Source organism: Lytechinus pictus, chromosome 1, assembly GCF_037042905.1.
Source record: "Lytechinus pictus isolate F3 Inbred chromosome 1, Lp3.0, whole genome shotgun sequence".
Lineage (NCBI taxonomy): Eukaryota > Metazoa > Echinodermata > Echinoidea > Temnopleuroida > Toxopneustidae > Lytechinus > Lytechinus pictus.
In genome coordinates this window covers 30396390-30457337 of record NC_087245.1, presented here as the reverse complement: position 1 = coordinate 30457337, position 60948 = coordinate 30396390, and the positions used below count along the sequence as shown (strand labels likewise).

Here is a 60948-nt window from a genome sequence, read left to right as displayed (position 1 = left end):
GGCATCAAGTACAATTATGCCATAGGTTGGACCAGTAGAAAAAAAAGGGTTAGTGTGGAGCCCTGCCTATAGGCTATACCGGCATGGTCCACACACCCGACGGCCGGAGCATCGTCGGGAGCGCCGACCAGCCCACGGCCACGCTGGCTAGCTTCGTCGGTTCCGTCGATCAACGACCCCGGCCACCTCCCCTGACCATCGATAAAAACGCGTTTACTACATTAAAAACAACCAAAATGTTTCCCAAATACGACTCAACATCACGCTAATTACACCCCTAACTAAAATATGTACATTAATTACAAAGAAATAACACGATCCAATTAACAAACAATAAAAATAGAGGAAAATTATCACACCTTGCCAGGTCATGGAAGTCGCCATCTTTGAGAATAATGCATGACGGGAAGACATAGCTGCTTGCGCAGCTGCATCATGGGAATTTGTTTCTATGGGTATCCCATGACAACAATCCATATCTTCGTTCGTGTTTGTATCAGAATTCTCTTCAAACCAACGGATTATCCCAATTTCTTTCGAATATTCATTTTTATAACTCGAAAAAATGATTCCACCAAATGCGTCACTAGTCAAATATGATAACCCTGTTCTTGTAAGCAGAAATACTGAGAAGAAAACACCTCGGGTAAGTTGTAAAGCAAAGGCAGCTGCAGCAAAAAAGTTTAGCAGCACCACTGCGCTGCTCTGAGCACATAACTGACCGAAAAGACGGCTGGACCTATCCGATAGCTAGCGCTGAGCGAGACCACTGTCAAACTGACTGCGGCTAGCGACTTAATTAGGCTATATAGTCATAGTGGCGGCGAAATATTTAACTTTATCGCTGAAACAAGCCTGATTTTTAGAGTTGTTCACGCTAGAAAGTATCTCTTTATGACTTTATCTACACGTATGCCATGGCAGTGATAATGAATGTATGATGGGGGGACCTAAAGCTACGCACTTTGTTTTCAAACAACAAAAACTATCCCAATTTTAAATTTAATATTTCAACAAATTATCTTTCACTAATTTGTGGCAAACATTATGAAGATCATTAACCAAGAAGAAAATATCGCAAAACTCACTAACACGAAAATCCCGCCATGTTTTCCGAACACCTCTTGATTTCGCCGCCCGATGTAGAAGGGGTCCTAAAGCTACGCACTCGATTTATCATGCAAAAAAATAGTATTTCCTGTGCCTCAATTTCTAAAATATATTCACATTATTATAGGATAAAATGAAATTAAAGCGAATATAACTCCAAAAATCCAAATAGTTGTTTGTTTTCTCTGCATTTAGAGATTTACTGCAACCTCTGTAGAAAAAATTGATTAGGAATCGTTCGTCAGATCTGCAGTCACAGTTCCACACACAGAGTGCGCATTTGCCATAAAAACTGCATGCGCTATGAGTGGTGCGTAGCTTTAGGACCCGCGCAGCTTTAGGACCCCCGACCATACTATGAATTATGATGGGGTGATCATAATTTGTGCACATGTTGATTTTAGTCTTACTCTTAGTCTTTAGAAATAATATACCGTATCACATGAAGCTAATTTTCAATCAAAAAATTCTAACACTCACAGTTCACACAAAAATTAATCAAAATCATAAATACCAAATGGAAGGCAAGATCCTAAAAGTCAAATTCGCTTGATGGAATTATAAAGTAGTCAAGGGCAGGGTTTTGCTGGTACCGTACTACCGACTAACATTACCGGTATAAATAAGTGGTAGGGTGTCTGGAGAAAATTTTTTTTTTTCTTATTTCAAGAAATATCACATTTTCTTTGTGAATTTGAATTGAAGAGAAATAACCTTCAGAATGACAACAATTATAACATTAAAAAAAAATCAAATTATTGGCTGCAAAAAAGGAGAATGATATTAGGTAAATTTTCAGCAAAGTTTCCCTGCCATAGACTGTAGTAAAGAAATGGACACACAAATCCAAATTTTTAGCTTCCGAGAGCTGTTAAAAATTTATTATTAATGCCAAAAACTTGTCTATAAAGTGTCTAATAGGAATTTTTATGTTCATTCTGATGGTATGATTTTTATAAAGATTTGGAAACCAGATCACAATGAAAAATTGCGACAAAGTGAAAAATTTGTGCAAAACAGAATTTCATTTCCCATAGAAAACGCATGGGGAAATGGCAATCTTAACACACACACAAATAAGGGTTTGCAATTTATCTCCAAAATCCTCATTTCAAATAATCCTATAAACTTGTCCTTACTGTCAAAAGAAGCCCCTGAATTTTCTCTTTCCATACATGCCAAACACAAGTTAATATTTAATTCAGATCACATTTTTATAGCAGCCTGAATTTCCAGAAAAAATGTGCCATATTTCCCCCTAAATCAGCCTGTTGGTGTTTTATGCTGACACTTTTCAGTGTGGCTTCAGACACCCTACTGGTATTGCGATCTCAAAATTCCATGGTGATCGACTAATGCACGCTCGGCTGAAAAAGTGTCATAAAAATGTGTGACCTTATTTTACGCGTGATCGTTTAGCAAAGCTTTAGAAAAGAAATAATGCAGACAAAGCCAAAGGAAAGATGATTGTATCAGATGGAGGTTAAAATGCCATAAACATGATAAATTCAGTTGGTATCACATTTTACCTTTTTTAAAAGACTGCTTGCAAACTGGTGATTTCTTGATGCTTGTCGAGAAGTTCGGATTTTCTCGGAGCGAACGCAAAAGGTAGCAAACTTTGCTGATGTTTTGCCAATTACCTTCAAGAAAATTACCATACTGAGTAATTTTGGGTGGCTTTTTGAAGTTTTTCTGTTAATTGGTGATATCAGTGTTTCAAGATATTGATTGGATGTTGAGATATTCTACCGTGCGCAATTTAGGTAATTATGCACAAATTAAGGTCACCACCACCATGTCAAGGAAGGTGTTCAGAATTTGTTGCTTCTAAGCTAACGTTAGATCCAAGTCAGATTAGTCTAGAGTCTGTCTTACTCTTAGTTTAGTAACTTAAGAAGGAACAAATTCTGAACACCGGCTTCACATTGCGTCGGCATTAGTGCATCCATCAGTGTTGGATAAATGGAGAAAGAAGTAATGGGGCATGTTTGTTTTTGTTTTTTTTAATGCGGACAGATTCCTAGGCATTTTTTTTTCAGCAAAAGAAGTAGATCTAACGTTAGACTCTATCCCCATTTATGAAGAGTTGAGTTTTGTTTCTGTCTAAATTTGTTTTTGTATTTTTGATTCCTTGGGCTCTGGGGAGTTAAAAGTACAGCTGCTTCTTCTAATAATCTCAGAGATCAACAGATGGTTGCTGCATAGATAAATCAATAATAATAATAATAACATTTGTATGGCGCTTTATACTGGTGTTTCAAAGCGCACAGGTTGGCAGATTATAATAATATACAGTCAATCCATTAAAAAAGAAAAAAGAAAACAAGTTATGAGAAAAGGTGAGTTTTAAGTGACTTGATTTGAAAGTGATTTGAAAATTTCCACGGAGGGAGCATTTTGGATATTTGTAGGGATTTTATTCCAGAGGGTGGGAGCAATTACAGAAAATGCACAAATCAATAGAGCAAAATATACACTCCAAACACAGCATGGGCATGGCCTCTGTGCCTCCCACCCTTCCCTAATTTGGAATGGGTTCTCCAGACACTTAAGCAGATAAAGACATAATCTTTTGCTCTTGAATTTCTAAATTAATTGTAGCAAAAATGAAAGTGAATATTTGTGCCTTATAATATCTAATTTTCAATTGATTGATGAAATATTGATCTCAAATGTCCTGAAATTGCTGTCTTGTCTAGACAAACAACTAGAAATTTTATCCACCGCCTGCCTGTAACTTTAGTCCTAATTCATTAGGTCGAGATTTTTCTTTGTATTCTTTGGATTTAATCTAGCCAGGTACCTGTTTTTTGACACTAGTTAGTACTCGTAGACTCCAGGCCTGAATTGACAAAGGTTGTTTGCAGGGTAGGAATTAATTTATTTTTTTTAGGGGCTACTTTTTTTTTTACATTGGGGCTACCACTGAATATCTTGGGGCTATTTTCAAATTCATGGGGCTACTTTTTTAATCGCATATCAGCAATTACCTTTTGACATTCCGAGACTCAATGTGATGCCTAAAAGCTCAGAACATTTTTAACTGTAATTACTGTAGGCTACAGGCCTTACAATAAACAACAGTGATCCCACCAGAGCAGTGGCGTACCCAAATTCGTCCGCCCAAAAATGTGACAAGCAAAAAAAAAAAAAAAAAGGTCTTCAACCAAAAACAATTGACAAGCAAAAAAAAAAAAAAAAAAAAAAAAAGGGCATGGGTTGTGACTCCTCAGGGGGGGGGGGGCAGACTGCCCCCTGCCCCCCCCCGTAGGTACGCTAGTGCACTAGAGTCGCCTTCAGCTCCACACACCTCAGATTTGAGCCAATCGAGGCCCCAATACTTTATTGTCGATTGTCTCTGTACTGTACTGTTTCTTTTTTGGCTTATCCTTCTCAACAGTATCTCGATTTGGAGAGGCTTCTGGCGCTGGCTCTGGCCGTTTGGCAGAGCCAGGTTGAACTCGAATTAGAAACTTATCCATCTCGCACTCCGACTCGACGATGTCGATAATCAGCAGTCGCAATCACCAGCTGATCGCATACAATTCTGTGCATGCCTACATAATATACCGTACGATGCACGTGGTCTCGTTACCAGCTGTGCAGTCTAATCGTGCACGCGTACATGTACATAAGCCATGCGGCAAGTGCGTCAACAATTCTAAAAACCCCGTGCTAAAGACTATGCGTACTCCGCATCCCATATTGCATTGCGCGTTTATTTACAATCGCGAAGCTTCCGGTGTTACGGAAGGTTCGGATATATTGTATCGACCGTTCAACTTAAAGCTGGCAAGGGCGATATAAAAGATGCACTTGCTCCGCCGCCGGAGAACGTAATTATGTGAAGTATTTTTTACATTGTCGATGGTATTTTATTGGGGCGATTCTGAAATAAATGGTCGCCCCAAAGCATTGGGTTTTGAGAATTTTTAGGGGCGATTTGGGCTGTCATGGGGGCAAAATCGCCCGTCGCCCCCGTGTAATTCCGACCCTGGTTGTTTGTTAGGGCCACTAAATGTTTCATGAGCACTCTTTGCCAAGATCAAGGACTCACTAATAAATAAGAAAAATGTTTGAAGAGGAACCTGCTGTGTATTGTGTAATTCATAATAAAATAAAAGTATTCTATTATTCTTTATTTTGGTTTTAATTCGTCTCATTTTTCTTATTCATGAAAAGTTGCAGTTTTCATATCTACTAAAGATTGCTAGGATAGGAAGATCTTCATAAAACAGGCTTAAATTTTGGTTGATAGGGGACAAGTCTGTAATTGGTAGATAAATTATTACTGCATTATCTTTGGTTTTGAATGTTTAATTTAATTATTATTTTTTCAATTTCTCAATTTGATGCAATGAAATACAATTAATACATAATTTTCCATTCTCTCGACCATTGATGTGAATTTCAGGCAAGAGCTCTGAAGACATCACCACAGCAGCCAACCAATGCTGGCCCAGTACCCAACCCACCTCCCAAGGGAGGTAGTAAACTTCCACCTGTAGAGTCACAGAAAGCTCAGCAGACAGATGAAATACTCAACTCAATTTTGCCACCTAGGTGAGATATTGTTATTGAACAGCAAATTGATCAGAAAAAGGTACCCCCCAAAAAAATGGATACAAAATTAGGGTAACTTTCGCTATGCCTTTACACATGGTATGGTTCAAGATTTGGGCTGTTGACATTGTGTACACAATATGAAAAGAAACGATATTGATATTGTTAAACTTTCTTACTATTATTTGTTTCATGAAAACTTTTTGTGACTGAAGTCCAGTGTGCTGTTTAAAACAAAACATAGTCCAGATTAGTCAGCAATGCTGTGTGGGATACATGTAGTTATGTTTCATATTTCATACATGTTGATATTTCAAGCAGTCTAAACATATTTATCCATAAGAGGCAAATATAAGTGTGGTAGTACACTGAAAATACAAATGAATAAATACAAAAGGAAAAAGGAGATAATTTCTCTTGGAAAAAGAAAATACGTCCAATCATTTAACCTTTGCTCCTAGGGAATGGACAGAATCTGGTCAACTTTGGGTTCAGCAGGTGTCCAGTACTCCGGCCACTCGACTGGACGTGGTCAACCTGCAAGAGCAGCTGGACATGAGGCTTCAGCAGAGACAGGCCAGGGAGACAGGTATCTGCCCAGTTAGGAGAGAGCTTTACTCACAGTGCTTTGGTAAATATATATTATTTTTATTCTTTGAATAATGATCAATTCTAATAACTCTGCATAGTGTCTCATTTTACTCAACAGAAAATAGATTTTACATTTGATTCTGTTATCATGATTTCATATTAGTCCAAAATATTCCATACCATACTTTCATCAATGATTGAGATTGCATTCCATTGTTGGCTTCCAGATTTCTTTTTAAAATGTTTTTGAGTGTATTTATTCAAAGAAAAGGCCCTTTGTCAAAAAAAGTCTTCTGTCTTCATTCTACCACTAAACACATTTAATCAAAGTAAAACATTTTCAACATTTATATTAGTTAGAAGTTTTAAACAAGTTGATTGACTTAGAGCAGCAGATTGCTGTAGAATAGTTCCTTGAAGTTACATAATCTATTCTGTATTGATCGATTCACCACAGATGAGTTGATCCGTCAGGTGACCATTGAGTGTGCAGAGCGTGGACTACTCCTTCTCAGGGTCAGGGATGAGATTAGGATGACTATCGCTGCTTACCAGACCCTCTATGAAAGCAGTGTAGCCTTCGGTATGCGCAAGGCACTACAGGCTGAGCAGGGCAAGTCAGATATGGAGAAGAAGGTAAAGATGGAATTCCCACAATGTCATATTTGGATATAAAGAGCAACCTGAATGATGCAGGTTATTTGGCAAAAGGCAAATGCCCTTCCTGTTTGTGTGCAAATTAAACTCTTAATGTCATATACATGTATCTATATACCTATGTACCTGTATTCTGTATTCTTATGTGTACTGTAATATTTCCATATGCTTCAGTGGTGAAGCCAATTTGATATTCCTAGACAGCTATGAATTTTGAGTGCCAAATGCATTGATACATTAAACTTATGTTGTTGGAGATCTGCGTCAAATTTGGCTATCCATAGTTTAACACAACCTTACAGTAAAGTTTGAATTAATCTAGAATTCAGAATGTGGACCTAAAAGGGGATGCAGACATAGCAAAACAAAGGCTCAGTAAATCTCAAAGGGCAATGAGAAGAAAAGAGGTGCATTGAGGCCAAACAAAAGGGGGATCCATGGCTTTCGGTGACCCTCAATCCCTGGATTAATCCATGTGTTAGCCCTGCATATAAGCATATGCTGCAAGATATCAAAATGGCGCCAGATCAGCCTCATCTAGAAAACTTTCTTTTGTATATACCCCCCGATATATTTCTGGACATCGGCTTACTCCAACTGGATATTTGGATGTGTTCTTTGGTTTTAGATCACAGACCTAGAGCAAGAGAAGCGCGAGCTGGAACGACAGGTCAATGAACTAAAGGCCAAATGTGAGGCCATTGAGAAGAGAGAGAATGAGAGGAGACAAGTAGAAGAGAAGAAACATGCAGAAGAGATTCAGTTTCTTAAGAGGACTAATCAACAACTTAAGGTATGAAATGCAAATTATTTGTTATTTTGATTATGTATTTTCATTTATGTTGTTGGGGGGGATCAGGGTAAATATTTTGTAAACATAAGTTTATTTGTTTGAAATATTTGTTCTTACATTTCCATATTCTTATCGGGGGGGGGGGGGGGCTAAGTATATGCTGTATAATGTAAAGTAGTGAATGAATAAAGGCAACTTCTGTTTGACCATTTGTCACTTTGCCTTTACACATAGACATTGTTTTCAATAAAGATGGGTCACATCACTATTTGTGCCATTTTCCCTCATACCTCTTACCATGCTTTATTTGTTACCAAGGTTCATGATAGTTTTTATTGCGGTATTTTAAAAACAATGTTCATCCTTGATATGCTCATAACCTTATTTTCATTTCTTTCCTGTCACAGACACAACTGGAAGGTATAATTGCTCCAAACAAGAAGTAGGATGAATGGTGACCTCTGAAGCGGAATATTCTCTATATACTTGTACATAATTAGGTAGAACTACATGTACATATTCCTGGATATGGTCTTGTATATACATGTAGAAATATTACATTATATTTGTCGAATAAACCTATTAAAATCAATTAAAAAGGAATGTACAAAAACACTACCCTGTGACAAATATTGCATATTTACAATATGTTTGTTATCTGATATTTATAATATATTTGGTATTTTTGTGATGTTATAGTCACACCTTAACCGACTCCAGACCGGCCGAAGCTATTATGTTATCACCTATAGCATGCCATCGGTAGGTTTGGAGTCGGGTTCGTTGGTGTAGCTGTAGCATTAGATATTGGGTTTTGCAGCTGGTGGATGTATCCCTTTCCGACTCGTCCCCTGTGTCTGAACCAGTTACTTGACAGTTTTCACGACTTTGTAGTTACCCGTTGTAAGTCTGGCAGTTACTCACATTTTTGTGAAAGAATATCTGTGCCTTTAGCATAGAGACAAGGAAACTAACCCCCCCCCCCCCAAAAAAAAAAAAGTATTTCTCTTTAGTGTTATTTATTGCTTACTAAAGATTTTCAATTTAAATCAATAAATAAATTGATTGTACAGTAGACTTTGCATAAGTTGATCTTCCACAAATCAAATGAATTGCTTTATTCGTAGCATATTTCAGAGAAGAAAATGTGAAATGTGTTAATAACACAAGGTAAAATTTCAATAAAGTCGAACAAGTTTCTTCGATCCAAATAGTTTCGACTTAGGCAGAGTCACCCGTATATTTTACGTTATAGGGCAGAGTTACATTTAATTTGTTTTTAAATGTCATAAGTATGATTTGATTAAATTCTGTACCTAATTAGTTCTTGGCCAGTCAGATGCCAAGATTTCAGGGACTGATAATACTGCTGTATAAAGCAGGCTATGGTTGCTCGATTATATATTCTGCTACTGAGATGTGGATTATCGTCCATAAATTGCATTGTAGTAAAATATCGGGAAAGATGAAGCAAAACTGTGTGTGTGATTTCTCAACTTTACCGATGTGATGTTAACCGTCCAGAAATGTTGTTCACATACCGTAGGTATGGAATAACTGTGAAATGTCATTCTTAGTGTCTCTTTAATCCTGTTTTTATTTTATTTTGTCAAGAAAAGATTACATTACAATCAGCAAACAGATTTGATCAATTGTAAACATCTGTATACATGTATTTGAAATGGAATTTTTCAATATTTTGATTACTTCATATTTGCATATTTTTACTACAATATGTATTTGTATGTCAACACATATCGATTCCTGCCATTCAGATTTGTATCCTCCCTGTATTCTATGCATTCCTCATGTTCATTCTCCAATTAACATGAATCACTACACCTTGATCTTGTTGCCTGTAAAGGGAAAGTGTACTTCTTCAATAAATTTGTAAATTAACACTTTGAACTGATATTGTGTAGTGTATCATTCTTGTTGTAATGGACCATCTAATGTACAGCCTTCAAGTTAATTACAACATAGCAGAACTGCTAGGTTAGGCAAGTGTGTAACAAAAGCATACAGGCCAAATTGTGACTCTCTAACCAAAATGGCGTCACTCTGATAAAAAAGAGCTGTCAAAATGATGACCATATATAGGAAATGAATGAGTAAAAATAAATTGAAGGATTCCAAAAAGGTCACTTGGCACTGGTAGCTACATTTTAAGCCAGACATGAGTTTTGTTAAATCCCCCCAAATGTGGCTTTGACTTTTAATTCATTACTAGAATACATGCATGTATAGGTACTAAAACGATAATGTGGAAGAGATAAAATGAAAACGTGTTCTACAGTAAATATTTTGCGATTTTACATATGAATATATAGATCGAGTGCCTGATCAGAAAGTAATAATTAGTATTGGGTAAAGGTTTGAGGAAAATCCACCTATAAGTCTGATTAAGAAAGGTATTAGAATTAGGATTTGTGACGTCGTAAAAGCAGCTGCCCCACGTGTTATGTAATATAAAATGCCTCAATTTAATGTTGATGGTTCATTAGATTTTTTCAAGAGCTGGTGTGAAATGATTTGTCTGTTGATATACTGAAAATACAATAAAAAACATTTTATGGTGTGATTTTCATGTTTCTTTCTCAAATCTAAATGGAAAATCAAAATGACCATAACAATACAATAACTCTATTTAGGTTGAAACAATAATATCTACAAACAATTACTCCCTTTAATAACATGTTGAGATCACAATGGGCCTTTCCAATCATCTTTTTTTATTTTGTAGAGTATGTGTATTTATGGACCTACCGAGAGATGGACATTCTTCAGTCAATTACTGAATGACAATGTCTGAAGAAAAAAAAATCCTTGAATAAGATCAATGAAAGTTTGAGAACAATTAACAAGTTGTGAGCACTTGAATGTCGTGATCACCGTTATGGAATCCTCCCATTAGCAAAGTGGCAAAGATGTGTGATGTCAAACTTGTGTGGCTTTCCATGACTTCTGTACGTTTCCCTCAAGTTCTCACTTTTCTGTCTTTTCATGGGAGGTTTCTCCATCACATATTAGTGATCTTGACATTCAGATGCTCTTAACTTTCTTTTTTCCCCCAATTGATCTCAAACTTTCATTGATCTTTATCTTTGATATTTCTTGTTTTCAAGCAACCTAAATTGTTCCAAGTGTTTTATTTTGCCTTAAAATGCTTGTAACTAATTTTTTTCATATGACTGATAATCGGGCATCGAATCTTTAGGTACCCGTCCTGACTCAGTCCGTACTAGCAGGGAGAAGCTCTGGATGAGACGACTTCGCACCACCCAACCTCATGGCCTGAACATCCAAGAGGGGAACGACTGATTTTTCTTTCCTATCCACTTTCAATTTATATATACATATAATTTTTCCCCTCAGCTCTTTTGAATAGTTACATTATAGTTTCTTACTATACTTTCCTCCCATATCTCATACAAGCTCAGCTCCAATTTTTCCTTCCTTATTCAGGCGATATAATAATTATTATATATATATATATTTGTTTTTTCTCCACTCACCTCTTTTAGATTTACCACATTTGCTTATTTACATGTATACTATGGTTTCTTCATAATACACCCCCTCTCTTCTATATTTGCTTTTACCTTTTTAGGCAATTTGCTTCCTCTTTTTCACATATACAGGGTTTTTTTTTTTTTTTTTTTCCCCTACTATATAGTCTTATGTTTTTTTCCCGTCACACCTAGCGGATTACAATATCAGTTACACCATATGTGTATTTATTTATTTTTTCATATACATTTTTTTTTTCTTTTTTGGATATATTTATATACATATCACTTATAGATACATATTTACACTTACCTTCTTCTCTTAGTTTGTTTAATGCTTTATCATATATACTTATATGTCTTTTGCACATTATCAGTTGTTCCCCATTCTTCTTCTTTTTTTCCCCCACTCTTATGCACCAGTTTATTAAGCCTTTCTTTGTAACCTGTTTTGACCCACCTCTCACTAATTCTCTTGTTTTTCATCCCATTATCACTGTTTTGTTCCAGATCCTGTTTGATGTTGCCTGCCTCATTATTTTAATCCCTCTTGGCTTGAGGTCTTTTACTGGCCTTACTCACACTAACTTCCCTTTGTGTCTGCCTACTCCTTTTCTTTCATCCCCTTCACTAACCTGATTGGTCTTCTCTACTCACTAATGCCCCTTTTGTCTCCTTGTTTCTATAGTGTTGCTGTAGCTTGTTTGTGGTCTATATTATGGTTGTTCCACTTTATATGTTTGTCATTTTGCCTCCGACGAAGATTCTGCTAGGATCGAAAGCTTAGGCCCCTTTTTGACTAACAATAAATAAAGACGCAAACAACCTGTTTTAGAGTAAGAACCAAAGTTTATTTTGTAGTTTTTAATGAAACACATGACTGGATAAATCTCCTGTGGTTGATATCTTGTTAATACCAAAGTTTGCCCAGCTTTAGTGTCCATTTACGTTTTTTTTTCTCCAGCATTTTGTAGATTTTTATGTTTCAGTCAACTTTTTTTTTCTGGTGATATCTATTAAAATGACCTTTTGAATGCCAAAGAGGATATTTAATTGCAATATTTTGTACTATTGAGCCACACATTAAAGTTAAATGTATTTACTCTATTAACTTTGGGCAACATTTCTACAGCATGCAAAATAACAATAACACAGAAATAACCACAAGCAATAAAGAAAAACAAGAGCAGAAAAGAGTGGGATCTAGAAAGTAACTTATTTACATGAATGAAAAAAAAAACACTACATCATAGAGAAAGGCACTTCATCCAAACTATAATGTTAGAACATATCACTGACAGTGAAGGAAGAAAATTGATTTGAAATCTTAATAGTCTAAATTCTCAAACACACTACATCAAACCTGAATGTATTTAAATCAAACGACAATTTTTTCAGTGAAATTACCGCAACACAAAGTGCATGAAGGTGAAGCATAACAAGTGTCACTAGGTAAGATTGCTCTTTTTTTTACCCTGAATAAATCAAATAAAGTAAAAAAAAGAAGAAATGCAATACATTCCTAAAAATATGATAAATGCACATCAACCAGATTTAAAGTTGACTATATTTTTTTTTCTTTTGCTCTTTTTTTTTTCTTTTTTCATTTTTATTTGTTTTTAAGTTCACAATTGAATGTGAACCAGAAAAACAATCTTGTGTTACAAGGTTACATTCCTAAACTCCCCTTCCACATTTGTATTTTCAAGTTTTGCATTTTTTTTTTTTTTTCTCATTTTTTGGAGTGATTTTTTGCGTTCATAAGTTTCATTCAAAATTTGACAAGTACTATTAGCTTTTTAGGTTTTTTTTTTGTTTAAAAGTGAATATTAAGTAGACCCGTTTTCCATTTTTATGTATTTTTGTACTTTGAAAAGCACATACTTTTTTTTCATTTTTTTTCTTCTATTTTTTATTACAAGAATGATGATCATTGCATCGGTAATCTCCAAATATTGGAGAGAAAGGTCCTACAAGTGTAATGCCATGTGGTAATTGTGAAGTTGAAGGGTCACAGGATTTGGTGAATTTTAATTCTAGACTATTTCAAAGATGGATAGTATTTGAAACAAGCAATAAATCCTTTGCAGTATTTCGTCTGGATATATCAATAATCGTGTTAACCATGAGGTAAACACAGATCATGCTAACCGAGCGTAAGAGTACAAATTAACAGCATTTTTTTTGCTGAGTATTTTGTACAAGCTAGGGTTGGTAATTCAAATAGGGGCAAAATATTGACCATTTACAGGTTTTGGGGAGTGGGAAATTCTGCAGATAGGGGGTGATGTTCTACTGGGCAGGGACTGTGTTCTGTACAGCAGCCTTGGTTCCTTCTTTCTGGTGGTTCATCAGTACCTGAACAGCCTCCTCAACCTGAGTTTGAAAGAGTGGGAAGGAGGGGGGGGGGGGGTGGTGAGAAAAAAGAACATGATCAAATAAGTGTGAGAATAAATGAAGAATAAATATATATATACTAAAAATTAAAGATTTTATTGAAAGCCCATCTGTTGACAGTAGCCTTGTTTGTGAGTGGTTTTCATTCTTATTTTATAAGTTCATTAGAGCAAGTTATACAATATATCAAAACCATTATCAGGACACTTAACTTTGTCTTTCACTATTCACATCTTTGATTCAGCTTCTCATCACTTTAGTTTTGTAACTTAATGATACCGTTTTTTCCTATCTCTCACTCTTGATGACTTTAACACTGGCACACATGAGGAAATTAATTGTGGATTGCATGCTTTGAACTTGGTAAAAACCATTTGCAAATTTTTGGAAACCTTTAAACCTTTAAAAATAAACACAGAAATGAAGATCCACATCATCCGCAGTCATCTTCCAACGTGATAATTCAGGAGCAAGTTATTACTGACACTATCCAGTACCCAGGATAGAGAAATACGAAATACATTAGGTGATTAGGTATTAAGTTTTCGGTTTTTAACATTCCTTTCTGCCATCACACTGTTACATGGCGAAATGTGATGTGAAAAAACGTTGCCTACCTTCTTGTTCAGGGCTTCCCGGATTTCCAACATGTGAAGCAGCTCAGAGTTGTCAATCTCCAACAGCATGCCAGTGATCTTTCCAGCAAGTTCCTTGTGGGTCTCTGCGATGAGGGCAAAGAGACGCTCACCCAACATCTGCTTCTGCTCCTGGGCAGGGGCGGCGGCCAACATCTGGGCAGTCAGGGGCTCCTGACCCGGCACAAGGAGAGCCTGCACTGGTTGTGATTCCTGCTATCAAAGCATAATTAGCAAAAACATTGTTTAAATGATGCATGAATATCTAGTCCGTTTGATCCTGGGTATAGCTTATACATACATACATACATGTTCTACGACACTCTTCTCTGAAAAATATATTTTTCAGATGTTTCATAATCAATGTACAAATGCTTGGGAAGTATAACAGTGGTTCTAGGCATTATATGGGTGCCATATTGACCCCATTTTTCTCCAGAGCATCATCAGTGATTGCCACTCCAAGTTATGTGGGAACCGTGTTCTTATCACAAACAGATTTAAAGATATAAAGCCATGTCTATTAACTGAATAAAACCTTGTAGAATTTGTACAATAATACGATGAGAACACATCACCGATACCACAATAATCTTTTTGCTAAAAGTTAGTTGAGTCAGAAAAGAAAAAAAATATCAAATTTACCGCTGGCATTTGTCCTTGCAAGCCCTGTCTTGGAACAGCAAACTTCTGATACTGCTTGGCTGCAAGTTGGGCTCCGGCACCAAGACGCATCTGCTGCTGAGCAGGGGCTCCCATACCTGAAGAAATGGGGATGGCAAAACTTGTTAAATGTAGGTATCTCTGCCTAAGTCAAGTCTTCTAGTACCTATGAGATCTGATAGACTTGTGAGAAAAATCGACTTTAGGTAAATAACATGTTCTGTATTATCCAGGCATTTAAGTGTGACCCTAAGTCATACAAAAATCTCTGTGAAATGCCCCCTGGTCTAAAAAAAATAAATTTTAATGCTACCTTTTGGCAAATACTCGACTCAGGAAGGTCGACTAAGGAAAGACTTGCATATAGACTTCTTCAGACAACTCAGGAATTACATGAATCAACATGAAATTTGTATAATTATAAGTGCAATTTGGGGAAGGACAGGTACCCATCATTAATGACATAAAATCCCTTGAAACTAAATATCCTGTAAAACAGAGACACATCAGTTTGATGGGGCAGTCAGTATGTGGAGAAATGGGGGGGGGGGGGGTACACAAAGATTATGTCTTGCCTGCGACACGCTGACCAGCTGGTGCAGCCTGGACTGGCACACGTGTTGCTGGCAAGGGTTGACGGACTTGTCCAGTGGCTGCACCAGTCCTGGGGGCACCGAACTGACGTCCTGCAGCTCCTTGCATGGTCTGGTAGTTGGGTTGAGTAGCTGTAAAGAAACACCATTCGATATAAACATTAAAACAAGTGGAATGGCTCTGGCAGTCTCGCCTGCATTACGCAATTCGATATAGCAGCAGTGCTTCCTTTGAAAAACAGCTAATGAATAATCATTCACAGAAGAAAACACCAATATGATAATAAAATATTTTGTCCATTGACCATGATGATGTGACCTAAGACATGTGCAAAACAATCATTCATACTTGATTACCCTTAAGTCAATGTTTCATGAGCAAGTACCATAATTCCTAAGTTATGATGCCAATTCAAGATGTACTCCCAACATTGACCTTTAAAGTGATTGGTTAACATTGGTTTGACTTTTAAAAAATCTGAGCTAGAAGGTCACACTTGTCACCTGTGTCTGTGATATGTTACAAAAATGAAGCCCAGAAAAAATTGCGTTTAAAAATAATTATTTAGTGCTTCAAAAATTGAAATATAAAGTGACCGAAAACACCATCTTAATTTCATCCCATACACTTATGTGTACTATTTAGGCGTCTATAAGACTCCTATTTACAAAATCGGGGTTTGCCTTGTAGTTTTAGCTTTTCATTCTCAATAATGGTTGTTTTCAGGGTTTATTAGTTCTAATACACAGGGATGCCACTAGGTGTCCTCCAAAAATACTGAAACTTATCGCGGGCCGGGACAGTGTCCAAGAAAAACAAATTTAGGGGGGTCCACCTTAAATTTTGGGATGGACACATGTCACAGGTAAAAAATTGGACAAGCAAAAAAAACAAGTGGAATGCCTCTGGCCGTCTCACCTGCATCACGCGATTCAATATAGCAGCAGTGCAGATTTTGAAAACTACTATAACTCGCACAAGATGTTCAGTGATACTTGGTTACTCTTATTTCCAAATTTTATGAACTAGACCAATACACTTATAGAGATATGATGGCAATTCAACAAATACCCCCAACGTGGCCAAAGTTCTTTGACCTTACATGACCTTTGACCTTGATCATGTGACCTGAAACTCGCACAGGATGTTCAGTGATACTTGATTACTATTATGTCCAAGTTTTATGAACTAGACCAACACACTTTCAAATTTATGGCTGTAATTCTACAAATACCCCAATTTGGCCAAAGTTCATTGACCCTAAATGACCTTTGACCTTGATCATGTGACCTGAAACTTGCACAGGATGTTCAGTAATACTTGATTACTATTATGTCCAAGTTTCATGAATCAGATCCATAAACTTTCAAAGTTATGATGGTAATTCAACAGATACCCCCAATTCGGCCAAAGTTCATTGACCCTAAATGACCTTTGACCTTGGTCATGTGACGTGAAACTCATGCAGGATGTTCAGTGATACTTGATTAACCTTATGTATAAGTTTCATGAACTAGGTCCATATATTTTCTAAGTTATGATGACATTTCAAAAACTTAACCTTAGGTTAAGATTTTGATGTTGATTCCCCCAACATGGTCTAAGTTCATTGACCCTAAATGACCTTTGACCTTGGTCATGTGACATGAAACTCAGGCAGGATGTTCAGTAATACTTGATTAACCTTATGGCCAAGTTTCATGAACTAGGTCCATATACTTTCTAAGTTATGCTGTCATTTCAAAAACTTAACCTCAGGTTAAGATTTGGTGTTGACGCCGCCGTCGCCGCCGCCGTCGGAAAAGCGGCGCCTATAGTCTCACTCTGCTATGCAGGTGAGACAAAAAAAATGGACAAGCAAAAAAAAAAAAAAAAAAAATTAGGAGGGGGGGGTCCGCCCCCACCTCAAATTCAGGGGAGAGGGGAGGACCAAGTGGCTTCTTACCTTGTTGTGATCGATGACTTTGAAGTCAATTAGGTTTGAAAAACTGACGGTAGTTAGTTGTGTGTTTCTCATAGAACGCTAGACCAAAAGCTTCAGTCTCTGTATTTTGGTTGTTCAGCTCCACTCACCAATACATAGACTGAAGAGTTGTTGGCCCGTACATAAAGACAACGTATCAGCTAACCCAGGGCCCGCTAGCTCCCTGGGCTAGCTGATACGTAACCCAAGGAGCTCCGGCCCGCTTTCCGGGCCGGAGCTCCCTGGGTTCCGTATCAGCATGCAGCAGTAACGTTAGATCTAACATTCGGCGGAAACCCGATTTTCGGATCGTTTTTGGTACATAAAATGTCACATTATAAAAAAATAATTACATCCAAACTTACGAGAAAATATATAAAATTCAGAAACATCGTACCTTAGACCGCAGTTACCGCTAATTCCTTTCAAATGATGATCAAAACTTAGTCATCCTCGATTCCTTCGTTGGTCATCGTAAGTTGCCATCTTGGATGACGTCATCATCTTTACAGACGTATTTACCAGTCGCTATTATACCGCGATTCGTGCCGCTGCTTTGCGCTTGTCTATGTGCGTGCGTTCGGAACTTGTCGCTCGCATTGATTGGCCAGGATATCGATGATTCTAATCAGAAAGCCTTGATAAAAGCATAACTCAATGAACGTAGTAGGCAGTGCGCGCGTTTATAAATTATGTACTGTATAAAAGCAAATATCTCGGGGAAATATCTCTCACTCGGTCGATCGACATGCATCGCAATCGGGAGAGATAGGGGGAAAAAAGGAGGACTTTCCGGTTTTTTTTAATACACAGAAAACAGGAAAAGTCGTAAATACGGAAATAAGACAGATAGCAGGAAAAAAGCCGGAATTCCGTATAAATACGGAAAAGTGGCATCCCTGAATACATGCACTTGTACACATGTTTCATCTTGGTTTGAGAATTTTTTTAATCGGCTGCTCACAAAGTCAAACAATACCTTTAAAATGACCTTTGATCTTGGCCATGTTCCTGAAACACACACAAGGTATTCAGGGATACATTGCTGCTCTTAAGTCCAAGTTTCATGAACTAAATCCATAGACTTTTAAAGTTATGATGACATTTCACAAATTCCCCAAACATTACCAAAGTTTGTTGAAACTAAATGACCTTTGACTTAGTCATGTGACCTGAAACTAGCACAGGATATATAAGTGTCATGAACTAGATCCATAAAATTTCAAAGTTATGACAATTCCTCAAATACCCCCAATATGGCCAAAGTTCATTGATGCTAAACGACCTTTGACCTTGGTCATGTGACCTGAAACTCACGCAGGATGTTCAGTAATACTTAATTACCCTTATGTCCAAGTTTCATGAACTAGGTCCTTGTTATGATGACATTTCAATGTTGACGACGTCACCGTCAAAAGCGGCGCCTATAGTCTCGCTCTGCTATGAAAGCGAGACAAAAATGATCTTTAATACTACTATCATAATGATCATTCAAATAAATGTTGTAATACAGTAATAGTGCATGAGATTGATACAGCACACTTTCCCGCTCAAGTATTTGCTCAAGGCATTTCAGAGCAAATGGGACAAACAAATTTTCAACTACAGGTTCAACCCTTAACTGAAAACAGAATGTCAGTCAAAAATTTTCTTATACAGGTTGCCCTGTAGATGGTCATTATTATCATTGTACTATCATCATAATTCAGCTAATATCATTTCTTTAACATGTTTGGTTGATGATTCTCCATACCTGTCCTAGCCTGCTGAGGCTGTTGCCCCCATCTTGGATGTCTGACTTGAGCTAACTGGCCTGCAGGGAAGATGTTCCTCTGAGTTTGGGGCATAGCTGCATAGTGGTAGGCGGCCATTGGATAAACTGGGTTCACCGGCTGGCTCGCTTGCTGTTAGCAGAATTCAATACAAAATATTGGGGTGAATGGCATTGCCACATTTATTAAAGTTCACAAAATCTTTTCATACACATATTTGCACTAATTAATACATAGCACAAAACCTAAGACCTAAAAAGACCCAACCTTGTAGTCAGGTACAGGAGGTTGCACAAATTATTGTTTTCAAATTGCGTTTTTATCTCCTTTAAAGGGATACTCCTAGCTGAAAATATTTATATCTAAAGAAATAGAGTAAAATTCACAGAGTAAAATGCTGAAAATTTAATCAAAATCAGATAACGAAGTTATTGAAATTTAAAGATTAGAAATATCTTGTGAAACATGTTATATGCACGTCATCATGAATATTCATTAGGTGGGCTGATGATGTCACATCCCCACTTTCCTTTTTCTTGTGTTGTAACATGAACTCATAATTTGTTTCATTTTTCATGCACGTGTATAAAGTGATGTGTCTGCATTAAAATGAAATAAGTTGCAGTAATGAATAACTAATGCACTTAATCCGTTGTCAAATTGTTTTAGTTATTGGTAAAAAAGTTTTGAATAAACCTAATTTCATATAATAAGATACAGAAGAACAGGTGGGGATATGAAATCCTCAGCTCTCTCTTTGAATTTTCATGAAGGCATGTCATGAGCTGTTTCACCGGAATAATGCAAGTCTTTAAAATTCGATAAATTTGTTATAAATTTATGTCCGATGTTGATCAAATTATTTTGCTCTGTGAATTTTACTCTATTTATTGAGATATGAATATTTTCAGCCTGGAGTACCTCTTTAAGATCGAGTTAAAATACAAGGCAAAGACAAATGAACCTAGATAGATCCTGTATGTCTTGATCACTGCTTTATTATCTGAAAGATTGAATGCTTCCAGACAGGGTGCTACATAACTTTTTTGAAGCACTTGCCCAGTCAGGCAAGTAAATTTTCAAATAGTTTGAAAATACTTGCCCGAATATAGATTTCACTTGCCCGAAAAAATCCTTCAAAACAAAGTTTTATTGCTTCAAAACAAGTCATAGCCTTATAGTTTTACATACCATTCCATTGACGGTTTAAAAATACATTTTTCAACATGACTACTGATGTACCTTGTAGTTGTATTTATTTTTTTTAATGATTTTTATCTTGAATATCATGACAAAATAAATGGTAAATATGCTCTTTAATTAATTTCCTAATCTCATATATTTTGGAGGGGACTAGGACACACAATAAAAAAAGGGGAAATCACTCGAAATAACCAGAGAAAAAAAAATATTAAGAGAGGGGGAGAGAATGAAAGAAAAAAAGTAAGAAGAAAGACAGAAAGGACGAAGAAATAAAGGAAGGAAGGAAGAAAAAAAGAAGAAAAAAAGAAATAAAGAAAGAAGGAGAGAGAGAGAATGGCTGCGGGGAAGGGAAAGATGGAAAGAAAGAAAGAAAGGAAGAAAGAAGGGAAAGGAGGATGGAAAGAAAAAAGAAAGACAGAAAAAAAATGAGAGGAAGAGAAAGGAAGGAAAGAATAAAAGAAAAACAAGAAAGAAAAAAGGTAAACAGAAAGGAAGGAAAAGGGAAAGAAAGAAAATGAGAGAAAGGAAAGAAGGAAGAAAGAAAAGGTATAAGGATAGATGGAAGGAAGGGAAAAAAAAAAGAAAGATACAACGAAAGACAGAAAGAAAAAATAAGGAAGAAAAGAAAGGATGGATGGAAAAAAAAAAAGATCAAAAGAACAAAAGACAAAAAAAAAGAAAATCAGAAAGAAAGAAGGAAAGAAAGAAAGAAAGAAAGAAAGAAGGAAGGAAACAAAGAAAAAAACTGAGGGGAAGAGAAAGGAAGGAAAGAAAGGAACGAATAAAAAAGAAAATGAAAGAAAAAAGGTAAAAAGAAAGAAAGGAAGAAAGAAAGGAAAAAAGGTAAAGGATTGATGGAAGGAAGGAAAAGAGAAAGAAAAAAAAATGAGAGAAAGGAAAGAAGGAAGATAGGTAGAAAGAAAAGGTACAAGGATAGATGGAAGGAAGGGAAAAAAGAAAAGAAAGATACAACGAAAGACAGAAAGAAATGAAGGAAAGGGACGAAGGAAGGCAGAAAGAAAAAATAAGGAATAATAATAATAATAATATAGGGTATTTATATTGCGCACATATCCACCTTGTTAGGTGCTCAAGGCGCTCCTATATTACCCGGCTAAGCTAGGCGTTCATAGCGCACACAGCTTTTTAAGGAATTACTTCCTACCGGTACCCATTTACCTCACCTGGGTTGAGTGCAGCACACTGTGGATAAGTTTCTTGCTGAAGGAAATTAGGAAGAAAAGGATGGATGGAAAAAGGAAAGATCAAAAGAACGAAAGACAGAAATAAAGAAAGAAAGAAGGAAAGAAAGAAAGGAGAAAGAAAGAATGAAAGACAAAAAGAAAGGAAGGAAAGAAATAAAGAAAGAAAATAATGAAAGGGATGAAGAAAGTAAGGAAGAAAAAAAAGACAGGAAGAAAAGGTAAAGAATGGATGGACGGAAGAAAGACAGTAAGAAAGAATGAAAGGAAGGGGAAAAAGAATGAAGGATTAAAGAAGGAGGTAAACAAAGGTTGGATGGAAGGAAGAAAGAAAAAAAGGTAGAAAGAAAAGAATGACAAAAAGAAAGACAGCTATAGTAACAGAAAAAATGAACAAAAGAAGGAAGGAAATTTAAAGAAATAAAGAGATTCAAAAGAAGGAAAGATAGGCAGAAAGAAAGAAAATAGAGAGGAAGAAAGCTCAAACTATCCAGTCATAAATAAAGAAGAAAATTTATCAATTTCCTTGGCAAAAAAAAATAGTTACGAAAGAAACCACGTTTATCAACATACACACAAATGCATATGTGGGACTGTCAAACAATGTATTTCAGTGTGTGCGATACAGGCGATCATTCGAAACCCGATCTTTTTTAAGCATAACAGAAGTGAAAATTTCTCCTTTTACTGCTTACAAATGACAGAGCTACCCCAATCTTTAGGAAATATGGACATTACAAGAATTTTCTTTGGTAAGAAATGTGAATTTTGACAGTTCTGTGAGAGATTTCTTCCAGAGCAAACTTCGTTCGTGCAGCACTGTACTCCGTAGAAACTTAACTGCATGCATCGGCTGCGTGGACTAGGCGCTAGCTAGCTAGGTGTGCTAGACTGCCATTGATTCTGTGTGTGTGTGTGTACGTCTCTGAGCTGTGTGTTTATTGCAGAAAATGGCGCAAATTTTGCAATTTGAATTATAAACTTCTTTGAAAGAAGAAATTAATGATATTGCTTTTTTTTGTCTCTTTTTCTTTTCTATATTTTGATGGTGAAATATGGGGAATCTATAGGAGAATTTTGCTTTCCCGATTCGGGCAAGCAGTTTTTGTCTTTGCTTCAAAACACTTGCCCGACTCTAACTTTTACTTGCCCCGGGCAATCGGGCAAGCGCTTATGTCGCACCCTGCTTCCAGAATATCTAATCAGATTGTACTACCATTTTCTTACCACTTCTTTTCTGTGTCACAATATTTCAATATCATCATATCATTCAGCCATAGTTCTTAGCAACCAAATACTCTGAGCTGAGGCATTAGACTATTATACTTCCAGAATATCTAATCAGATTGTTTTCCATTTTCTTACCACAGCCTTTCTGTGTCACAATATTTTAATATCATCATATCATTCAGCCATAGTTCTTAGCAACCATATACTCTGAGCAGAGGCATTAGACTATTATAAACAACAGAGTTTGAATAATTAGCTGGTAGTAATTTGAACATATCAAAATGACCATTAAGAAAACTTACCCCAACACGGACTTGTGGAGCGACACGCTGCATATACTGGGATGCCAGCTGTGCCCGACGTTCCTCTTTCCGCTGAGCAAGGGCTACATACAGAGGTTTGGCTACCAGGATACGGCCATTCATCTCTGTGACGGCCTTTGTAGCCTCCTCAGGGGACGAGAAACAGACAAATCCAAATCCCTTAGAATTGGCCTTGTCATCACTCATGACCTGTGAAACAGATGTTTTGAAATATTATCAGACAGTGGCTGGTTAAAATCTAATAAAGTATAGTGAATGTGAATATTGTCAACCCTAAGCCAAGGGCCTCATAAGTACAAAACTAATAGATGATAACTTTGGAATAGTTGACAGATTCAAGCAATTTTCAGTACTAGAATAACATCAATCATGGTCTCATATCTGAATGAAAATGAGGTAAACTTTTGATTTCATAACTAAACTTACCTACATCAAATTAACCAAGAATTCTACAAGTTTTAATTCCATAAACTTTAGTAATAGCAAAGTGGAACTTTAAATACATTATGATGTGCTATGACGGCAGAGGAGGTACAGGTGACTGCCTCTATCTTAACTCTTGGGACCACAGAAATCTATTTGACATAGCCAAAACTTGACTGTGAAGCTTTTAACCCGTTTGCATATTCTGGGGGGCATTTCACAAAGATTTAAGTCGCACTTAAATGCCGACGCGTACATGAAATGCAATGTGCAATCTTATTGATCAGTACACAGTAATACGCGTCCTCTTGGCATGTAGGGACAGTGATTTTCCGTTTAATAAAATCTTAAATTCCGTTTCAGCATGTCAGAAAACGGAAATTCCATTTCAAGATCGTGCTGTTACATCTTCAAACGTAGAGGGCAGCAACACACGACCTGCATGTGAATCGCTGATGTGGTTTACGGTACACCATGTGGAGTGTTATAGAAACAGTGGATAGAAGAAATGGATAGGCGAGAGAGTGGAGATTTGAGAGTAGAGTATTCTTTCTTGAAAGTAGTCCTGAAAAGGACTGTAAACCAGGAAAGATTGATGAGTTGAGAACAGCTTGAGTAGAGCTAATGAGGAGATGCTGGCTTGAGTCGGCGAGTCTCTACTACTCATCATCTCTACTCGCCGACTCAAGCCAGCATCTCCTCATTAGCTCTACTACTCAAGCTGTTCTCAACTCATCAATCTTTCCTGGTTTACAGTCCTTTTCAGGACTACTTTCAAGAAAGAATACTCTACTCTCAAATCTCCACTTTCTCGCCTATCCATTTCTTCTCTTCTTCACTCCACATGGTGTACCGTAAACCACATCAGCGATTGTACTTGCCACCATGCAAACCTTCAAACAACATCTGCATGTGAATGTTTTCGATACGTCCATCGATCGTACCCTGCCAGCGCGGCCAGGAAGGACCAGGGCGAGGGGTACAATCGAGTGTGATGGAATGAAGAGCAGTCACGATGTGTGGATTGTAGTGAAGTGAGATCGTGTTTTGTGAGGTTTTGTGGCCATTCAATATTAGTATTTTGTTGAGATTTTGGAGTAATTTATGTTGCTGTTCTGTGTATTCTGAGGAAAAATATGTTTTCTGTGATTTTCCGTTTGAAATGCCCCTTTCCGTTTCAAAAGGCCATTTCCGTGGATTCCGTCCGTTTTCCGCGATCGCGGAAAATCACTGTCCCTAGGCATGATCTGACCAATGCAGACATGCCTTTTATACCGTACGCAACTAGACACTTAAGTGCGACTCTGGGTCATACTGAAATCTTTGTGAAACACCCCCAGGTCTGAAATAATGCCCTTGAGTCAGAGATTATTCCACTCATGGCAGGTCGACTTATACAGACTTCTGTACTTCTCGCTAAATGACCATTGTGTCAAGCATTATAATAGATTATCAAAGGTATTTAGACAGAGGAAATTGAAAGGCTACCTTGGCACTAGTGATGGTGCCATATCTGCTGAACTCCTTGCGAAGCCTCTCATCGTCAATCTCATCATCCAAGTTCTTGATGTACAAGTTTACGCCCTGATACCGTGTGCTCCTTTCCTATACACCAAGGCAATAAAAGAAAGTAACTTCAATCATCAAAATACAATATGAATATACAGGGGTTAAATTAGTCAAAAGCCAGGACCATGGCGGGCCTTTTGATTTCCCTTGATGATTTTTGTTCTGCCCTTTGTAATTAGTCTCACTTTTGCTGTAATATAAGAAAGTGCTATTCAAATTTCCCTGCAAATACAATCTATCGCCTGATCATATGATGGGGAAATCTTTAGGCATCATTTCAGAATGAAGCCAGAAATGTGATTTCTAAAACAATAGTCCTGCCACAGAGAGACAAGATAAATTGAAATCATATTGAAGACAATGTTGAATCCAAGTTCACTATTGTCTTATAATTTCCCTACCAGGGCCCTGTAACACGAGGGTTAGCAATCAATCACTAATTCTGAATGAATAATTTTGATTGGTTCAAAGTCAGTCTGCGGAGCAAAATGCACATGCAACAATGGTCTCATTTAGTGATTAACCTTTGTGTACGAGCAGTGGTGTACCTAGGATTTTCCACAGGGGGGGCAAAACCGTCCGCCAAAAAATTTGACAAGCAAAAAATGACAAGCAAAAAAAAAAAAAAAAAAAAAGGTCTTCGATCACAAATAAAGGATTTCGTACCAGAAAAAAATTGACAAGCAAAAAAAAAAAAAAAGGTCTTCTTCAAGTTCGTCAGGGGTGCATTGAAGGTCTTAAAGCTTGTCAGGGGGGGCAAAAAAGGTTTTTCAAGCCCGTCAGGGGGGAGCAAAGATACGTTTTTGCATGGGTTTTGACTCGTCAGGGGGGGCAGAGTGCCCCCCCTGCCCCCCCCCCCCCGTAGGTACGCTAGTGTGTACGAGGCATTTCAGCGAAACATTGCACTAATTTGATACATGTACATACTAGCAATTCTCATTCCATAAATCCCTGTAAGTTGGAATTGAATATATCAGTATCATACACATTCTAATTTGTGAAATCAGGTCATAACTTAGTATCACTGCCCCCACTACAGAGTTTTGTTTCCTTTTTAAAAGGAAGCATAAATACATTTCTTCAAAATTGTCATCTTTGCCCATTTTTTTTTGTAGAGTTCATAAAGAAAGAAACTGGAAAGGAGGGATTGGCTATCTTTACATTTACATACCTGTTTCAATGCCTCAAATCTGGCTTTGAGTTCTGCAGCCCTTTCTGCCTTCTTCTGAGCACGGCCAGCATACAAGGTCCTGCCGTTCACCTCTGAGCCATTTATAGTGTTGACAAACTACATACCAGAAAAAAAGAGAGATGACGTAAATAGATTTCTTGAACATTGAAAAGGAGAAAATGATGGATGCTTGAATTTGACATTGTTTTTAAATCATTACTCATTAAAATGCATTTTATGATTAGCGCCTTTCTCTACTGTAAAAGCTGATAATGCCCGAACGTTTTCATTCTTTCATTAAGTTAGAGCCAATGATTTTTACACTAAACATCAGTGGCTTGAGAAGGCAAACACCATCACCAACATTAAACTCGCACCTCCCAAATTTCTCTGACATAAAATTGGTTAATTGGGAAAATAAACTAATAGAACACTAACTGTGATGCTCAGTTCAGTTGACAATATACGGTATTAACACCAACATTAAATACAAAGTACTAATTTACTAAACTACATGTACAAGTAAATGGAGCTACTGAAGTAAATGGGGGGAAAAAAAGAAGAGAAGGCTCCTGGGACCCGTTGCATAAAATTGTTGCCATAAAAAACTCTGGCAAATTTTTTGCCAGACTTTTTTAACGAGTAATTTTCAATGGCATAATTTTGTTTGCCAGAGTTTTTGTTTTCATTTGCCAGAGATCTTTTTTGGCAAAAGTTATATGCCATGGGCCCCAGGTGGGGATAGAGGATGGTGGGCAGAATGGGAAAAATGTATAGGTTTAAGAAAAAGGACAAAAATAGACAACTAATGTCCTAACTCACATCATTTGCAGACTCGTGATTCTCAAAGCTGATGAATCCAAAACCTTTGCTCTTGGAATCGTCATACATTATCTTGGCAGAAAGGATAGGTCCATACTGGCCACCAAAGTCAGCAAGTTTGACATCATCAATGTCCTCGGCCAAGTTCTTTATGAAAACATTGGTAAATTTCTTCTGATGGTCACCCATCTGCATCAAACGTTCTTTTCGAGGGATGAAATAACCTACGTACCTACACACCAAAAACAAGACAAAAAAATATGTAAGTGTATCAAGGGAAAAATTAACAAATATTTCACAAAGATTTAGCATTACATGTAGGTCAAGAACTGAGGCAAAGGATCCATGAATATTCTGATAGACAATTGTGAGATGAGACCAAAAAAAAAGGGGGGGGGAAGAGAAAATACATACAATTATGATACCTAATGATTTTATGTTATCTTCATGTGAAGCAAAAGACTAGATAATCTGAAATATACCACCAAAAGATTAGCTCTCTACAAAAGTCCCTGATCGGACGATGATATTTCCTTCTACTTACACTTTCTTTCCATTCAGCAACATGCCATTAACCTTTTCAATGGCTTTATTGGCTGCTTCTTGGGTTTCAAAGTGAACAAATCCATAACCTTTGTTGACACCGTTTTCGTCTGTGACAACCTGTATAAAATGGGGAAAAATGCAACGGCTAGTCATACGAGAAATTTGACTGGTCATGAATCTCGACTTTAAACCAACATGTCCATTTAAGCATGCTGTATAAATAAAGTTATTAGACCTACATAAATGAAAAACAAATTTATTCCTTACAATCAATGCTAAAATGAGAAAAGAAGACAAGAACATTAAATATCTTCATGACTCGGTGTTGTTAGAAATATCGTTTAACATATATGGGATACATTACCTTACAAGATAAGATGTGTCCGAAGGCAGAGAAAGTATCATACATGGCCTTGTTGTCAATAGATTTGTCAAGGTTTTTAATGAAGACATTACCAACTCCGGATTTCCTGAGTGAGGGATCACGTTGTGACCACATGATGCGTATTGGACGACCTTTCAGTGGGTCAAAGTTCATTGTGTCTAAGGCACGCTCAGCTACGAGGAAAAGAAACAGAAAATTGAATTCAACTTAAACAGTTTATTCCTGAAAATTTAAAGGACAAGTCCACCCCAACAAAAAGTTGATTTGAATAAAAAGAGAAAAATCCAACAAGCATAACACTGAAAATGTCATCAAAATCGGATGTAAAATAAGAAAGTTATGACATTTTAAATTTTCGCTTAATTTCACAAAACAGTTATATGCACATCCTGGTTGGTATGCAAATGAGGGAAGTGATGACATCACTCACTATTTCTTTTGTATTTGATTATATGAAATATTCGAATTTTCTCATTGTCAAGTGATACAGCAATTAATTCCTCCCTGAACATGTGGAATTAGCATTGTCTAATACTATATGGTTCAGTCAAGTTGGTCCTTATTGTCAAATCTATAAAAGATGAAATATTGTATAATTCAAACAATAAAAAACAAAAGAAATAGTGAGTGATGGACATCATCGATTGACTCAACTAGCTGTTAATTAGGCCTGGGAGTAAAATTCGATCCATCGAAGCATTCGATCAGTTTGCCAACAATCGGCACTCGAATGTTACTGTTTACACTTATCGAATGTTCGCCAGATGATGATTACTGATTTGAAACATTCGATTATCATAAGTACATAACTGTAAACTTAGATTTTTGAAAACAAAGTGCAAGATATCAAATGAAAATTCTGCTAAAATTAACGAATTCCAAAGATTGTATCTCTTTCATGACACACAATGACGACTAAGCCGCGGCGACCACGCACAATTCAGATGTGTTGGGCTGATGTGCACGTACGTCTCTATAGGCGCTGTGCTGGACACACTGAGTCGGGTGAGCTCAGTTTGCTCATTATACATTGTATGTGATTACAGCCACGCCCAATAATCATTCCAAAAGCGCTAACAAATACGCCCATATTGTCATAATAGTTAACTTGTACGCGAATCCTCTGAATCAGTCATGAGAAGCCACACCTCAGTATCAAACTTGCTATATTATGTTATACCCGCCCACTCAAACAATATCAGTGACTTACCACGTGCGCGAAAGCATTGTCACTGTACAAGGTAGTTTTGAGGCAGAGCCTATTAAACCAACTGGAACCGCCCACGAAATAGGCCCCCGCAAAATTCCCTTCTCTGCGTAACACAAGTAGTTCTATCTTTGGGTACGTGTACGTGGTGGGTTTGATTGACACATTTCCTTCCGCCGGATGCGCTTTCCTAACTTTTCCCCCAATGACTGAACGAATAGGATCCATTCCAAGTCACGCGCAGTTCTCAATCTCCTTCGCTATTCGTTCTTTAAATGGGCTTGTGGGCGGGATCTACGTTCGCATCAGTGCAATACATACAACACGTCCATTCACAGTCACGCACAGTTCTCAATCTCCTTTGCTATTCGTTCTTGGAATGGACTCATGGGCGGGACCTACATGTATGTTCATATACTAACATACGGAATACATACATACAACACATCCATGCATTCTAGAGGTCACGCACATAGTTCCAGAGATGCCAACTTTTTGAAATCAGAATTAGGGAGGATTTGCAACCGACACCAAATTATGTGCGCGTAGCGCACATCTCGAGCGCGGAGCGCTCGACCCTTGCGGCCGGGGTCGAGGGCCCGCCTTAGGGCCCTGGAAGCTCTGGGTTTCTAGATGCTCTCTGGTGCAATCTGACCCTTATTTTGGAGCATTTCACATGTTTTTAAAAAAACATTGTTCCCACTTTTTTGACATAAAAATAAAAATATCAAATATGCATTTTACATGTAAAAAAATGAGGGGACAATAGAAGAAAAGTACCTGTTCAACTATAATAATGAGGAATTATCCTCTTTATTATTAAAGCGCGGGTAACGTCTTCCTCCTCGCTGGTCCCTTGCTTGGTGAAATAAGTCAACAGGGTACTAGTGGAGCTCGAAGATCTCGTCTTCGCAATGTCAGTATGCCGTTTGCGCTTCCGAATATCATCACGACCTCCGTGCTCAACTTTAATGTCCACGCTGCAAATTGTGCAAAATGCATGGTAGATTCCTCTTTCCGACTTCCGAATACACGGGTACTGGAGACTGTATTCAGTCTTATACTTCTGAGACCATTTCTTGGTCTTTTTTTGTTGATTTTCCGCCATTTCGTGTCAATATCAACCCATCAATACGCCGAAATCACACACCGATATTCCATCGCACGACTCGACAAATCCAGCGGCCGCGAGCGCACACGCCTCGCGAAGCTAGCCGGGCCTACCGGCCTGGTGCACAGTGGATTCCCGTTGGGCATATCACATGCACCAGCTTTTCGCTGCTCCTTATTTGTCTGCCTTTCACACAGAATTTAGTAGCAGCGAAACGTAATGGAGTTACTACATGCTTAAGTCAGCAGACGATACATGTACTTCCAATCCAATTTGATCAATGCAAAAAAAATCGTAATTTCGGGAGGATAAGGATGGTAATCGTAAGGGCGGGAGTTGGGATGAATTTTCGGGAGCCTCCCGATGAAATCGGGAGGGTTGGCATCTCTGATAGTTCTCAAACTCCTTGTTATTCGTCCATTGTGTGCACTCATGGGCAGGATTTATGACATACCAGAGCAAGTGCAAGCATAGCTATAAATACATACAACACATCCATGCACCATATAGCGGTCACGCACAGTTCTCAATCTCCTTTGCTATTCGTTCATTGTGTGCAGTGAGGGCGGGATAAATGAGCAAGTACATGTTCCTTGTATGTACATACAATGCATTTATTCCAAGTTCCACTCCCATCATACCAGTTAGCGCAGCTACCCGTAGGTCATGGAAGTAGGTCAACTTTTGTGTGTGTGATTTCTGATATTCCAGGAATCTCGATTAATCCAACTAATCGATTGTTTACTCTGGCAAACAATCGAATGGCAAAAAGGGTATTCGTCCCAGGCCTACTGTTAATATCACTGTTTTGTGAAAAATAAGCGAAACTTTATTAAAAATGTCATAACTTTCTTATCTTACATCCGATTTTGATAACATTTTCAGCACTATGCTACTTTGATTTTTCTCTATTTATTCAAGTCAGCATTTTCCTTCAAGTTACTTGCAAATCAATTGAATATACCTTGCTTAGTAATAGTAAGCTATTAAATAACATTTTTTGTTACTTTTAAATTATTTTCAACAAAAATGTGAATTGTATGCAAATAGACTAATTATTATAACTAGAAACAGCGCCTCATACGTCACTGCGAAGTGAGTCAAATCAGCAGAAAGACAAAATTTGATGAGCCCCGTTGGGACGGATTTTGCATTGTTAACCCTCTTATGGCGGCTGCACGATCGCGAACCGTCTGTCAAGGTCTGTGTACGAGGAGAAAACAAATTGAAAATATTAAAAAACTCCTCAAAACAGACGGCTGCCAGCTGTCTAGCGCCTCGTAATGCTACAATAAATAATTAGTATCCATGCTCTCAATCATGTCAATCTCAAATTATGATTATCGAATATGACAATGAACTGTAAAGTTGTAGGCCTAGAATCTACTCATTTTTTTTTCTTACTTAACTTGGTCTTGCCTTCCATTCGGTATTTTATGATTTAGATTATAATATGTGAACTGAGAGTGAGAAAGAGATTTGAAATTGAGTGAATAAAAGTTTCTGAGTCTGACTAGCCAGGCAGCTTCTAGAGAGGAAAAATCATTTACTTACGTAAGGTTACTCTCATACGAAGCCCTGGCTTCGTATGAGAGTAACCTTGCGTTAGTAAATGATTTTTACTCTCTCGAAGCCGCCTGGCTAAGTCTGACAAGATTCGACTGACATAATAGGGTGTCTGAAGCCACACTGAAAAGTGTCAGCATAATACAGGCTAATTTAGGGGAAAATATGGCACATTTTTTCGGGAAATTCAGGCTGCTAAAAAAATGTGATCTGAATTGATTTCTATCTAATGTGTGGGATGTATGGAAAGGGAAAATTCAGGGACTTCTTTTGACAGTAAGGACAAGTTTATATGATCATTTTAAATAAGGATTTAGAGATAAATTGCAAACCCTTATTTGTGTGTGTGTTGAGATTGTCATTTCCCCTAACCCAGGGAGCCCAGGGGCGGTATTCTGAAAACCGTGTTAGCACAAAAACGGTGTTAGCTAACACGATTGGTATTCTGAAAATCGTGTTAGCATGAAAAACACGTGGCCCAAATGGTAACACCGCGCAGGTCATGAAATACGCAGTGCACAACGCGCAACCCCCATACGCGGTGTTAGGGAGGAAGATAACACGAAATTTGGTATTCTGAAAATGGTGTTAGCTAAAATTTTGTTCAAAGATAACACGAAAATTTAACACTGCGTTAAGGAGAGGTTAAGTTGGGGATGACGATGGCTGCACTTTTTCTAGCAGACGCAAACGTCAAGAAGAACATAAACGGGCAAATAACTATCGTTTGGCAGGATTTACTGTAATTTTCTTTCATATTTCCATTTACCTTTAGTCTCTACTAACAATGATTAAACAACAATTTCTTTGGAATTTCCTATGAAAATACAATTTAAATGCATCTTTGATTTGGATTAATTAAAATCATTATCATATATGATCATGAGTTATTTATTTGGCTACTTTTTGCCATAATATAAAAAAGACAAAAAGAGGAAGAAAATTACAAACGTCTAAAAGAAAAGCACAAACAAAAATTAAAAAGAATGGAATTAGCAATTGAGGAAACTTCTATAATATTCACATTTTTAAAAACCCTTTTTCAATGATTATATAGCTCCAATAATTTTTTTAAACTCTCAATGCTTCTAGGTTATTCTCAATTTATCTATCACGCCTGTCAATCTATATGCTTCGGATGGGGGGGGGGGGGAGGGGGCGGTCAAAAGTGTTTTTTTTTTTGCATGGCTGATCACTCTACGCATCAAATTATAATATAGAAAAAAATACAATTTTGTGTTTGATATTTCTATGTCAGATTTAATTTTTAGTGGAACCTCAAAAAACGAAAAGTTCTCTCCTTCTACCCCAGTCTCGATCGGCCATTTTGTTACGATTTTTAACAAAAATGGCCGATCGAGACGGGGGTAGAAGGAGAGAACTTTTCATTTTTTGAGGTTCCAGTCTGTGCCCAGATGTCAGGAAACTGCCACTCGTTAGACCTTCATCCATATAATCGTGGTAATTGTATACTTTCTGTTTTCACAATTCATTTGGAGAAATATTTAGACCATAAATCACCCTAGTCCCGTGAGTATGGTCAAATACACGGTAAGCCCCTGGGTTTACGGACGCGAGCGTAGCGTAACGTTGGGGAAGTACAATAAGAAACAAGATGGCGGCGTAAACATCGTGCAAGTCTCTTCCGTCTTTTCACAATATTTTTTCTTTTTTTTGATGAATTCTTGTTTTAAAAATAACGAGAGCGTAGAAATGTCGGAAATGAAGTTTTATCCCATGTACATGACTTAGAGCTAGATCTTTTAGAAGGAAAGAAGAAATCTCGGGGGTGAAAGTTTCAGGTTTTGGCTTCCATTGTGTGGGTCTATGGGCAGTAGAGGCGCACGGCCAATATTGGAGACTGTCTCCACTGTGGGAGATTATCTCCAATATCAGAGACTTTTGTAAAGAATTTGGGTAGGCCCTATCCAATTTCAGAGACAGTCTCCAGTTTTGGAGTCCAATTTCCTTTCTTTACATTTGCTGCAAAAGGATTACCGTACCTTGGCGGCAAATAAAAATGTGATAAGCAGATTCCTCATGAAAAATTACCCCTTTTCACCGTCTACTTTAAAAATTCACCTTCTACTTTTATTTTGATAAGGAATTTTGTTGTCAATCACACACAAAACAAATGGGCTTCTGACCTCAGTGAGACAAAATTTTGGGTGGAAAAAATCATACTTATGACTATGTTGGTGTTGTTTCTTTTGTCCTTTTGCAAAGCAAGTCTCCAATGTGGGAGATTGTCTCCCCTATTGGAGAGAGTCTCCCATTGGCCGTGCGCCTCTACCAGTCTACTGATGGGATAGAAGGCCTGGCTTCGTATGAGAGTGACCTTACATTAGTAAATGATTTTTACTCTCTAGAAGCCGCCTGGCTAACTGAGATAGGATGCCTTGAAAGTTGAAGACTCCGCGAGTTATGACAATATCAAAATCATAAAAAATATGCTCACGGAGTCCTCAAGACTAGGCCTATACCATTAGTTTAATACCAGGTAGGCCTACACAGTCTTGACTATGGCAGGAAAATGCTGAAAATTGACCTGATTTCATTCTTCTTTTTTGCAGCAAATAATTGGATTTTTTCATAAAATTTTATATTTCTGTCAGTCTGAAGGTTATTTCTATTCAAATTCACAAAGAAAATATGAAATTTTTTTGAAATGAGAAAAATATTTTTTTTCTCCAGACACCCCAGACATAATTTTTCAAATGTGTGCACCCATCGATTTCTGGGCTTAAAGATCGATCTGACGTTAATTGTGTCTGTAAGTGTAACTTATTCTTTATTCAAAGTTAACGTAAGTTCTAATCTTACCATCTGCTGGTTGTTGGAAATTCACGTAGGCGTAGCCTAACGAACGACGTGTGATCATGTCACGACAGACTCGAATAGACAAAATCGGTCCGGTTGATGAAAACTTCTCAAAGAGCAGAGCTTCTGTGACGTCTGGGTTAAGATCACCGACGTAAAGAGAATTCATAGGATAATTTTGTCCTGGGGCTTGCATCTTGGATGAGTTTTAGAGTCACAGATGATAATAAATTCGTTTTTTAGTCAATGAACCGAGACAATGCAATGTCAATGTGCACGACGACCAACCGTTGACGCTCGTTGGACAATATGGCGAGAACCGATGAAAAAAGACGATGGAAGAACGAGAAATTAACGGCAAGATACAACAGAATTTCACAGACGGAGAAGCTAAGAATAATATTTTTATATTTCTTTTTTACAATTTTGTATTTTTTTTTGTATTTTTTATTTTTTTGAACGCAAAAAATGGCAAACTGCACGGAGACAGCTCGTTGCCCTCTGTCACAATCTGTGTAGACGAACGAGAGAGAACGATCGTGCGAATTATGGCCATTTAATTATTATTGCGCGTCAAGATAAAATATAGTTCTGTTTTACATTCCTTTTGGCAAATGTTTACAAAGAGCTCTTACCGTCAAAGTCTTTTAGATTATCACAAACAATGAACTTAATATTATTTTTCATTGATATGGTAAATTTAGAAGGCATTTCTCAATTTCAATCTCATGTTCTGAGTAATGCGGTTCAAGGGCGTGTGACGTGACTATTTGCTGTATCAATTCTCGTGGTTCTTCGTACATTGTATGGACGGGGATATGAATGAGAGATGAGGATCAGCGAACTACGTTGACTCATTCCAAAAAATTTATGTCGCAATCATTTTACAACTTCATTGATGGCCATGTGAGGCAGTGGTTTAGTGTCGATGCACGTACGGGTGTCGATGGTACACCCTTCCGATGCCGGGCACCCCGCCCCCAGTATATTATTTCATCTTCTAATTCTGCTTTTTCTTCATCTTCCACTAATTGGATCTAATCCGATTTCTTAACATCCAATCCTGAATAAACATTTTGATATTATATTTGTTTACTGAATTCTCGGGATTGGTGGCCAGATAGATAAACGAGAAAAAAATCAATCACACACACTCATAATCACCATGGGATCACCATCATAATTTTATTCTATGAAATTAAAAGAAAAAAAAATAATAATCCTTATGAAATTTGAAAAATCACATTCCAGTCTAATATAGTGCCTATTTATAGCCGTATATAGTCTTAGGGCCTAAGTTTACATACAGGTAAGCGGAGTATATTTCAATGATTGGAGATCAACACATATGATTTCACTAAGCATGCCACTGCTCATGTTGATTCTCAAAGCATTTACAAGGCATCCTTCCTGTATTATAATCCTTTCCATGATGACATTTCAGTCTTCAGCGTCTATCAGTCAGTCATTGTATATTATTTTTTAAGAACATTTTCTCCTCATTGTCATGTAAAACAAATTTCATTCCTCCCAGAACGTTTGGAATTGCCATTTTTAATGGTTTCGTGGTTCAATGGTAGTCCTTTTATTGTCGAATCCAGTGTATAGTGCTCCTGGGTCGTTTGAGAGCGACTTCTATGCTTTTCACACTGCATTTCCTTAACCCTTAATATCACTGGCGTAAATCCCGGGGGGATGGGGGGGATATATCCCCCCACTTTTCGAGGAGGGGGGGGGATGGCCTGTACAAACATCCCCCACTTTTTACGAAAGAAATGAAAAAAAATCACAAAAGATAATTGTTTTATTGGTGAAAATTCTTCCTAAAATACCGCTTAACAAATAAAACAATATTATTAAATCATAAAATACAAATAAAGAGCCATTTCACCATTTCCAAACGAAATACTTATGTCCTTATTATAACATTGAAGAGAAACCCCTGTTTCTTCCAATTCATCAATGTTGGGGTCTTTGGGAAGGGATGAAGATGGAATGTCAATTTTTGTTTAATGTAATCTCTAATAAAACCATTATACCATCATGGGGTAAAAAAAGATAATAATATTGGAGGGGTATTTATATGGACATACAGTGGCGTAACTACGGGGGACATGGGGGGGCACATCCCCCCCCCCATCGGCTGACCAAAAACAAAAACGAGGAAAGGGGGAAAAGGAGAAAAGAGGGAGAAAGGAAGAGAAACGTAGTGGGAAAGAAGAAAATATTATTCATTATAATGTTATATTATTCATTATAATGTTATATTATATTATAATTATGTTATGTTACATTACAACTTTATGAAACATAATTTGCCCAGGGCCTACGTCTATTTTTATTGTTCCTGGTGCTCGCATTGTCTGTTTAACGAGATATATAATCCTGTAACATACCGTTTTCAAGTCAATATAAACCAAATATATTTCCTAGCACTTGAGTTATCATTGTTTTATGTAGTGACATATGCTTCTTTTTCATGACTCAAAAGTGATTGCCCCATGTTAAGGTCTTCGTATATATGAAACATTTCCTGTCCGTGATTACGTTTGCATTAGTGGATTGGTGAGATATGTCTACTCTTCATGAATTCCTAAAATCAGTCCTTAAAATGTCCCTTCTTCTGATCTGAATATCAAAAATTTTCAGCTCGCGCTTCGCGCTCGCATCATTTGGTTAATGAAATACGTATGGTCCTAGTTAATTCCTACAAAGAAACCTTAGAATGCCCCACTTCAGGTCTGAATTATCTAAGTGTTCAGCTCGCGCTTCGCGCTCGCATTGTTTAGCGAGACAGGTACCTATCATGATTACACAAATTTGATTATATTGTCCCTTTTTAGGTGTGAATATAAAAAAATTTCAGCTCGCGCTTCGCGCTCGCATTATTTGATCAGTGAGCTACATATCCGTTTAATGACATTGTCTTTAAAATGTCTCTATTAGGTCAGTATAACTGGCAACTTAGCGCACTCACTTAGTGATTCAAAAATTTTGCTGGTGCCCCCCCCCCTCCCCAATGCCGTGACCCACGGTACGCCACTGTGGACATATCAATGACAATTCCTTGCATATCTAAAAAATGATTGCAAAAAATGCCAAATATTTCAGTCACCCCCCCCCCCACCCATCAACACGGATTTACGCCAGTGCTTAATATATATCCTTAACCCCGCGGAACCCCATACAATCTTTTTTTTATTCACAACTGTCTTTCTTATCCCATACTATTTATCCCTGGCTAAGCATATGGTATGGGAATAAGAAAGACAGTGTGAATCGAAAAAGGGATAGCATGGCCGGGTTACGGATAGTCCGGGGTTAAGGATAGTATAATCAAACATAATCTATATGTAATTGTATTTCTGATAATTCATTTTGTTTAAACTTTTTGAATGCGAACTATTTAATTAATAAACGTCATTGTTTTTATCATTATCATTATTTTGTACATGTACTTCCCAACTTGAGCAGGCAGTTTTCTTAGCTAATTTGTAATTTGTGATATGAAAATACTTTACACTGTACATTTCCTTTCTTGTGTGTTATACTGTTCAATGTTATTGATGTAAGCTACTTAATCGTTTTGTAAAGCGCTTAGAAACACTATGTATTAAGCGCTATATAAATACAATGTATTATTATTCATTATTATTATGGGGTTAAGGGAATGCAGTGTGAAAAGCATATTGCAGGGCCAGATAGTACCGTATACCGTGCTAGCCCACTTTGCTAAAACGTAGTGTGAAAACGAAGTGGGCTAAGCTTAACCCCCCAGAAGGAAAAAACAGTTCCACTGGACCTGTTAGACCAGTAGAATTTTAACTGGTAACTCTGCAATTGGAACATCGGTTTACTGGTCTAACTGGTCATACTGGTCCAGTTAAAATTTTACTGGTCCAGTTAAAAATTAAACTGGTCTTGAATTCCTGGAATTTTATACTGGTCTTGTTTCTGGTCTTCATACTGGTATCCAATTCAAGCTGGGCTTTACTGGTATTTTCGACTGGTCTGACTGGTCCTCGAACTGGTCGATCTGGTCCTCGTACTGGTCTTACGGGATCAATTTATTTCATGCATTTGGTTTGTTATATACCATGCATGGTCAGTGAAATGTGATGGAAAAGATGGTTAGTAAATTAATCTTTCTGCTGTTATTTAAAATGTGATATACGAAATTACACATTTTCATTGTGAATTAGTTCACACACTTATTTGGAAAGTTTTTAAACAACAATGAATGCCATTGCAAGGATATTCCATTCTAAATCCTGATTTTTCTTTTTAAAATAGGAAATATGCAAATGAGGTAAACCACGTGATCAGCATCATCAGAATTACTGGTATTACTGGTCTTGACCAGTTCAATTTCAAACAATGAATTACTTTAGACCAGTTGACTATATCAGAGGAATATATCTTGCTTTGATCTTAATCATAATTAAAGGAAATAATTATTTTAATGATAATGTTAATACTTGATAATTATGATTATATTAACAATAATAATTACAGTATCAATAACAATGATAACAGTAATAAGAATGATAACAACAATGATCATAATAATCATAATAATAATTATGATAATTATAAGAAGAATGATGATAACAATGATAACGATAATAACTTTCTCTGAATTGCAAGATTCATTTTCCATAATTCGTCAAATGATCTGACTTGAAATAAAGTCATTATTTATTGGACCAGTAACACCAGTTTGATGATAAACAATTTAACTGGTATTACTACTTTGCTTCAACTGGAATGTAATTGTTTGAACTGGTCTCCAGTTGATTTTTACTGCCGGTCCAGTTAAAAATCAACTGGTCGAGTAAACATATACTGGAAACCAGTAAAAATCTACTGGAAACCATTTATTGGACCAGAAACACCAGTTTGATGAAAAACAATTTAACTGGTGCTACTAATTGCTTCAACTGGAATGCAATTGTTGGAACTGGTCTCAAGTTGATTATTACTCGTCCAGTTAAAAATCAACTGGCCCAGTAAAAATATACTGGAAACCAGTAAAATTCTACTGGAAACCATGCAGTAATTTTTTTTACTGGTCTAACCCTTCCTTCTGGGCCCGGGAATTTGGTGGGGCTAAGACCCCCCCCCCCTTATACCCCCACAAATTTCCCGGGGTTAAAAAAAGTGCAGTGTGAAAAGCTTATTCATGGACAGGGAGAAATCGCATACATTCGTAATTCCGAAAACGAAATAAGGTTCCAATCCGAAGGTTCGTATTTCCGAAAATGAAATTAATTCATTTTGGTAACAAGAACGGTGTTGTCCTTACAAGATAACATGATATTATGCAATATTTAATAGTAATAACGAACGATGATACATGTGTGTCATGTGACCAAAGCATGTATTGCATTAAGAATAGGCGCCCGAATCAAGCATATATAGGCTTAATTTCTATTTTATCTGAGCAATTGCTGTTTAAGAAAATGGTTTAAGGATGCAGGGGATTAAGTGTGTTGGTCGCCCGCGAGTAACCTCCAGATAATAGGATTTGTATTGGAGGGGATGTCATTTTAATAAGAGCTTCCGCTGGTAATAAAAATAAAAATAATACTAATGATGATCATAATAAACATGGTAATAAAGAATATAAATGTTTTAATAAAATTTTACTGATCGTTACGCCTAGAGTTAACAATGTTAATCTTTTTTTCATGATTACAAAAAATGTTCGGCATGTTTACTTTTTATGTGGGGCGTTGTGGCCCAGTGGATTAGTCTTCTGACTATGAAACAGAGGATCGTATGTTCGAATCCCAGCCATGGAGTAATTTCATTCAGCAAGAAATGTAGGCACACTGTGCTGCACTCAACCCAGGTGAGGTGAATGGGTACCCGGTAGGAAGAAATTCATTAAATGCCTTCCTTTGGGCGCCTATATAGGCAGCCCAGCCAAAGCCGGGTAATAATAATAGCAGGGCCCGCTGGGAGAACAGTTTTCAGAACTAAAATGGCTTCCCTTGATAAATAATACCAATATCATTATTATTATTATCATTATTATTATTATCATTATTATTATTATCATTATTATTATTATCATTATTATTATTATTAGGCCTACATGAAATTTCCAAAAGTTTGAGCTCGTGATTCGCCCGCAACATCTCACAAGGATGCCCTTTTAACAGTAATTGGGTCCATAATTGACCGAAAAGCGAGTTTTACAACTTCAGATTTGAAAAAAAAGTTCCAAACCGCTTGCTCGCTTCGCTTGCTCGCGAAAAATAAAACCTAAATATTTATCTTATCAATCAGAAATCAATTCAAATAACTTAGCTCAACTTAATTACTACAAAACACACAACTTCTTTACACAGATGATAATCTCATGGTGAAAATATCCGTTTTCACCAAAATGCCCGTTTTGGCATATAAGTGCACCTTTTTTGGCTTTGCCCCCCCCCCAAGGAAAATACGCTCCGCCGCCATTGAAAAATGTATCGTCTTCATGGCTAACTGCAAAAATTACTTAACATGGCCCTTTTAGATCAGGTCAGACATGTCAGAGCTTATATTTAAAATTTCTGCTCGCGCTTCTTTCTCGCATGTTCTAGTTACATAGGCATCTTGTTTTGAAGATCACAAGCATATTGCCCATCATATTTCAAAAAAAAATTATAGCCCGCGCTTAGCGCTTGCATTAATTAAAAAAGGGCTTATGATATTATTACATATTTACTTTATTTTATAAGAATAAAGCTAATTATTGACTGGGGGGGGGGGGGGTGGTGCAGGGGGCACTTGCACCCCCAAAATAAATAACAGGGAAGTGCTATTTTTTCCATAATGAAAATTCCTTTTTTTCAAAATGAATACTCTTTTTAAAGTATACATTTTAGATTAATTTTCAGGCTAGAATATTACAATTTTTCATCTCGCGCTTCGCACTGGCATTATTCGATTGGTGGTGAAATATGTATTCTAAGGAGGTCACTTAATGCAGTCCTTAACAGGTTCCTTTTCTGGTCAGTATATATTTAACCTCGCGCTTTGCGCTCGTGTTAATTCTGTAGTTAGATCATGGACCCTAGGGTCCATGGTTAGATGCACATTCTTTTAATGGTATAGCAGAAACCTGCTCGGAATTGTTTATTTTCATTTCTTATTGAAATGCCCGAAAGTTTGAGCTTGTGATTCACGCTCGCAACACCTCGCAATAATGCCATTTTAACAGTAATTGACCGCAAAAACGAGTTTTACAACTTCAGCTTTGAATTTTTTTCCAAACCGCTCGCTCATCATACTCTCTCGCGAAAAATAAAGCCTAAATATACATCTTTCCATAATCAGAAGTCACTTCAAAGAGGGTTTTCTCTACTTAATTACTATAAAACACACAATGACTTCACGCAGATGATAATTTCATGGTGAAAATTTCACCAAAGTGCCCATTTTGACGTACGAGTGTCATTTTTGGCTTTGCCCCCCAAATGAAAATTCGTTCGGCCGCTCTTGCCTTCCCATCCTCATAACAATTGAACAGCAACGGGGCCCCCCACCACACTTTCCCTTCCTCTGCTTTCCCGGTTTACATTTTTCGGATTAACGAACCTTCAGAATAACGAACCTTATTTCGTTTTCGGATTAACGAACCTTCGGAACAACGAACCTTATTTCGTTTTCGAATTATCGAACCTTCGGAACAACGAACCTTATTTCGTTTTCGGATTAACGAACCTTCGGAACAACGAACGTACCTTATTTCGTTTTCGGATTATCGAACCTTCGGAACAACGAACCTTATTTCGTTTTCGAATTAACGAACCATCGGAACAACGAACCTTATTTCGTTTTCGGATTAACGAACCTTCGGAATAAAAAACCTTATTTCGTTTTCGGATTATCGAACCTTCGAAATAGCGAACCTTCGGAATAGCGAACCTTTGTAATAACGCCACAAATCTTTCTGATTAACGAACCCTTTTTCGTTTTCGGATTAACGAACCTTCGGAACAACAAACCTTATTTCGTTTTCGGATTAACGAACCTTCGGAACAACGAACCTTATTTCGTTTTCGAATTAACGAACCATCGGAACAACGAACCTTATTCCGTTTTCGGATTAACGAACCTTCGGAATAAAAAACATTATTTCGTTTTCGGATTATCGAACCTTCGAAATAGCGAACCTTCGGAATAGCGAACCTTCGTAATAACGCCACAAATGTTCTGATTAACGAACCCTTTTTCGTTTTCGGATTAACGAACATCGATGTATAGGCAATTTACGTGTTTCGGAATTACGAACCTTCGGAATAAAGAACCTTCGGAATTACGAAGTGTAACCGGGAGAAATTGGTGAATCACAGGCCATATTGCATACTATTAGAAATGAGCATCTGGTATTGTAATCATCTTCAGCATTATCTTCAGATTTTTAGCTGGATGCGCATAATTGAACCGAGTTTTCATCATACCAAGGATTCGTCTATTCGTATTAATAAGTCGAGTCGATAAACCGAGTGAATTTAATAAACATGAAGAAAAGTAAGCCACATAATTGTGATTCCTTTCCCGTTTTCAAGGTAATATCTTGGATTCATTACTGGATGTTATAATAGAATGCATGCAAACAATACAATAAAATCCCTTCCCACCCCTTCCTCGCTTTGCCCTTTCCCCTGATGGATTTATTTTTTTACAAAATGAGCCGAGCTCGCATTTGGAATGGCTGGCTCATCCTCTGATAAAAAGGAACGATTCTCAAGAAATTAAATTCCAGCTAGAGATTGCATCATTCAGAGAAAGGTACAGAGGGCGGGTGTCTTGTGCAGTCATGGGGAACTTCCATTATCTTGAGAAACTGATTGCATCCGGCAGGAGATCTTTCTCCTGAACCCGAGTTTACTTTTTAAAAGTCTACTCTACCTCCCCTCTTGGGTTAAAAAGCCCCAAGTGTTATGATGCACCCTACAAGGTGCACATGTGACCATGTGGATCCTTTCAATTTCGCTTAAAAAGCATGTTTGCAAACAAGTTTTATACGCGATCAAAAAGGTGATTTCTTTTTCATGAGCTTGGATACTTCATATTAAAAAAAGACTTATTTTTATAACTCCTATGGATCACCCGGCCATATAGTTATTATTCTTTTACTCAGTAAATCAGTAAAAGTGTACCAAGTTGTAAACATTGGAGTGGGATATATTTAGGAATAAGGAACTAGGAATGCTAAAAACAGGAGTGTGTCTTTTTAAGACCAATTTCATCATTAGTACCTTTTTTAAGCAAATCAGTTAGAGTACAATGACCCAAAATATACAAAATAAATGTCCTTAGATAATGAAAAATATCTGCTCGGTCGCTCCGGTCCTTCAACTGTCCTTGGTTTGTACTATCAATTGAAACTTGTAATGTATCCCACATAATACGCAGTTCTTCGTCCCTAAATAGTTTCATCACACTTACCCAAATTTTATGCATGAAGATGCAATAATGGAAGTTTACTTCGTGGAAACATGATGTGACTCATCTATCAATTCGATGAAAATTCACTTCAACCACGATGAATCATCAAAATTTTATTGAGAAAACAGCAATCCAATGTAAATGATGGACAATGCGCACGGCACTTTGATATTCATTTTACATTAGAAGATACATGTACAGTGCGTCCCAGAAAAAACGAAACCGATATTAAGCGATAATTTATCAAAACTTATTCACAAATACAATAGACAAAATGACCTACCAATGTAAAGCTTAGAATCTCCTCTTTCATCTGATATTACTTAGATTATTCCTCATTCACGCATAAGTGAGCAAAAACATTTTGAAGAAAGGATACCAAAAACTCATTTGGCGGGGGTATCTGAATTTCAAAGAGAATATCACATGCTTAAAAAGTTCAAAATCTGCTCTTTTATTTGATACCTTAATCACAAAAAATGGTCTAGAAGTAAAAAAGTTATGTTCCCTCGAAACAATATTTCCATAATTTCATTAAATAAACGCGTTTTCACCGGTTTCCCACAGAAGCTATCGCATGGTTAAAAACGGAGTGTTAAGTGAGTTTGAACGCTAGCCTGTAGAACCTCTTCATTTTATGAAGTTATTGAAATTCAAGCCTTATTTCAAATAACCAGAACTTTGTTATTTCTTGACCATTTTCTGTAATTGAGGTATCAAATTAAAGAGCAGATATTGAACTTTTTGAAAATGTGGTTTTCTTTTTGAAACCCAGATACAGCCCGCCAAATGACTTTTTGGTATCCCCTCTTCAAATTGTTTTTGCTCACTCATGCGTGGATCAGAAATAATCTAAGTAATTTCAGATGAAAGAGGAGATTCTAAGCTTTACGATGGTAGGCCATGGTAAATCATCGATAAATCTCGGTTTCGTTTTTTGTGGGACGCACTGTATAATAGGCTTCCACGAAAAAATCCACCTCCATCCCCGTCCAAACAATTGTACATAACTGTCAAACGATTTCTTTAAAACACCAAAATACGGGTGGTGCCAGAAATTCGTATTTGGAATTTTCGAAAAATAATTAAAAAGAAGAGGAAAAGATGGATACTGAATAAGAAAGGAAAAAAAAGGAGATTAAAAGAGTTAGGAGATGAATAAGGAGGGGGTTAGATAAATAATAAATAGGCCTATTGTCATGGTTTCCTTAAATTGCTCTTTGTCTAGAATCTCGGCCTTCCAGTATCCATTAAATTTTTAGAATGGATAACGAGCAAATAAAAAACGGAAAAGAAGAAAATATCAATTTTAAAAGAGAAATTTAAAATAACAAACGATGCATCCCCTTTGTGTCATTAAAAAAGTTTTATTCAGAAAAAAAGAGATAGTGATTGGTTTTGATAGTCAATTTCCAACAAAACCAGGAAAATAGATCATCATGATATCATGCTTCAATCAGAATTTTCCTTCGACACGCTTCAGGAATAACTAATGGATAAAACGATTCATTTCAGCGATGCATCTTTGATAATCGTAAGCGCTTTATTGTATGAATAGCGCGAGTACATTGACTTTTCTCAGCTCGCGTTTCTGATTGGTCGTATCTAATTGATCACGTGACAACCGAATACAGTACAGCAATGTGCGCGTGCCACAGTATTCATGTCAGCGCCGTGGGCTTGCGAGCCAGGCGGGCGCTGCGATTCTATCAGACAGGAAGTTCACATGAAGTGAGGGACAGCGAAGAAGATTTGCCCTCCCTTGCCAAACCGTGACTAAGTCATCGAGGGGAGTCTGAGAATATTACTGTATCGTCTGCTAGTGAAGAGTTCGTGTTTCTGCATAACAAACCTACACATCCACAGGGAATTCGAATGGGGTGCTTCTGAATGGTTGGGGTTAAATAAGAGCTTCGTCCGCTGCCACAAATATAAAAAAAAATCGAACACGAGCTCGATTTTCTACAATTTTGGAAATCCATAGTTAAGGCCTGTTTGCAAGCCAAATTTTTGCTACAATCAAAAGAAACAGACAAGGATATAACAACAGACATCAGAGCTGAATGCAAACATGCCAAGGAAAATATCAAGTAAAGAAATATCACATGAGATCAAAAGAATGCTGATTGAATTTTGACGAGCTACGCGAGGAAACATCTTGTGTTTTAAATATTTTCTGTGATTAACATCTAGTTTGAGGAGGATTGTCGACATGGGGAGAGTGGTCTTTATCTTTCTTGTGGCTTATACGGTTGCTGTTGAAGCAAATGGGGAATTTGGTTCTAGTAAGTAGCTATATTCACTGATTATGCATTTTTTGTTGTTGCCTGGTTTCTTCTGTATTTTTATTTTAATAATGCTAAGATTTCAACGAAACTTGAAAAAAAATCAAGTAATGAAGGCTAGTTTCATAATGATGACACCTCGGAAAGGAGCACACTGCCATATTATTTAAATGAAAATATGATAGAAAATATGTTAAAAGGAGAAGAAAAAAAAACAATTTCGCCTTCAACTTAAGGGACCTTCTGTGATGATTGATGATGGTGATGATGATTATGACGATGATGATATCAATAATAATGGTATATTGATATATACAACAATGATAGACCCTAATGACAGTCAATAATGATAAAGGTAATGATATAATAATAATATGTTCCATTTATATAGCGCAGCTACTATAATTGCATATACTCTACTGCGCTTGATACTTGGTAACATATTATATCATATCCTATATATACAAATCATATCATCATACTTAAATAATACTGTGATGAATATAAATTTTGTGTAAATTCATTTTATGCCAATGTGAATTTTATAGCTCTTTATTGCAGCTGCAACCTGCCGATAATTATTTTCAACTCCTTAATATTCATTAATCCGCCTCGCATAATAGAGCTTATCGGGGGTGAAGTTTGAACAGTTGAAGTCTGCAAGATATTGTTTGGGAAGAATTGACATTCAGATATAATTTTAAATCATTCACTAAAAAGTTGAAGAAATGGGACGTACGAGTGACTAATGTTGATGGAAACGTAATTTCTTGCATAATTTCGTTTTCAATCAAACATCTGCGAGAATGGAGCCCCTTCTTGAAGGCGATAAAACACTTGATGAGGCACTCAAATCTTTCATCATAGCAAGGTTAAATTCATGTAAAGCTTCACACTTAAGATACAGCTGTTTGATTTTCATTCTGTAGTAAACCATTTCTTGCATAGAGTATGGTCTGTATTTCTGTACGAACAGCCCTATTGCAACGTTATTTCATGTATAATATTTGCATCTTATCTTATACTGTACTATACTTTCATTTGCATTATCTGGAGTACATAAATTAATTGAGCATAATCATAGAGAAACGTTTAAAAAGAAAAGATAAGTCGTAATCTCCGGATACTACTGCAGTAATGCGTTAAAAAATTAAGCCACTCTATATTGCTTAAATCATCGATAACTGTCTTGCTATTTGACCTATACACAAGTCATGTGGTTAGAATGCCGATCGCATTCTTGCATTCTTCTTCCTTTCCTTATCCGCCTTTTCATTCTATATACTTTATTTTCTCTTTCTTTCCTAAATAACTTTTTTCTTCTGATTTACATGTACTTCTATATTTATTTGTTTGACACTTTCAAAAATGCTTTGTAATCATAAAACATTACGATTACAAAATCAACACTTCCACTCATAAGGTAGAATGACGAGTCAAGCAATGAAAAATAAATAATGGGGACAGACGATATTATATTTCGCTTTGTGGGATTATTAAACAAGTTTTTTTTATTATTTTTTTTTATATGATGATTCTCCTTCCCCTTCTTCACCTTCTTCCTCTCTGTCTGTCCTCAGTCTCTTCCTTCTTTTTCTTCTCCCCCTCCTCCTTCACCTTCTTTTTCTTCTTCTCTTCCTCATCCTCTTCTTCTTCTCCTCCTTCTACTCCCCCTCCTTCTTCTACTACTATACTCCCTCTCCTTCTTTTTTTTCTTCTTCTCCTTTTATCTTTTTTTTCATTTTGATGTAAAAAAGACTCGGACTAAAATCTCGCTGATCATAATTGCGTATAATAGTAAGTCGTTCGCCCACAAAACTGCTTAATTAAGGTTACAAAAATGTATGCACCTTAGTAAACTGGACATCTGAGGTCTACTGTCTACAAGACCGTCTTTATGCAATGCAAAGCAAAGAAGTGATTTAGGGCCTTTTCACACGTAAATCTTGAATCAGTATTGTAATAAAAATTCCTGTTGTAATCGTGACTTTAATGATTGTTCGTGATTCTAATCATGTTCTAGTTTGGTTTCACACGTGCTAAATATTCGTAATTAGCCTTATTTTTCACTGGAATCATCATTCAAATTACTTTTTTACCGTGCGAAAGGGCGGATAGATTCTTATTTGAAATGAGTGATGCGATGTAATGGATGCCGATTTGTGATTGATCAAGAATTTATTTGAAGCTATTTTGATTCTACCACTGTGAAAGACAATACACACACAGAGGCGCCGCGCCACTAGCGAGCAAATTCGTGGTATACCCAGCCCTTGACCCAGCCACTGCGCGCGCCTACTAATGACCGCTACCATTTTTGATACATTTCGAATGAAATACTTTAAGATCGCGATTCATTTTCAATACTTACTTTTATTAACGGATAATACCGCATCAAAATTGTTTGAACCTACGAAATTGTTTCAAGGGGAGAATGCCAAATTCCATTAAAAAACGACTTCACTCCTTATCTAGAGGACGTACATGTATCCCACCCGTAATAACCACTCCAATTTAACACACACACACACACACATATATATATATACATATATATTTATATATATAAGTAAATGAATAAAAATAAAAACAAAATAAGAATTAAACAAAATAAAAGTAAGGATGAATTAAGTTTCACGACCAAAAAAAAAATGGAAAAGGGCGAAATATATAATAATCCTAACAATCCTCATTTTCTTGATGTTAGGCCCTATATCAAAAAGGTCATTTTTTTGCTTCATACCCCATGTCTGGCTTCCTCTAAATTAGCTCATTACTCCTCTGTTGATGGTGTACCTGTCCAGCATTTATCGGTGTTACACACGGAAGAGTTCTTGGTGCTCTTGGGGATCGAAACGGACCGATATAAGCGGGGAAAGGAAGAGAGTGAATAACCATGACATTACGTGGGTGAGGTGTGATGAGTGGGATTTCCCCTAAAAACAAGGGGTGCAGCCGATGGGGGTCTAAACAAGGGGGACACAATAGCCTATCCGTTCAATCATTACAGGTGATTTCATATACAAGGGCAATGAAATATCACATATTTTATTTTCATAGATGTGATAGAATACTTCCAAGGATAGCATAAGTTTTACATTTTCTACGCTCATGAAATTATATATTTCAGTGTTTTGATTGTATCTATTTATTAAAGATAATTTATATTCATATTTTCTGAATTTGAGTCTCAATGTCTCATAACTATAAGTATGTATGCGTGTGCATTATTACTATATATATAATTTCTGTTTGATGCAGCTGATGTGGAAATAACACAAGAAAGGTCACATGAAAGAATAAAAAATTAACATTAATGAAAATAACTATGTCAGAGTTTCCTCTCTTTTCTTAAGTTTTTCATTGCTTTTGCACTTTAAGGAGCATATCACCTCACCCTCTCTAATTTCAACACCACATTTCTACTCCTCATCACATATCATGTCCATTCAAACGTCATACTCTGTTATCATGGTTATGAGATCATTATGTTCGACAAACACATTCTTCTCAATTTCTCTTTTCGATCGCCTATTCACAAATCTAACAGTCCACCAGATTGGCGGCTTTGATGCGTCTGCCTGTAATGATTATTGACACAGATCCTGAGCACAAAAAGACATGAGAGAATATATTTGCCAAAATGAGGCCCGTAATGTGTTTCTTATAAAAAAAAAATACATAGCAGTAATTGTGTTTTGTTATAAAGTGGGCGTAATCGGTGGTGAAGGTGCAGGGAAAGGGCACAAGAGGGGTGTATTCTGTCAAAAAGGGGAAAGACATAAGAATGCGACCCTATTTTAAGAACATTTTGTTTTTGTTGGCATATTTTACAGAATGATTTTATTTCCTTGATAAGTACTAAAACCCCATGTTCATCTGTCATATGATATAAAGGCATATATTTCTCAAAAGCCATATAATGATTTTCCGCTTTTATACAGATATCAACATTTTTACTCATCACTGCCATCAGAGTTTGACCTGCCCTCCCCATGTATGTAATTTCAACTAGAGGAGATAGGCAAAGTTCAGATTGATGTATTGTCAAGGGACGATGATGCTAGATTCGAACCCACGATCTTATTAAAATTAAGACAACAGTCAGAACCACTACTGTCTCTACATAATGCTCCAACCGAACTTTGATAGTGTACATGTATCATCAATTAAATATCATATGCAGAGGGTTGCCACCGTATATTTCAGGTTTCTCTCGAAAAGTAATTACTCTGACAAAATGTTAATAATTCATACGGCATAAAGCAATAAATTTTAGATCTCATTAACCTGAGTAACTCAACTAATTGCAAATTTCTACTCACCATTATGATACAATCAAGACAAAATTGTAGCAAATGGTTTAAATTGACTTTGCGGTTTTGCAATGATTGTTGTAAACTGGAAAAAAAAACGTATAAAGGAGATCTAGTGGGATAATGGCATAGGCCATATACCCCCCCTCCCCCGATCCCACCCCCACACAACCACCATTCAGCATTGTAGACATTGGTTATACTGTATGCAATACACCGGTTGGTTATAAGACGTCTCTATTTGCCCCTTATTAATGATAACACATGCACAAGTGTGCATGATTTTATGAAAAATGACAGATTCAGCCGTAACTGTACAAAATCTTCCTGTATACTGCCTGACAGTTGAAAATATAAAATGGTCGGATATCTGAAAATAACTCCGTCCCTTCTTCTGACCATGTCAGTGTCATATGATTGCTTTGGGGGATTTCTGAAAAAAAAACTATCCTATAATCCAAATGACATGCGGTTCTTTGCAAGATGTGTAAGTTATTGAACCTTCGAGGTACTTCAGGATACGAAGCGAAAGGGGGGGGGGAGGGACTCAGAACCAAATATGCCAATCATGCAAAATCCTTTTTGGGTGTTTACGGAGTACATAGTAGAGGGACAGATATATAAAAAAATCACACAATGCATTTATGTGCCTTAAAATATCCTGAGAAGAATTGATGTCTAAAATCGAAGAAAATGGGCGGGCAAAATGTTAGAAAACGAGAATTATTATCAATTTGTTCATGTAAATTGTTCTCATTCAAACGATTGGATTTCCTTTGTATTTCTATATCGGGTATCTTTACACCCACTGAGGTACTTCCTAAACTTAGTAGTAATAATAACTATTATGATAACACGAATAGTGACCAAAATTAATTTAAAAGTGGTTAATATTGATTTAAAAGTTATTATTGTTTTACTCTTAATATCAACCAACCTCTAAACAGCTCTCCATTCTGCAGTTTACGCGTTTTCATTCATGCTAAAAATATCACAATCCCATCTTTTTGGTGCATATTTAATTAACCACAACATGACAAAAGGGAACAGGCCCCTTTTCACTCTTTTATTGAGCAGGTTGATTCGAAGGTGACCGCGAAAATCACGACTGTTATGAGATCGAGGAAAACCTCCCGATTAAAATTAGGAAGTAATAAATTGGTATTTCCTTGTGCTGTTAAATCGTTGACTGAGGTGAAACCCTCTTTGATTACGGTTTAACCAAAGTTACATTCCCAAATACCTTCTTAAAAATTGACAGTATATATTATGTCTTTGTATAATATATGTTTAAATTATTTTTCATTTTTTATTTATAATTTGCATCGTTCGAATTGTTATATATTTTCAAATTAAAACCCTAAATATAATCCTCAATTTACAAAGCAAATTTTGCTATTAACAATAATAATGTTTCGAATTCAATTCAATATCGTATGTATTCGCATAAGGAACAAATGCACAAGTATATACAAAGATATAAAAAACAATATTTTTCAGTTTCCATAACAAACATAGCAAATGAAAGAAACAACAGACTGTAAAAATATTAACAATTAATAAGAATGCTACTACCAGTAATGATAATGGTAAGTATAATGATGATCATCATGATGCTGATACTAATAATAACAATAATAACAACAATAATAACAACAATTATAATAATAATCATAATGATCAATATTAACAACAATTATAATAATAATTACAATGATGATAATAATAATAATTATTATAATAATAATAATAATGGTAATCAAGCCACAGAAGCGTTAGATTGAATGTTGCAGGGACACGATATCAGGCTGTCAAATACCATCAGTTTGAGGTTCAATCATATGTCTTCCATGAAAAGGCATCCAGTCAGACCTCAATAAACAGAGGCCTAGATCAAAGGGGGTCCTTAAATTGGTTTCAAGGCAAGTTCAAGTTGATAACAGGTGAACTGGGTCATATCAAATTCACCGGAAGAACCCGACTCTGTGACCTAGATCACCTGTTCATTGCATGTCCTCAACAAAGAGAGTCAATTGGTATTACATTATTTTCATTTTTTTTCTCTCGAAATGATGGTCAATTTTTGAAAGGCCAATCTACCGGTTCCCCCGACAGAAAATCGATTTGAATAAGATAAAATGAAACAAACGTAACATGTTATAATCATTGATAAAATATTAGTCGTCGGCTGGACACAATTTTCTTGTCTTCGTAATACCAGGGAGTTGGGTTTGGATATAATTTTTTTCTTCACTTTATTTGCTTTCTTACAGGGCCGTTTAAGGGAGTCATAAACCGTTATCCTCCTTTTTGTTATCCGATTTAAGTCTTGTCGGAGAATGTTTATACGTGTACACAATCGGCAATTCTCTTATAATAAACGATAAACATTTTTTGTTACGTTTTGATGCTGATGGATAGTGATATGGAATCCCTAGATGTAAAATTAAATCACACTAAAAGAGAGCTTACAAAACCCTTAGGGGATATACAAGTGGGTGACTATAGTAGAGGTTATATTATCTTAAATGAATCACTTTTGACACAGAAAGGGGCACCTTCAAAGAAACATAGCGATGAGGTCGTGGATTTAAGTCTAGGATGCACTAGCATTAGCCATGCTATTATACGCTCTCCGATTTTTTTTTACCAACCCAAAGGTTGAAAGTTATATGAAAATCAAAATAAATATTTATGTTGATAAATAAATACATGAACAAATAAAATAAATGAATAGATAAATGAATATTGAATAGATAAAAGAATAAATAGATAAATGTAAGAATAGATTAATAGATAAATAAATAAACGAATAAATGAATAATTCAATTCAATTCTTTATTCCATTTCCATTCAAAACATAATACAAAGTAATATAAAGTAATACAAATCAAATACAATTTTACAGACGAGCATTCTTACTTCGTAAAACAAAAAACAGTATAATATTGAGCATAAATGGAAATGAGGGGGTCCACTAAAAAGCAAAGCTCATAATAAATGAATGAACAGGCTACACGGACAGGTTAATATTGGCAGACGTGCAGGATCCAATATAAGAGTGATCCAAATCTGTTATTCAATCCCCGGTGCAAGGTAAATCAGCTGTGCGGCATTTGAAGGGAATTCATCAGTGACCACTTGTGTTGCCGATTTGATTATCCAGTTGGCTGACCTCAAAATGAGATTGGGAGACGCTGGGGATAGGTTCGGCCAAAGAAGAGGCACTTTGGTGATCACTTGTGGTGTATAGATAGATGGACACAGTAAAAAAAAATTGCATGTTGTTTAAGCTTGTCACTCTAACAACAGGTTGTTTAAACTGTTTTGTACTTGTTTAAACTTTTTAAACAACTTGTTTAAAAAGTTTAAACAGTTGTTTAAAAAGTCAAAACATTTGTTTAAAAAGTTTAAACAGTAGTTGTTAGAGTGACGGGCTTAAACAACGCGCTTAAAATTTCAAACAGCGTTTTTACATAATGGATGGATGTACCTCAATGAGTTTATTTTCATTTGCCAATTGCCAACTCGTCTACTATCATTTGGTCTACCATCAGTTCGTCCAATATCCACATGGTCTAATTGCCATCTCGTCCATTCACCATTTCGTCTAATAACCAGTTTGTCCAACAGCCATTTAGTCCATATACCATTTGGTCTAATTAAACTAAGTGTTGATTGGGTAAATGAATGAAAATAAAACGAATATTAGACCAACTGGTTATGAGACGAAATGGTCATAGACCGACTGGTGATTAGACGAAGTGATGATTGGACCAAATGGTAGTTAGACGAAATGTTGATGGACGGAATGGCATTCGATTAAATGAAGGTAGACCATGTGGTAAGTGGACGAGTTGACAGTGGACGAATTGGCAACTTACCCCTCAATGGAAAGCATGGTGGAGACCGGTTAGCCATTAGAGTATACCCCAAGGAATACCCAAATGGAATATCCCCCACGCGCGCACACACACACACACACACACTCCCTCACATTACAACCACACACACGAATGTCTTTAAAGGGAAAGTCCACTCTATCCGAGACATCAAGAAGGTGTTAAAAAAAAGCAGAAAAACGTATTTATGATGGTTTCGACCAAAATCAATCAATGAACAAAGCGGATTTATCGAAATTTTTAATCTAAAATCGATGTGACACACATTTACACGAAAATGTAATCATCATGTAAACATCATAATCTTTACAGATGGAAGTGGAATATGAGTGAAGGAACCTTTAAAAAGGGTGTAGGGGCAACTGACCAATACTTTGTGGTCTCTCATTGAATGTGTGTTATAAATAACTATTGTTAAAATGTACCTTTTGAGATAGCTATCAGTACTGAAGAGAATAAAGTAGCCTGAAATTTTATTTGAGTGGAGAAACTAAAACTAAAATGCTTTTTTAGAGGAGAAGTACCTGTTTCCGTTACTTGGGGGGGGGGGGGGGGCAACATCTGCCCCCCCTTTGAGAGGCACAATTAAAATTTGTAATGTAAAAATGCCGTTAAAACAGAAATGTGCCCTCCCTTTTGAAAGTGAAGAACTTTTTCTCTCTTTTTTTTTTGCTTGTCCATTTTTTTCGTCGACGAAATCCCTTTAATTTTTGGTTAAAACCTTTTTTTTTTTGCTTGTCAAATATTTCCCCGGGAAAATGTGCCCCCCTTTCGAAAAGTCCTGGATCCGCCCCTGATTACACGACTGCAGCGCTCAGAATGATGCATTATATATGAGTAATGAACCTGGCCAGACATGAGTATTTGAGGACTAGAGTGTCGGCTATTAAAACTGCTGGTTATTACGCCCTTTGATAGAACAAGTATTGTTAAATGTTGTTTGAAGGTTTGCATGGTGGCATGTACAATCGCAGATGTGGTTTACGGTACACCATGTGGAGTGTTATAGAAACAGTGGATAGAAGAAGAAAAGAATTGGATAGGCGAGAAAGTGGAAATCTGAAGACGGACAGTCAACCTGCCCGAAACGTCGAGTCTCTCTACTACTTCTACTCATCATCTCTACTCGCCGACTCAAGCCCCCTCAAGCCAGCATCTCCTCATTCATCCTACTACTCAAGCTGTTTTCAACTCATATATCTCTTCTGGTTTACAGTCCTTTTCAGGACTACATTCAAGAAAGATGACTCTACTCTCAAATTTCCACTTTCTCGCCTATCCAATTCTTTTCTTCTTCTATCCACTGTTTCTATAACACTCCACATGGTGTACCGTAAACCACATCTGCGAATAATTGTTAAATTTGCAGGCTCTTTTTAACATGATGAGGGGCGAATGAAAATATGAAAGTATCCTACTCAAAATCTGATTTCTACTGTAGACTAATATCACGCTGCGTCCTATAATACTACAAATTATATTGCAAACTATTAAAAACATGATTGACATAATTTGACATTTGCGGTTTGTATAGATGACTGTGCATGTTAATCTTCGTCGCTGATGACTTATCTGAATAATTGCATCTGACATCAAATCATTGGAAATTATTGACATTTTCATAACGTTCAGATGATAATGTGAGAATAAGGAGTAAGAACGCAACGAAAATATTTAGATAAGCCCATTCTATATTCGTGATAAGCTTTGAGATAAAATCATGAAACTTTGCTTAGTCTCTATGAATGAGATCAATGATAAGGCACATTTATTTGTGCTTTTTATGTTAGAGGTCATGTTTCATAAAATTTGTAACCGATCACAAATACAAGAACATAGAGAATTCCAAGTGCAGGATTTCATGTACCACATTATGTTTGTATTATTTTACCGAAATCCGAAATGGACGTGTGGAGGTAGTTTTTTTATTACAAAGTCTGGTTGAATCTCATTGGAATTTATGGCAAAAAAGAAAGGCCTATACTTGCACTGAAATATATCTTAACTAACTTTTACAAAGTCTGACTGTGTTCCTATACAGGGCCTAATAATCCCTTTGAAATGTAGGGAAAAAGTAAACTTTGGACTAATTATGTCCTCAGTCAGTTTAGCAGTTTATTGTGTGTGCGATTATGCTAAGTCTAAATTGAAACAAATCAAACAAAATACAATCAATGATTTAATCGACATCTGCATATTTCAAAGTTTAGAAAACGAGACTGAAATACCATTGTTGAGGCACGATTCATATTATTCCTGTCTTTCATCATGGACCTACTAGTAGGTCCATGCTTTCATGAAGTAAAGCTTGATTCATTAATATCATTCAGCTTAATGGCCCCCCCCTTGGGATTCGCATGTTCGCATCATAGTGGCGAAACCAGGATTTTCATAAACTGGGGGGGGGGGGGGGGGTGGAGGGCGAAAAACATTTTGGGGGCGAGAAAAACATATGTTTACCGCAAAATCGATTACTCTACCATTTTTTTTTTCATTTGTCAAAATATCTGGGGGCACTGCAACTGGGATGGGAGGGGCAAATACCTCCCCATTCCACCCCGGTGTGGCCACTACGTCTATAGAGTCACGTCAAGGTCTGATAAGATTGCAGACCCTGTAATTAACAGTTTTCAATAACTTCTTCATTAGAGTGTGTAAAATACTGGCGACCTCCGATTGTGTCAGACAGTACTAATCAAATATATGGCAATGGTGTTTGGGTATTTTTTTCAATATATCTTGAAAGTATCATAGACCGTCCAAAGCTTAGTCAAATTCACCATCTGAATTAAGCTTTGATTACAGGTACTAAGTTTGCTAGTAGGTCCATGCTTTCATGAAGTAAAGCTTGGTTCATTAATATCATTCAGCTTAATGCCCCCCCCTTGGGATTCGCATGTTCGCATCATAGTGGCGAAACCAGGATTTTCATAAACTGGGGGGGGGGGGGGGGGATGGAGGGCGAAAAACATTTTGGGGGCGAGAAAAACATATGTTTACCGCAAAATCGAATACTCTACCATTTTTTTATCATTTGTCAAAATATCTGGGGGCACTGCAACTGGGATGGGAGGGGCAAATATCTCCCCATTCCACCCCGGTGTGGCCACTACGTCGATAGAGTCACGTCAAGGTCTGCTAAGATTGCAGACCCTATAATTAACAGTTTTCAATAACTTCTTCATTAGAGTGTGTAAAATACTAGCGACCACCGATTGTGTCAGACAGTACTAATCAAATATATGGCAATGGTGTTTGGGTATTTTTTTCAATATATCTTGAAAGTATCATAGACCGTCCAAAGCTTAGTCAAATTCACCATCTGAATTAAGCTTTGATTACAGGTACTAAGTTTGCTAGTAGGTCCATGCTTTCATGAAGTAAAGCTTGGTTCATTAATATCATTCAGCTTATTGCCCCCCCCCCTTGGGATTCGCATGTTCGCATCATAGTGGCGAAACCAGGATTTTCATAAACTGGGGGGGGGGGGGGGATGGAGGGCGAAAAACATTTTTGGGGCGAGAAAAACATATGTTTACCGCAAAATCGAATACTCTACCATTTTTTTTTTCATTTGTCGAAATATCTGGGGGCACTGCAACTGGGATGGGAGGGGCAAATACCTCCTCATTCCACCCCGGTATAGAGTCACGTCAAGGTCTGCTAAGATTGCAGACCCTATAATTAACAGTTTTCAATAACTTCTTCATTAGAGTGTGTAAAATACTAGCGACCTCTGATTGTGTCAGACAGTACTAATCAAATATATGGCAATGGTGTTTTTTTTTCTCAATATATCTTGAAAGTATTATAGACCGTCTAAAGCTTAGTCAAATTCACCATCTGAATTAAGCTTTGATTACAGGTACTAAGTTTCCTGAATTTATTGATTATTGCAGTTATACTACTTTAAACTTTATGGAATGACAAATGTCAAATTCGATGGTTGCATGAATTTAGTCAGGGCATTCCCAAACGGGACGAGCAGAATTACAAAATTGGGCAGTGAAATTTCATTAGGCTAAACATAATTCACAAGGGAGATGGAGTTCTAAAATCATTCGGGTGAACTGGTTTTTACAATATTGGTATTTGAGCGTTATTATATATGATTGAGTGATCTACATGTAGGCTATATAGTTCCAAATAAGGAAACCGATGGCATTAAGGCAAAAGCGGAAATTATTGCATGTCATGAAAATGTTTGCAATTACCATGACTATTAACCGCAAAAATCTAAACGACCATGAATGTTATTAAAAAAATGCAGTTAACACTTGAAACTTTTATGTATACAGGTGCAAATTGTGGATCCCATGTTACCCAATTATAGTCAGATCTGCTGGCTTGGATTCACCGCCGGAGAGAAAATGGAACACTGGATCAAAATAACAAATCATACATCAAAATACGAGAGGCCATTCATATTGTTTTGAAAATCGATGTAGTCTCTATTTCCTCCCCCATAATTAATCGGGATTTGTTAGGAGCGGAAATACCTCATTCGCTCGATCCATTTTCATCGGAGTAATGCTATACATCCATCCCATCGAATATATATACATTTTATTGTTTTGCTTGTTAAACAATGAAAATAAAAGTTGTTATTGTCTGTTTTCAAGGATCTTGGTTATCACATCCTCATGGAGTTATGGGTAAATCTTATAACATTTATTGTTATGCTTTGTGAAAAAAACAATGATAAAGCAACAATGATGATTAATTTCTGAAGGGTATCTGCGATTTGTCATATTTTGATCCATTTATCGCTTTTTTAGTATATTATTAACTGTTCTCTATTGATCAGGCTTCTGATTATCGAAGGCGAATATTGTTCCAGTTGATATGACCTATTTGTATTGTTTTCTGATACATATTAGACAACTGAATAACAAATAGGGCTAAATTATGACAAATGTCGGCAAGATGTGCATTCCATTTTTTAAGTATCTTTGGGTGACTAAGGATTTTTCATTGAATGATATAGCTTTTATTTTTTCAGATTTTCTTAACAACATTTTTCATTTTCATAAATGCCCTCAATAATTTATTCTTTTTTTTTTTTTTATTCTTTCTTTTAATATTCAGTGAATGTTAAATATTAGTTTAATGCTGTGCTACCAGAATATTTCCAAATCTAATCTCAACTGTCTCTTTATAAAGGTATAATTTTTGCATTTCCTTCTATTTCATTTACATTGATTTAGCAAGTTCAAACCTTAAAACATTAAGAGGTGTGATGATTTCTTTACTATGTAAAATACACCATCATGTCGCACAACTGTCCCTACTGGAAGGAACACAGTGTCAGACACTGTATGCCTGTATGTGTTCACAGTGTGGCACACAATATGATATCACCTACACATTGTTGAGCATTTTAGCAGTGTGACTCATAATTATATTCACATAGTCGACCATGTGAACAAGCTGTGAACAGTCAACACTGTCGAGGTGTCTACAATTTGAAAACAGTGTGAATGGTATTTTCACATAGTCCGCTATGTGACCACACTGTGCTCAAACTGTGTGACACACTATTCTTTCCAGCAGGGGTATAATGGAATATGATGGCAATCTTCCAATGGTCCAAGAATATTATCTACATTGTACCAATTATGATTACAAGTTATGATTACGAGTCATGCACGTCATAACAAACAGTGGCTTTCATGACCTCATGTTGAGTAATGACAAGAATAATTCAGAAAAGATAACGCTATAATTATCACTCTTCAGCTCTTCTCCTTCATATTATGACCAGACAGGATTCCCCAATCTTTGTTGCCATGGCGACGTATCGCGATTCTTTCATCTAACGCCGATCACAGATGCTCTTTACACGAATAGCAATTTCCGAAGTGTCAATTTAGTTGGCCCTGGCCGCCGGAAATTTTTTTAGGTGGGTTTTGAAAAAAGTGATGTGATATTAAGGTGTAAGCGTGTTTCATTTTCTGCCAAGTCATTTAACTAACATGCCCATATTAAGACCACACAAGGTCTGGTCAGTAAAAGGCGTTAAAAATGGGAGGCCAGGAGAGCAATGATGCGATTCTGTCAGCAGTCGGGTAATCTTTTATAAATGCATTTAAGGACTTATCAGGGATAGTCTTGAAGGTATGAGCATGTCATGGGGGAGGCTTGATTTTTCCAAAGTGAAATTGAAGGAT

At 36.7% G+C, this 60948-nt stretch overlaps 2 protein-coding genes and 1 long non-coding RNA gene across 4 annotated transcripts; 1 reads left to right on the top strand and 2 right to left on the bottom strand.

The window, feature by feature from the left end:
• Positions 1-401: 401 nt before the first annotated feature.
• LOC129260789 (33 kDa inner dynein arm light chain, axonemal) lies at positions 402-9625 on the top strand. Its single transcript, XM_054898764.2, has 6 exons — positions 402-646; positions 5528-5676; positions 6138-6307; positions 6725-6903; positions 7553-7717; positions 8125-9625. Exons 1-6 carry the CDS (start codon positions 566-568, stop codon positions 8161-8163), a joined length of 783 nt encoding a protein of 260 aa, XP_054754739.1. The 5' UTR covers positions 402-565; the 3' UTR covers positions 8164-9625.
• A 2430-nt stretch (positions 9626-12055) lies between these two features.
• LOC129265555 (polyadenylate-binding protein 4-like) lies at positions 12056-35605 on the bottom strand. Of its 2 annotated transcripts, none has more exons than XM_064100073.1 (12): positions 34832-35605; positions 28104-28297; positions 27738-27856; positions 27194-27425; positions 26372-26488; positions 25120-25236; positions 23188-23397; positions 19232-19382; positions 15497-15646; positions 14904-15019; positions 14241-14471; positions 12056-13602 (listed from the first exon to the last, which is right to left on the bottom strand). In XM_064100073.1, exons 1-12 carry the CDS (start codon positions 35022-35024, stop codon positions 13519-13521), a joined length of 1914 nt encoding a protein of 637 aa, XP_063956143.1. In that variant the 5' UTR covers positions 35025-35605; the 3' UTR covers positions 12056-13518. The 2 variants fall into 2 exon arrangements, with proteins under 2 accessions (XP_063956143.1, XP_063956137.1); XM_064100067.1 differs by having other exon boundaries at positions 14241-14474; positions 34832-35572.
• LOC135154267 (uncharacterized) lies at positions 17461-17956 on the bottom strand. The gene is made up of 2 exons (XR_010293707.1): positions 17876-17956; positions 17461-17538 (listed from the first exon to the last, which is right to left on the bottom strand). It is a non-coding gene; the product is annotated as an uncharacterized LOC135154267 (long non-coding RNA).
• Positions 35606-60948: the final 25343 nt, after the last annotated feature.

Coding starts and splice junctions, on each gene's coding strand:
- LOC129265555 (XM_064100067.1), bottom strand. CDS start 35,024: ATGCAAGCCCCAGGACAAAATTATCCTATGAATTCTCTTTACGTCGGT. Junction 27,857..28,103: donor GACACATCTTATCTTGTAAG/GTAATGTATCCC, acceptor CATTTTATACAG/GTTGTCACAGACGAAAACGG. Junction 26,489..27,193: donor ATCACGAGTCTGCAAATGAT/GTGAGTTAGGAC, acceptor TCTGGTATGTAG/TTTGTCAACACTATAAATGG.
- LOC129260789 (XM_054898764.2), top strand. CDS start 566: ATGATTCCACCAAATGCGTCACTAGTCAAATATGATAACCCTGTTCTT. Junction 647..5,527: donor CTGAGAAGAAAACACCTCGG/GTAAGTTGTAAA, acceptor TGTGAATTTCAG/GCAAGAGCTCTGAAGACATC. Junction 6,904..7,552: donor AGTCAGATATGGAGAAGAAG/GTAAAGATGGAA, acceptor CTTTGGTTTTAG/ATCACAGACCTAGAGCAAGA.